This window comes from Homarus americanus, unplaced genomic scaffold (genome assembly GCF_018991925.1).
Source record: "Homarus americanus isolate GMGI-L3 unplaced genomic scaffold, GMGI_Hamer_2.0 scaffold25827, whole genome shotgun sequence".
Lineage (NCBI taxonomy): Eukaryota > Metazoa > Arthropoda > Malacostraca > Decapoda > Nephropidae > Homarus > Homarus americanus.
The window spans coordinates 11,568,740-11,638,369 of NW_024738300.1; the positions used below are offsets into that span (position 1 = coordinate 11,568,740).

At 38.6% G+C, this 69,630-nt stretch overlaps 3 protein-coding genes across 8 annotated transcripts; 2 read left to right on the forward strand and 1 right to left on the reverse strand.

The window, feature by feature from the left end:
* Positions 1-6,303: 6,303 nt before the first annotated feature.
* On the forward strand, positions 6,304-14,927 carry LOC121873868 (leptin receptor gene-related protein-like). Of its 2 annotated transcripts, none has more exons than XM_042377696.1 (4): positions 6,304-6,345; positions 9,094-9,169; positions 9,856-10,051; positions 11,043-14,927. In XM_042377696.1, the coding sequence occupies exons 1-4, from the start codon at positions 6,330-6,332 to the stop codon at positions 11,154-11,156; spliced, it is 402 nt and encodes a 133-aa protein (XP_042233630.1). In that variant the 5' UTR covers positions 6,304-6,329; the 3' UTR covers positions 11,157-14,927. The 2 variants fall into 2 exon arrangements, with proteins under 2 accessions (XP_042233630.1, XP_042233631.1); XM_042377697.1 differs by lacking the exon at positions 6,304-6,345 and adding an exon at positions 7,472-7,665.
* Positions 14,928-16,359: 1,432 nt separating this feature from the next.
* On the forward strand, positions 16,360-23,212 carry LOC121873870 (ATP synthase mitochondrial F1 complex assembly factor 1-like). Of its 4 annotated transcripts, none has more exons than XM_042377702.1 (8): positions 16,360-16,468; positions 17,671-17,853; positions 18,486-18,630; positions 18,909-18,971; positions 19,396-19,494; positions 19,871-19,966; positions 20,451-20,558; positions 22,228-23,212. In XM_042377702.1, exons 1-8 carry the CDS (start codon positions 16,398-16,400, stop codon positions 22,408-22,410), a joined length of 948 nt encoding a protein of 315 aa, XP_042233636.1. In that variant the 5' UTR covers positions 16,360-16,397; the 3' UTR covers positions 22,411-23,212. The 4 variants fall into 4 exon arrangements, with proteins under 4 accessions (XP_042233636.1, XP_042233635.1, XP_042233637.1 ...); XM_042377701.1 differs by having other exon boundaries at positions 16,451-16,468; positions 17,668-17,853; XM_042377703.1 differs by having other exon boundaries at positions 16,463-16,595.
* A 739-nt stretch (positions 23,213-23,951) lies between these two features.
* Positions 23,952-56,798, reverse strand: LOC121873869 (mucin-2-like). 2 transcript variants are annotated; one of them, XM_042377699.1, is made up of 4 exons: positions 56,693-56,798; positions 40,392-41,180; positions 30,564-31,196; positions 23,952-28,623 (listed from the first exon to the last, which is right to left on the reverse strand). In XM_042377699.1, exons 1-4 carry the CDS (start codon positions 56,707-56,709, stop codon positions 28,173-28,175), a joined length of 1,890 nt encoding a protein of 629 aa, XP_042233633.1. In that variant the 5' UTR covers positions 56,710-56,798; the 3' UTR covers positions 23,952-28,172. The 2 variants fall into 2 exon arrangements, with proteins under 2 accessions (XP_042233633.1, XP_042233632.1); XM_042377698.1 differs by having other exon boundaries at positions 30,564-31,199.
* Positions 56,799-69,630: the final 12,832 nt, after the last annotated feature.

A 69,630-nucleotide genomic window follows, 5' to 3' on the forward strand; every position in this document is an offset into this window, starting at 1 on the left:
TTTTTTTGCAGAATTTAGCAGGAAAATGTAAATTCGTCCCCAAAAACACACACACACACACACACACACACACACACACACACACACACACACACACACACACACACACACACACACACATTAAACTCACAACACAGAAAATCACTCACACGTCGTTACTTCCGGCAACGTTTGTAGTGAATCTCTCTCTAAAGTCACGAACCAAAATAAAACAAACTGTGTCAGATCCAATTATGCACTCCATTAGCCCGCCTCCACTGTTGTTGGATTTGACGCTTAACTTCATCACAGTTTTATGGACACTTTGAAACACTTTCCCTCGCACGGTAGCTTGAACAGAGGAGAATTTAGGAGCCAGGGAGCTACAGGGTTGATTAACTGAGAGGCTGACTGCTTCGATAGGGCCGTACGCTCCCAGACTTACGGCATTAGGGGTGAAGTATATAAAGCATCTGTGCCGGGTATTGAGAGAAGCACGTAATGGACTGTGAAGTGGGTGGGGGCGGGGCGGGGTAGGGATGGAACGGGGCGGGACGGGGTGCAGCTGGGGGTGGGATTGACACGCATATTAACACACTGGCGGGGAAATTGATGATTGTGAGGGAATTTTTCATAAGAGAGAAGAGTGTGTTTGCAATAAATTTACCTGGGATGATTAGTAATATTATTTTTTTAGTCGATTTTTGTAAAGATTAATCGAAGCTGAGTCATCCAATTAGTATAGAAAATTTATTATAAGATGAAAATAATAGATCGATGTTATAATGTGTTTTAATGTGTCCAACGTCTCTCTCTCTCTCTCTCTCTCTCTCTCTCTCTCTCTCTCTCTCTCTCTCTCTCTCTCTCTCTCTCTCTCTCTCTCTCTCTCTCTCTCTCTCCAGCGTCTGTGTTAGTCCTTTCAGATCACATGAAAATTAAACACTCCTCCTTATTTTTCCTGAAGATTAATCTCCATAATGCTACCTGGGCGGGTGGCTAAATTAGGTTATGTTGGGATAGGTTGGGTTAGGTTAGGTTACGTTAGGTAGGTTACGGTAGGTTAGGTTACGTTAGGTTAGGTTACGTTAGGTTACGTTTGGTTAGGTTAGGTTAGGTTACGTTACGTTAGGTAGGTTACGTTAGGTAGGTTAAGTTATAATAATAAAGCATTAGTTGTGATATGGTCGTAACTTAACCTTGCAAACGAATAATAATGTAGATGAACCTAACCAAACCTAACTAAACCTAACCGAACATTACCTAACTTAATTTGAATAACATATAATTATGATAACATAGAACATTTCCCTTCACATAATATAAACTTAATTTGACCAGACCTACGCTAAAGTAACCCAGGGAGTATAACTATTAGCGCTAAAACTAATCTTTATTTAGCTAAAAGTGTCTAATGTATTATCATGCTTAATGCGACAATTATCTCCAACACTCCTGGCGGATTTTTTTTGTTTTTATGAATCCCGTTAGTTTAATGGTGGGCATAAAATCCATCTTTCCACTGTGCAGATAATGTGTCAGAGTTGGTTATAAAGTCGTGGGTAAACTTGACGTAATGTTGTGTTTTTCCTTTTTTTTCATTTTTATTTTTATTTTATTTTATCAGACGTGAGTTTTAACGTGAATTTTTATAGTTTTCTGCTGTGTGTTGTTACATACATACATACATACATACATACATTAGGATAAAATGTTGGCATGAAGGCCTTAGGGCGAATAGGGAAAGCGAAAACAGAAATTTTATATTACCTGCGACAAAAAACATGGACAAAAGGGTTTACCTCAGTTACCCCTGTAAAATACTGCATTTTCTCTCGTCACTCATCAACTCTGGCAGAAACCGCCATTAACATCGTAATAAAACTTGCTTTCATACCAGTTTAAGAGTGCAGTTAAATTTCCAACGTGATTATAACGAAGGATTAAGGTTAATGAACTTTACTGTTTTTATGATGCCGAAAATAATTGTATCCAGTGCTCGTTGGATTCTAGGAACAGGCAGCCAATGAGCGTTAAGGTCTGAGGATGGAGGGCGACCAATCACGGGCCGGTCAGTGACTCTCGAACTCTGGGAACTGATTAAAACAATACTCAACTTTCTCTATCAATCAAGTTTAATCAAATTAAGGCTAATTTTTTCTTCCCTCTTTCTAAGTGAGGAGTGTAGAAGGTTTGACTATGCTTGCGTCCGTTTCTCTATGCTTGCGTCCGTTCTCTATGCTTGCGTCCGTTTCTCTATGCTTGCGTCCGTTTCTCTATGCTTGCGTCCGTTTCTCTATGCTTGCGTCCGTTTCTCTATGCTTGCGTCCGTTTCTCTATGCTTGCCTCCGTTTCTCTATGCCTGCTTTCGTTTCTCCATGCTTGCCTCCGTTTCTCTATGCCTGCTTTCGTTTCTCCATGCTTGCCTCCGTTTCTCTATGCCTGCTTTCGTTTCTCCATGCTTGCCTCCGTTTCTCTATGCCTGCTTTCGTTTCTCCATGCTTGCGTCCGTTTCTCTATGCTTGCGTCCGTTTCTCTATGCTTGTTTCCACTATGCTTCCAGGAGTCGGAAACACAGTAACTTAGACAAACAGCTTCGGATATAAATTAAATTATGTAGATGAATATATCCCAACTGTACACCTGCATTGCAAGGTATACATACTGAATCAACTTAATCATCTATGTCAATTTTACTGAATCTATCTATCTATCTATCTATCTATCTATCTATCTATCTATCTATCTATATCTGTCGTGTAGAGTTATGAAGCCATGGATATCTGTGTGTGGCGCCAGGGGACTTGTTCGCCTTTAATGGTAGAAGGTTCGTCTCGCGCGCGAATGATCACCTGTTCGATTTCCGATCTCTCTCTCTCTCTCTCTCTCTCTCTCTCTCTCTCTCTCTCTCTCTCTCTCTCTCTCTCTCTCAGCTTAACCTATAGCGTTCCTGAAGTGATTCCCTCTTCACTCTTAAGGTACGAATGGAATGAGTGGTTAGTCAGCTCCTTGTGTAAATACCATTACTCATATTCCCATTTTCTTTGATAATTTTTTTTAGGGTAAACTTCTCCATGTTGAAGGTGGACGTTTGTGTTACTTTATTTGATATCTCTCTGTGTGTTTTGCGAATACATAGTGTTAGTTCCTGTATTAGATCTCTCTCTCTCTCTCTCTCTCTCTCTCTCTCTCTCTCTCTCTCTCTCTCTCTCTCTCTCTCTCTCTCTCTCTCTCTCTCTCTCTCTCTCTCTCTCTTTCTCTTTCTCTCTCTCGACAGCACCGAATAATTGAGCTCCTCAGGTGGTTGAAGCAGCATTAACTTGGTCTATGAAAAATGCGTTAATTTGCGAGCTTAGTAATTATCAGATGGAATTAATTCATTATATAAGTAATTACTATTCAGACCTGTACCGCATTTGTGTATATTGTTGAAACCTGCCAGTGAGGCGAGGGCAGGTGGCTAAATCAACTGAAGCTTAGTCCCCACAAGCTTATTTTACCTGAAGATTAGACCTGCACGCTTATTTTACCTAAAGATTAGCCCCACAAGCTTATTTCACCTGAAGATTAACCCTACAAGCTTATTTTACCTAAAGATTAGCCCCACAAGCTTATTTCACCTGAAGATTAACCCTACAAGCTTATTTCACCTGAAGATTAACCCTACAAGCTTATTTTACCTAAAGATTAGCCCCACAAGCTTATTTTACCTGAAGATAGCCCCACAAGCTTATTTTACCTGAAGATTAACCAACCTAACCTAACCCCGGCCAGGTAGCGTCAAGGTGGTTAATCATCAGGTGAAATAAGCTTGGATGGGGCTACTCTTCATCAGTACCCCTCCCCCGATGTTTCAAAGGGGGGGAGTTGACTGGATCCACACTTTGAGCTGCAGGTTATTGAAGGTAAGACTGGCCTGTACATCCTACACTTTGAACTGCAGGTTATTGAAGGTAAGACTGGCCTGTACATCCTACACTTTGAACTGCAGGTTATAGATGGTAAGACTGGCCTGTACATCCTACACTTTGAACTGCAGGTTATTGAAGGTAAGACTGGCCTGTACATCCTATTGAACTGCCTGGCCTGTACATCCTACACTTTGAACTGCAGGTTACACGAGATATCAAGAGGTTTTCAAAGGGTAGACTCCTGCCTTTGAGAGATACACGGACAGAGAGATGAGAGGGAGTGAGAGATGAGAGGGAGTGAGAGTTGAGAGGGAGTGAGAGATGAGAGGGAGTGAGAGTTGAGAGGGAGTGAGAGATGAGAGGGAGTGAGAGATGAGAGGGAGTGAGAGATGAGAGGGAGTGAGAGATGAGAGGGAGTGAGAGATGAGAGGGAGTGAGAGTTGAGAGGGAGTGAGAGATGAGAGGGAGTGATGGTAGTGACGAGGAGAGGTTGAGGCTCTGATGTCAAAGTGGCGGAGGAAGATGAGGCTCTCTCTCTCTCTCTCTCTCTCTCTCTCTCTCTCTCTCTCTCTCTCTCTCTCTTTGGAGGTAAAAGAGAAATAACTCATAAAATGTCGATGATCGTTCCAAGCGCCATCCTTCAACCCCCCATCGGAAAGGCAAGCAGGCACAGCACGTCTCACCGATCTAACGGAGATGACGTTTGCCGCTGGGGGATGATATATGTATCCAATCACATGATGAACCACGTAAAATATGTTCAACATTACTCTTTTACTCCGGTTAAATGATGCGAGGAAAGACTGTGGGGTGTGGTCGTGCTCGGAAGGCTGTCTGGGTAATGTAATATGAGAAGGAATCCTGACCTTGTGGTGATGTTGATGTAGCGTTATCTAGGTATATTTCCTGGTGTTGCAAATGTGAAAAGTAACGTACGAAATAAACTCTCGATGGTTTATTATTTATTATCATAATAATCAAAACAAGACTGTACTTCAATAACAACTGTTTTAAGGATGAGATGCTGAGGTTATTTAATGATAACATGTATGCAGACAAGAGGCTCATCTGCAAGTTCTGATATCAACAGGGCCCCAACGATGACACCAACGATGCCTTTTTAGCAAATGGTGAGTGTTATAGATTTTTTTAATACACAGGGTGTGGGATTGAGTAGGATTTAATTCACCATCTATCAGGCGGTTGGTCCTATCTTTTGATACTTTGTTATGAAATTTATTGGTGTGTCACACTGGATAACATCTTCCCACCCGTGTCTCTGTGGGACTCAACCCAGGACACAATATGAGAGACGCGCCCTTTACCACTGTTGACTGTACCACCAGCAGCCATTGACACTTCTAACACTGATATACAGTACTGTACTGTATATGACTCGGTTAAATATTGTTTGTGCTATCAGAGGTAATTTATTATAATATAAAAGCCATTAACTTCGTTAATATTAAGTTTATTCGCATTAGCAAGTCCATTGCCAATGTCGCCACATTTTCCCACTTAAAACAAGTAATATTGTTGGTAATTTTATCTATTAAAATACTCGAAAAATATACATTTCCGACGGAAATGCCAAATACCGCCAGAAACACGCTAAGTCAATCTCACGTTCGCCGGTAATGGACGACTAACCGAGCAGAACTCACTCCCGGTAAAATAGCATTATTAGGAACTTTGCCGGTCACGGCAAAATATCCACTGCCTTCTGTTAAAGATTAAAAAAAATAGAGAAGAAGGAAATATTAAAAAGGTGAAAATTACATTTCATCATAATGGTTTATATATCCATAATGAACGAATAGAAACTCATTAGTGAAATTTTAGATGCATATTCAAGTAAGGATTACACCCTAAAACCTGAATATTGATGTTAACTTAGACTTTCTCTGTTTGTTTAATTTAGTTCTGAACTTCGGGACCGGCTGTAATGGCTAATGTTGAAACTGACATGAACAGATCTTATTGACAAATATTGGCTAGTACAAACTGACTTAATATTAAAAATATTTCTAGTATATCTAAAAAAATATGTCTATATCCTGATATTTTTCTAGAAATATGTGTAACAAAGTAAAAAGTTTTGGCAGTGTTAGTTGTAATATTTTAACATTAGTAATAAATCAAATATACTGCTTATTAAAATAGTGTATTATATATTAAATAAGTAGATATTTTTATTATTTGTTTTAAATTTTAGTAACAAAATAAGAAGTACATGTTGTTAAAAAGAACTTGGTTCAATAATATATATATGCGATTTATACTTTAAAAATCATATTCATTGTCATATAAATATTAGAAATTTAATTATTTTTTGTATTACATATATGCACCTGAATATACCATAAAAAATTTATTGTAAACCTTTTATTTTATTTTAATTTATAAGTTAGGTGAATCGCAGAGAAGCAAATCATAACAAACATGGCGGGTTTAAAGGGTCAGTTAACTAAGTGATTTATTGCTGTTATATCCTTCTTTCTTGAGTTAACAGTCTGAGACATATATAAACTCCTCATTGTTATACTCCTTGTTCTATATGTACTATTTTGAGATGATATCTTTATTTTCTAGAGAGTTATGAGGTGTATTGATAGTTTGGTCACTGTCACTTGTCAGTGGAGTGAATTATTTTGTGACGTTAACATCGCCGTATATCAGTCTTCCTCTACTATTTGTGTTCTTTCTTTGTCTAATTCACTTTAAAGTTATGAAATTCTTACGTTTATTCATGTTTACTTCGTCATCTAGCAGTCATGTCACCCTGAAGTGTTATCAGGTGATGTGACTCATCGTTTTATCTGTCACTAGCCAAACAGCTTGTAATGACCTTATTATATTTTGGTTAACAGTTGCTTATCCTCCTCACTCTTCTTAATTATGGTTGTATACAGGTGATTCCAGGTGACCATTCTGTAAGAGGTCCATACATACTCAGGTCTTTCTCTCCATCACCAAACTTAATGTTGATGTTTCTCTGTGGATACGTCATTGGTTGGGGGAAGTTGTTATACATTTTGTAGTGGATATTTTGCTATGACCGGCTAAGTTCCTACTAATGCTATTTTACCATGAGTTCTCTCTGATTGGCTAAGTTCTTTCTGTTTAATATGACGGGGAGTCTATCCTCCGGCTAGGAAGTTAGGTAAGGTTAGGTAGGTTTCTTTGGTTGGTTAGGTCAGGTTCTATTAAATGTTGCCTCTTTTATAATGATAAGTTTTTATGCACAACAGAAATATGGTTAGGTATGTTTACAGCTACACAATGATCGACTCATGGCTAAATAAATGCCAAATGCTGCCAGTCACTGTCAAATATAGTTCTTGCATTGTTTGCCAGTAATGGACGATTATCCAATCAGTGCACCCTCACGGTAAAATAGCGTTAATAGGAGCTTAGCCGGTCATGGCAAAATATCCACTGCCTATACATTTAGTTTTTGCTTAGTAACTTTATCTGCTGATTTTCTTTCATTCCATTTAAATTCTCAGAACTTTTAAAAAAAACTAGGTAAAATTTTTGTTTTGGTCATCCCTAATCTAACCTAACCTAACCTAATGCTTTAGGTTTCTCACTTTTTAATTTAAAAGGTGATGTTTTGGGCAGTTCTGAAGTTTGTTGAAGTTGCTACGGTACTTCACTTTTTCATCTCGGATTGAGTCACCATCTACGTGATTTCTAATTCCCGTACTAATCCGATCTTCGTCAACTTTTTCCATTTACGTGGATTATCAGTGTCTCCTCAACATGAATATGAAAGGTACAGTGAGGACTGAAGTGACCAGAGTGCAGTAGAGTTGTGGGATGATCGTGTGTGTAGACTGTGTGGAGTGATACTAATATACTGTAGATGTACTGTACTATATTGAACAATATGGTTGATGTGGGAAAATTAATGTCAACTGGGCAAAGAAGAAACCCATTCTATTTCTCTATAAGTAGATGACCCTAACTTCATATACAGTACCGTAACCTAGTTTTAGGTTAATTTTGGTTAGGTTTGGTTGTGTGTGTATAAGAGCTAGCTTGCAGCAGCTGTTGTAGCCATACCAAGTGCAGTGAAAACATAGAATGAAAATACAGTGTCCGTATACTGTACTGTAACCTACTGTATTAACATATCCACACTGGGTAAATGTTCGGTTTCTTCTGCCTCTTTCTTATTTAGCTAAAGTTTTTTATTGTGTGCCTCATGGATGGTTCTCGGGGAGGTGTTTCCGCTCTACCCCGCTGATCATTCATACACAACCTGTTACCAAAACCCACAATGTACAATTTAGATTCAGTTCATAAAGTGATAAAAGTGACAGAGGGAAATGGAACAGTGAGTAAACCTTGTTGGACATGTATATTAATGAAGCTGAGATGACCTTAGACTAGTAGAGAGAGAGAGAGAAAGAGAGAATAGACCCATCTTGTTGGTACACAGTTGGAGACCTGCATCAAGTATAAGGCATCTAGTAATAATACTTCACAGCATCTGTTTGTCACCTTTAAACTAGTAGCTAACTACCCTTAACTTAGCATTGGTCATATTTTAATTGTTTGGCTTTTATTGTGGTTAATTAAATGTTGGGGGTTGTAAGTGTGTTTCTACAGGATGTCTCGGAAAAGTGAATACACGCTACATATTTCCTGGAGATCGTGTGAATGTTCGTAATATATTACAACAGCAACCTGGCCCTCACTTGTTGGTGTGTGAGGCCTCTGTTATGTAAGGACACTGTTGCTATTGTAGCTGATACAGTACAAATATTCACATGGTCTCCATAAATAAACCTTTAAGGTAATGTGTACATTTACTTCTTTTTTTTTTTAGATACCCTGTATATTAAGTGTTAGGGCGGTACAGTAAGTGTGTTTCTTTTATGTTTCTTGTAGTCATACTTTTATCAATTTATTTTTATTTTTTATACAGTCATACGTTTAATATGTTTTAAAATGAATCTTGATAAAGTTTACGTTAGAGTTGAGTTTGTCATAATTCATAATGTTTGTTTTGGCTAATTAAGGAAAAGAAAGGTGATTTGATAATCTGAGTTTTTATCTCAGTTGGCCTCCTTTTATGTACAGCAGCAGCCAAACTTTTATTTATTTACTTAAAAAAATAAAATAAAAGATTGTGGTACACAAATTCCCAGATGCACTTTTTGTAATGTACAGCAGTGTGTCATGTTTATTTTTCCAGCATTGGTGACGTTGGCATTTTCAGCCTCGATAGGCCTCATGTTCCTGATACTGGCCTGTGCTTTACCAGAGTTCAAGTGAGTATTTTTGTGGTTCAACTTGTACTTCTCAGTTGGATAATTGTTAGTCAGATTACCATACCTTGTGTACGACAGAAATAGTTAATAAGGGATGACTGTTGTAGCTACTGATGGTACTTGACATTATCTGAAATGTCATATTTTTTGGCAAAGATATTGACAGGAGGTAAAACTTGTAGCAGTGTTTTATTTCTTTAAATATCTATCAGGTCTTACTGTAGCTATCAGAGAATATGACATGTAATATTTTCTCTCTTTCTCTACATCTTTATCACTATTATATTTCTCTTTCAATCACTAAGTTTGTAATATAACCATTACATATTCCTTGTTCATTATAGTATTCGTTCGTTAGAGGATTAATCCGTTCCAGGCCCCCAAATACAACCACTTAACACTGAAAAATATAATATAAAATTGAAAAAATTGTAAAAAAGTGCATAAATATGCATCTAAACCCCTGAAATAAAGAATATCATTAATACTTGTAATAAAAAAAACAATAAATTAGTAAAAAAAAATTTTTTTTTTTTTAAATAATGTTCGTTGTAGGAGTTTCGTTCGTTATAGCATTCTCAATTTTATAGGTGAAACTGTTCGTTACAGGAATATTCGTAGTAGGATCCATTTGTTATAGCATACCCCACTGTACACTGATATCTTGCCTTCTCTCCATCACACAGTAACTGGTGGCCGTTCTTCGTGCTCATGTTCTATGTATTGGCTCCGGTACCAATCATCATAGCTCGCAGACTGTCAGAGGACACGGGAGGGAGCAACCCCTGCAGAGAGATGGCCTATTTTGTCACAGCTGTCCTCGTCGTCTCTGCATTTGGTCTTCCCATCGTATTAGCCAGATCGCCTGTGTCGCAGCCAGTAGTGAGTGTTTGACTTGAGAGCCTTCAGCCCACCTTGACGGCATGTGTTGCTCTTGGCCTCTACTTATTCTTTACCTCATTCTTTCCAGATTATACAGTAGTACTCCACCTTTCTGTCTCTTAGTTCTAACAGCCAGGTACTATCTATAAAACCAATCAGTACACCAGAGGATGTATGTCCTCTGACTGTATGGGTTAAGGGAGGGAATGGTGGAGTAATATTTTATATTAAACTTTACCACTAAGTGATCTTTCAGCCCCCAAAAACCTCTTGTAACTTAAAATTAATGTGTTTAACTACTTTAGTACGCCCAAAATAATAGTCTGTTTAAAACTTACAGATATTTTGATGTAGGCTGTCTTCCTCGGGTTTTTCTCATTACTACCGTAGTGCTTGTTTCCATTTTGATAAATTCAGGGAGTCGTGGTAAAAACAATTTTTAGTAGTGACAGGGAATAGCGACCTGCCTTGTCAGCTAAGGATACACAGGAGATCCTACATATGATGCCCAGTTCCCACTGTAAAATGGAGTTGCCTGATAGCAGTTGAGACACCATGCCATTGGTGATCACAGCAAACATACACAAGCATGTAAAATGGCCATAATTCGGTGATGACGATGATAATGATGATGATTGTAGTATCAGTACTAAAAGACTTAAGAACCTTAGTTGTGAAATAGATAGGATGGTCCTTATGGGGAATTTTTTTTCATGACACTTCAGTAATGTGATAAAATAGTGAACATTGTCTGTATAAAACAACAGCAGTAAAGGAAGGAGACAGAGCACTCATATAAAGGCAGTAGGAAAGAACAAATGACAGTACCTGTATATGTTGCAAGGTTGATAATATTAGGAGTGGCTGGGGTCGCTCATTTTAGCTTACAGTTACTTTATGATGCTGATATTACCTGCTGTCCCTCTATGATTAATATTTGGTGTTTTACATATTATGTAAGAAATATTAATGCAATTTACCTTTTTTCTAGATTCAGTGGGGAGCTTGTGGACTAGTTCTGGCAGGAAATGTGGTATCGTTTTTAACCATTTGGGGTTTCTTCATCATGGCCGACAGTGATGACGTGGAGTACAGTATGTGGTGAAGATGAAACAGAAGATTTACATCTTGCTGTGAAGTGCTGTAGACACTTCACACTAGCAGGAGACATCTTTGAACTCAAGCTGCTTGAAAATGGGTATCTGTTTACTCAGTCCCTTAGTTTATGGCTGCACCACTTATCTTAACCTTTATTATGTCTGCACAGCAAGATACTGCAGTAGATACTCCCCACTGTTGCCTTTTTATCAAGTTTCGCATTTTGAGAACTGACTTGCCTATAAGCTCTGCCCATTTATGATGTCCATTACAACATTTACATTTTGTAGAAGTTACAGTATTTGGTGGTTGTGAATTTGTTGATATAGCTTGCTGAACATCCAACAATCTGTCAACTTGTGTGACTTGTAATGGTTGTTACAGGTGCTAGCACAGCAGAGTTTATTTGTTAGGTCATTTGTAGCTGATGATTTAATCATGGCTGTTGGTTTGGGAACTAGTGGTGATAATTTTTTTTAATAAAACCTAGGTTTCTTGTACTGTACTTTATTAACAGAGTAACTACCTAGTAACGCCCCATTAAGATGGTTCATCACCACTAACAGTGTACAGTACTGTGTAGATTGGGAAATTGTGTTGAATACACATTAAAGTTCTGGGATTCTCACTTAGTGAGTGTTAGTATGTGATAAAATACTGAATAAAAGAAATGATCATAAGATGTGAAAAGTCTTACATACTTTACCTCTTTGCTCATTGGAATAAATGTCTCATATATTAGTTCTTGGCTCATTTCTGTAGTTTTATACAATGACAATCACATCATCAGTCACGTAGAATTGGAATTGGTTGAGTAGTGTGTTTGATTTAACTTTTGGAGTAAATTATTTAATTATTTGATAAATGTATTTAAAAATCAGCTGTCATAGAAGGCTGCAGGTCCTAAACCAGGGATGTGTAGCCCTTATCAGGCAATGTGGTGGGTGTTGGTGTCAGATGTTGGGTCCTATACAGAAAGAGACATTGGCTTGGCTGTGGATGGCACACCAGACACCTAAATCATTAACATATTTTTTATCTGTATGCTGGTTCTCAGGGTACAAATGTATTACTGTATTCACATTGTATTAGATGTATGAAACAAAGTGAAGGAATAAGAAATTTATCTTCAATCCCAATAACTTATTATTGTTGAATATGACCATTTTTCCTGATTTCCATTTATAAGAGTACCAGTAATTAGTACAGTAGATGAATGAATAACATTACATCTTTGTTTGATGTTATGAATGTACACATGACCACTAGACATAGGCCTTATACTCTATTTTCATGATTACTGGTCAACTGGGCCCCAGTCTGAATAGGCCCCATACCTACTGGGACCCTACCTAACCTAATCTAACCTAACCTAACTTAACCATTAATGCTGAGGCTCAGTTTTAATGGACATCAGCTGTAAGGGACCCCTGTTAATAGAAATAAGTTTCAAGGCCCAGTCTTAAGGGAGAGTAGTTTTTTCTCCATGGGCCTATCAGCATGGTAAGGTTAGGTTGGGGGCCTATTATGATTGGGGGCCATCTCCACATGGTGTATTTTGCTACTTGTACCATATAAACATACTTTTTGGTAACTGCAGTGTGTGAAGCTCATGGTGTGTGATCATCTTGTAAATATTAAGAGAAATCTCTAAGTGGCAGTCTTTTCCATGCCGAGCAACCATTAAACATATGGGTAGGTAGCTATGCAGTACAGTACTGTATATATATAACTGTTGTGTGAAGTGATCAGTTCTTACATCTGATGAAGGAGTCAGTCAATATTAGCTCTCTTTGTGGTCTTTAATAAATGTGCAGGTTGTAGACAGCCTTCATTATTCTCCATACATTTGTAATGTCTCGGAAAAATGTATACACGCTGCCTTACAGGTTTTTGTGGAGGTAGTGTGAATGCTCCTATAACAAAAGCAACATTGTCCTCACTTGTGGGAGACGTCGCCTCAACAAGCAAGGACAATCTTGCTGTTGTAATACAATCGTTCTTGTGATCTCTGGGAGAATCTGTGTGTGTATATGTGTGTGTGTGTGTGTGTACATTTTTCTGAGACACTGGGTATTTCAAAAGCTTCTTGTATATTTTTATTGTTATGGAACAAATGTTCACACTTTTAGTTTCACACAAAATAATCAGTGGTAAAAAAAGAGCCTCACAAACATGACCACTAAACCTTATATTCACCGGGTGATGAACTAACCATAATTACCCGAGAATAGTTAAGTTGGTGACGTCACCTTCAAGGAGAAAATAAGGGTTTAGTAGTCCATCTCTTGGTCTTTTTTCAACATTGGTATCTTGTGTATTGTATTGTCCAGTACAGTATATAGGTGAATATCCTTAGCTATTAGATGCATCAAGGCCAACATTATTCTGTGATTCATTACTCTTAACTTTCATTTAAGGCTTCCGAATATTATCATTTGGGCCCAGTTCTGATAGGCAACCAATTTTAGCGGTTTGTTTATATGAACTGCAGCCCAAAATTTGTGATCTTCTATTTTTAAAGTCATCAAGGTGCAAAGTCTATCACTTTCACGATGATTACATTATTTACTAAATTCTTCCAAAGTCCTTAAAGATGACTGTTTTATGTATTAAATTACCACCTGGAGGAAAGTATGATTGTTTTATGTATTAAATTACCACATGGAGGAAAGTATTTAAAAATGGTTCATCTTTTGAGATGTTCTTGACCCATGAAGTCCACTCAAGTGATGTAGCCAAGACCACGAAGTCCAAGAGTGAGCCCAAGACCTACTCTACTCACAACTCTGTTATAGCTACAAGTCTTATACATCAGGTCCTGTGCTGATTTAAGTATTTGTGTTAGATAAACTCAACCCAGTTTTGACTTTTAACAGCCAGTACAGTACTCAGAGGTGATTTGTTGTTAAGTGTTGTAATATCTCAGAATATTCTTGAGGTCAATTGACTATTGGTTTTTAAGTGTTGCAACATCTCAGAATAATCATAGCCTTTTTTTTTATTGACCTGAAACTTTTTCGGTGGAAACTATGCTTTTATCTGAAAAAAATTTCATTGTGTACAGAACAGATGTAAATGGCTTTGAGTCAACCTAAGTTTGGTATCATGTTAAGGGAGACAGCTGGCAGAACTCACTTGATGATTCAGTCCATTACCAAACTTACAGCTGTTTGGACTTGTTATTTTGTCATGGAATACTTGTTAGTACTCTACTATAAAGTGTTTATTAATGTTATTCAAAACCCAACTGATTTATATTTTACAGGTTGAGTAGCATTATTTTGAGTGAGTCTTCATGATGTGGGCTAGGATGGTCATTACTGATCACAAGGTCACCGCTTATTAATTTTGTCATGCCTCTAAGGTGAGGACTTTGTGAGAATGTGAGCAATTTTGTGCAATTTTTTATGAGTAGTTTGTTAGTCACTTGGTATTACATTTACTTCCTCCCTTGTGAGTCTGATTGATATTTTTTAATTTAGAAAATGGTGGATAGTTAAGGTGGAAGGATATTCTCAGTATAGTCTATTTTATGTATTTTATTTATAGCTTATGTCTACCATGTACAATACTTTCGGGAAATGAACAAAGGTTAATAATATATTCTTTTTATAATATGCAAGAATAATTATCCATGTTTAAGGTAACTCATATATTAGGAATACCAATACCTGCTATGGAATGACTATACATAGATTCTTCTTGTACCTTGTAAGTAACTTGAGTATTTGTTCACCTGCAAGAAGTGAAGGTTACAGTAAAACATGAAACTATTGCTGCAGAATTTAACTTATCCATTAACCCTCATGTTGGTGAGTTACACAACTGGAATAAAGAAAAGAATAATGCAAGACAATGTAGAAAATAGAGGAAGAAGTAATACTCCGTGTATATTGATGGGGTCGGGTTAATTATATAAAAAAGTACAGTTTTTATGTGTAGTCGATATATTGTACTGTACTTGGGCTACATAAGATTTCTGAAACATTACCACACACCATTCTTGAGTATACTGTAGTGGATACCTCCCCTACAAACGCTGTTTGTCGCTGAGTAGCCGACCCCGCGAATTCCCCAGTGTATGCCTCGTGGTCTAGGTCAACCAGCGCCGCCTTACATGACGGAGGTCAACTATTAAGCCACGCCTACCTCCGCTATATAAGACCTGACCTCGTGGTGACCTACCTCTCTTCTTCTAGCTACAGCCGCAGCAAGCAACACCACCTCCTCCGCCGCTGCCTGGAGGCCCTCGCTCCCGCCGGCGAGCATGGCGACCCACAAGCTGTCCTCCTCTGAGCACCCTCACCAACCAGCTCTCTCTACTCAATGCTTGTTATCATGCTGCCTTCCCAGCACCAAGCTGCATTGTACATCCAATACAACATGTATACAGAGAGCACATTGTGAGGCAGAACGGGCGGTGTAGGTAGAGATAGGTAGGTCACCATCCCATTCTCTCTGTGATATGGGACTTGCCCTGGATACTTTGGAGGAAAAAATGTCCATGACGAGAGCAGGTATACTATTAATTTTGGCGCCAACGAAGGTAAAGAGAAACACAGGACCCATAATGCATCAGCGAAGTGGACAGTATTACCAGACCTAAATTACTCATCCCACACGAAGTAGAAGAGGCTCAAGCATTTGAAAATACCGCTTGAAAGAACAATCCCTTCGAAAAGAATCTTCGTCGGAGAGGGTAGATGTTGTTTCATAATACGGGCGTAAAAGTAAGAGAGACTGATGTAATAAACAAGTTGCCAGGCACTTGCCGCATTTCAAAATTCAAATTAAATGTTTTATATATTTTAGCATACTAAAAGTACATAAAAGAAAACAGTTATTTTTACCAATTTTATCTCAATTAGAACATAGACCTACCCGGTATATTGCAAGAAAAAGGATTAATTGGTCTTCCATTACAGTAGAAACGATGGTAGGCTATTGGTCGTCTGCATTGCCAAAGTGATAGTTGTTCAAATATTAAAACTCAAAATCTCAAATCTTTCTTTGAAATAAGAAAAATATACGTGCTCTTTACAAGGATATCGAATTTATTGCATCAAAAACCTGTAGAATACATTTTACATAGCAGAATTCCTACCAGAATACGTATCTAAATGTTTGGTTCTATACTTCCATTAGGGTTATATAAACCATTATGATGAATTGTAATTCTCAATTTTTTAATTTTTCTTTCACCTCCATTTTTTTAATATTTAACAGAAAACCTAAAATTACACACATGAATATTAATATTAATCGTAACATAGACTTTTATTACATTATCGTGTTCTCGGTGCTCAGGAGGTGTAGGTGAGCACGAGTTGTAGTATTGTTATTAATTACAGTAGTTAGACTATGATGGTGTTGTTTCATTATCTGTGACTGTTGAAGTTTTATATCATCACCTTATATGTGACAGACAACACCTGTATTAATGGTAATGTCTGGGAAAGGAAATGTTTGTGTTTTGTTAATTTCGTATTTATAATTTCAGTACTTTATTATGCACTTATCTGAGTTAATTTTTACTTATCTGTCAGGTTATTTGTTAGGTAAGGTAAGGTAATACAATTTAACCTTAAGACTGACCCCAAGTTGTTTTTTCTTCGTATAATGTACCCTAGACTCCCCCGTCTTCTTTATCCTCTTCACCAACATATTCTTTTCTTATTAATCACGTGTACCAGTCACTCAGAAATTTATCTTTCCTTTGGAGATGATCAATGAATTTCAGAATGAACATTGACTCCTGTTGCTTCGGTAGGGTTGTCAAAATCCTCGTCTGTTGTGTTATTTTCTCCTCGGCACAACTTTGGTAAATATAGTTTGGTAAAGTTGGAGCAGATGGCTAACACCAGAAGGAGTTGTTCGATTTCATAATTTTTTTCCCACAGATGTTCTATGGATAATAGAAAGTAATAAGAATTATATGACAAATTACAGAACCTAATAGAACCTAACCTAACCAATATTACCATCCAACGAAACCTGCCTAACCCTACCTAACTTTTTAGCTGCCCTGGCATATTAAACCTTATGATCCGTACTTATAATTATGGATATTTTGCCGTGACCGGCTAAGTTCCTACTAATGCTATTTTACCATGAGTGCTCTCTGATGATTAAGTACTTTCTGTTTAATATGGCAAGGGGTCTGTCCCCCGGCTAGGAAGTTAGGTACGGTTAGGTAGGTTTCTTTGGTTGGTTAGGTCAGGTTCTATTAGGTTCTATTAAATGTTGCCTCTTTTATAATGATAAGTTTTTATGCACAACAGAAATATGGTTAGGTATGTTTACAGCTACACAATGATCGACTCATGGCTAAATAAATGCCAAATGCTGCCGGTCACTCAAATATAGTTCTTGCATTGTTCGCCAGTAATGGACGATTAACCAATCAGAGCACACTCACGGTAAAATAGCGTTAGTAGGAACTTACCGATCAGCCATATGCAGTAGTTAATTCTTCTACTGGAGTACATATAGTTAATGTCTCATTTTGTCATTGGCAGATTAGCTACATCGGTAATGAATCGGTTGAGTCGTGGTTGTTGTCTGTTAGGGCGGAGATCTTGGTCCATCATGAGTAAACAGCCTGTGAGCACCTCCAGCTATGCCATGGTGATGGCCATAGAAGACCTGGAGAAGAACCCTTACTTTGAGAAGTATGCTGGCAAGATCGCCATGTTGCAGAAGTGAGTCAGTTTTCATATTTTTATTGTTTCATTATTGTAATTACTGTACTGTATGATTTGCAGTACAGTACAATATATCTCTCAAGAGTTCATACTATATTACAGTACAGTGCCTTTTGCTATGTACTGTATTATAATTGTAATACTAAGTGGAATATTTAACCAGTTTTAAAAAATATACTGTCATGGGATCTCATAATGCTTACGAACCCTGGTTAGTTCACCAACCTGATGCCATATAGGGAGGTTAGGTTTGGTGAGATTTGATTAGGTTTGATCAGGTTAGATAAGATTACAGTATGTTATTTTTACTACTTTACTTTTTACTTTTATCCTCTTTGTCACCTATCTACTTGTTAGCCACTTGGGCGATCAGTCACATCTCTGTTACACACTGTTGGCACGTACAGTACTGGGCATGTACTGTATTGTAAGTTTGGTTAGATTTCCATTAGGACATCTAGCTATCATCAGGTGACACAAGCAGGAGTTCCATTCCTCCCAACCTTCTGAGAAAAGTCTTGCAGTTGTATACAAAAAGACCTGTCATCCTGAGGTCATCATAGTTAACGTTTAAATCTATACAGTATTTTGATTGATCAGATATCTAAGATTGTTTACATTATTCACAGAGAATCTCCAGAAGAATTCCTAGAGAAATTTGCTAAGCATAAAGAATTAAAGAAGAGTCAGCCAGGTGGTCACGGGTTTACTGAAGTAGCTAAGAAATCTAAAGAGACCACATCTAAAGGTGCTTATGGCTTCACTCCCCAGAAGGTAAAACCCAGTCATCTGTTTCATCTTCATTCAATAGAAAGAACTATCAGAATTTAGACCCAGTCATTTGTTTAATTCTTCGTTAAAGAGAATTCTCAAAATGTTGTACGGTATCTGAGGAAGTACTTGTCAAGGGCGAGCAGGGGTTTTGAGTGCTAGAATCTCACATTTCACTGTACCAACCTCGTGCCCCCTTCAGTTTGGGAATCATTGCTCTAAATATATATATATACTGTACAATATTTTAACACTGCCAAGAATTAATCTCTCTTTTACAGAAACTTGAAAGTGTAATGAAGATGGACCTCCTGAAGGACAAACACAATGATGAAATTAAATATGTAAGTCTGCAAGTTTTATTCTTTTCTTTCCTACTAATTCTGTATTTGTACACCAGGAAATTTATTATCAAAAGTCCTGTCCTGAAAATTAATATAGTAATTCAATAGCTGTAAGGACGGTGGCCATCTTCAGTGGAAGTTAGCTTTAGGGACGGTGGCTATCATTTGTGGAAATTACATGTAATTTTTACAGGTATTTTATATTTACCCTAATGGGGAGAGTCAGCTGCCAGTTAAAGATTAATAGCCAAGTCTTCATCAGTTGACAGCTTAGATACATCTACAATATTACTACAACAAACAAAATGAAGCGTCAACACCTGTACAAACCACACAACACTACCAATGTAGAACTTATTATTTGAGGACCATATATTTATTTATTTAGTTTTAGGGGTGTGTTATAATGTTATTTGTTTTCCAGATTTGGACAGAACATTTCCGACACAAAGATGCTGTGAGTGCAGTTATTCCTGCTGCCACATATGATAAACTACATGAAACAGCTCTTAAGTATACAACAGTAAGTAACCACTGCTATGGGTGTGGGAGAGTTTATTGTTGTAGGAGACTGTTAGTATCATAACATGCCTATTGTCCAGCCAGCAAGGGGACTGGAGTACTGTATTATCAAAATAGTTGTTATTTGGCCTGACTTTTGTTACAATTTACCTGAACTGTACAGCAATATGAACCAACTTCTCCCACAGCAAAATCTGTCGCTTAAGATGATTATCACAAGTATTTCAGGTACTGTAGGTACAGTACGGTATTGGCCTTTACATTAATAAAGTATTTCATTATATAGTTTGGTATTGTGTGAATATTAGCATGTAATAATTTTTTGTTGGTGTCTTTTAGATTTAATTGATTTTTATTTGTATATTTATATGTTTCAGTTCCTTTTCCCACTACCAAGAGATAAAGGCTACGAGTTTATTGTTGCACAGTTTGCTGCTCATGAGGTGCATTTCACTTCTCTCATAAACTATCAGGTGAGAGGATAAAATTTGTTAATGAAATTGTGAAAGTTTATTATATTTTGTCCATCTGGTGGAGACTTGAGGAATATACAGAGTGGGTAACAGCTAGTATTGAGTCATCAAGTATTCCATTAAGATAGTGGGTTTATAAGATGGTCACCATGTATATTGTTATTACTGTACATGTACTGTATTAGTAAAAGGTGAGGTTAGGGTTTTTTTATCATTTCAAGGACCACATTAGAAATAAGTGTTACTAATACTTGATGCTTTTCCCTCTGTAAATTGTTGTCTAATTATGTTTGTGTTGTAGGAATTTTTACCTGTTAACTCAAATAAAGGCAGATGCCCCCCTTCCCCCCAATCCCAAACTGGCTAGTGGTGAAACATGGGCCACAATGCTGGATCTCCTCCCCTTCACTCCCTCAAGTAAATAGATAAGGTTAGGTTAGATAAAGTTAGTTGTTGTTGTTTCTTATAATAATTTCCATTACAGGCACACCGAGAGGACGCTCCAGAGTGTCTCACATTGGTACACTATCCGGACCTCAAGGAAGAACGAGGTATTGTCTTCATGCATGGCGATTATGACAAAAACACAATCGTAAGTGTACAGTTTTGTTGTGTTTTTACTCAATATAATGATAGTAGGCAATTTGAGTTGATGTATAGTTTGAAGTACAGTACTTTTGCCAGTTATGTAGCCAATTTATGTAAGAATGGATTTGTGTGTCATGGAACTGTGTAAGAATTGATGACAGCAATGTGTTTATCATTTATGTACTGTATGTGGTTAGGTTGGAAGAAGTACTGGCTACTGCGTTGCCAGAGAGTGTGGTGATGCTACTAAACGTTATCATGTTCTGGTAAATTCTAGAGCTAGTGCAGATGACAATGTTTAACAGAGAAATGACTGACCACCCAACTGTCTAGAGAGTTGAGCAGTGGCAAAGAGGATAAGGTATTAATCACTTGTACTGTATATGGACCCCCTCTGAGCTGAATAAATTGTCTGGTGTTAATTAAATAGCATAGTGGCAATAGGTGGCATCCCGTAACGAAGGGGCTAAGTACAAAATAAAGTGTTGTGTATCATCTGAACACAGTAATTCAAATGTAACATTGAAAATACAGGTGCAATGAATCAGCAAATTGATGATGATGATAATAATAATAATGTTAATCTTTTCCATCATCCTGGTCAGACCGTTCATGGAGCTTCATTATGAATATTGTACATTACATTCACTCCACCATTTGTTGAAGTGTCTCCATAAGATTTAGTCACCCAGGCCTTTTGACCTTACTTGACCAAATCCCAAGATGATCTTTGCTGTAAATGAAATAAATACAGGTTGACAACCCCTTATCCGAAATTCCGAAAACCGAAAAGCTCTAAAAACCGAAAGTTTTTTGTGGGGCTTTTTTTTTTTTTTTTTTTTTTTTTTCAGGGATTATTAGCCCAGCCAGGCACAGATCACTGACCCACATCGGGGCCTGGGGGGCAAAAATGTAAAAGTAATAATAATTATAATAATAATAATTATTCATAGTAAATAAAATTTTTAATAATTATACACCAAAATAAAATAATAATGATTACAATAATAATAATAATAATAATAATAATAAAATATAATAATAAAATTAATAATAATAATAATAACAATAATACTGTAATCATAAAATAATAATACAGTAAAGGAATACAAGAATGAAAAAAAGATCAAAAGTAAGAAACACGACCTAGACCTATGAATTATTATTATTATTATTATAATTTTTATTATATTTTAGACCCCCAGGCCCCAATGTGGGTCAGTGATCTATGCCCGGGTGGGCTAATACACATTAAAAAAAAAAAAAACCCTAACCATTCTGAAAACCGAAAAATTCCGAAAACCGAAATGCCTCTGGCCCCAAGGATTTCGGATAATGGATTGTCAACCTGTATTATGTTAATCTCATGAGGATTAGGAACCACTGCTTAATTCACTTGATGGTTAAATGCACTACCTCTGGGGGGGGAGATAGTTTTTGTTAGGTTAGGTTATGTTATGTTAGATTAGATTAAGTTAGGTTATGCAGTATTAGATTAAGTTATCTGAGGTTAGGTTAGGTTAGTATTAGGGTGTTTAATCATCAGGTTAAAGAAACAGTGGTTCCTAATCATCTTGAGATCTATAAATGATAAATACTGTATGCACAAAACAATAAGGAGATATAACTGAACAGGAGTAAAGTTATTCACATCAATTGTATTTTGCTGCCAGAATGCCTTTGAAGCTCAGTTCCTGGTGAATCAGCTTCAGCTTTACTATGGCGGAGGAAACAAGACCAAGACTGCTCTATTGCAAAAGTTCCATGAGGCCCCGGAACAGTTCAAGCACATGGAACTTGTTGATCAGCTGGAGAAACTGGACCTGAGTGTGTTGTCTCCCCAAGATAAAAAATGAATAATAGATATTGGGAAAACTGTAGGATTATGATCTTTGTAGTTTTTTAAATATTAACTATTTAATGGCAGCCGTTATTAGTGGAAGTTAGCTGAAGGGATGGCAATCATCATCAATTGAAGTCAGCTGTAGAGACATCAGCCATCATCAGTGGAAGTTAGCTGTAGAGATGGCAGCCATCATCAGTGGAAGTTAGCTGTAGGGATGGCTGTAGGGGAAGTCCTTAGCCACCATGGGTTGGTTGAGGATATGATCAGGTGTGTGTTCAGAAACTTTTGTCTATTGTCTTCACTTGTGTTCCATTTTCCTCACTGTTATTTCTCCTTTTCTTTGAAGTTTTTCTTTTCCTTTGATCCACCCCACACAGGAGTGAGGAGAAGTACCGGGGTAACAATGATAAAAAAAGAACTAATAATAATAATAATTTTTTTAGATAAATCTTGCAATGGATAAATGGGACTTTTGTAATTATTTAAAATTTGGTGAACAACCTGAGGTAAATTTTCAAGTATAATTTATTTTGTATTAATGGAACTTTCACACCAGAGGACAGACTCTTGTACTAAAACAATACAGATTCAGCATCTTTTATGTGTTCTTACACTATGAGCACAAGATGTGGTCTGTCCATGTAGTGTAGTGTATGTATTATGTGAATAATTACATGATTGTATAAACTGTATATAGATAAACCTGTTTACCGGTACTATTATTTAATAAAGTGTTGAAAATTAAGTGGAGGGCTGAGAGTTTTGTAAATATTTTGTAATTATTGTTATGTAAGTAAAGGGTAAGTACTGTACCTGTTTGTGTCTTATTAATATTACATGAGTGCATTACACACTGTGGCTGGCCAGACACCACAAGGACCTGGATCTGTATGGAGTAATATTGAAGACTGCTGCTTGTCCCAGTGCTTATGGCAGTACTATCATCAGCATCTCTGGCCTGTGATGGACTTTTACTCGTTGGTGTATTTCACAAAGTTAGCAGTAACAGCATTATATCTTCACCAGTGGAAAAGTAGGACTAAATCTTCATACAGCATCAACTTTAGTGAGTATTGTTAAGTGTTTGTTATTGTACTTTAGTTATCGGCTCTTGGTCATCAATAGGGTGAGGGATGGTGATACAACAGTGTGTTTTTAGTGTCTTGTGATGATACGGATGAACGGGATTAAACCTTCGGCGAGAACCTACACAAATTGATAATATATTGGCTATAGGAGTGGTATTATTAGCTCCTGGCCGTCCATATTCCTTACATGTCATAAGACCCCCCTGCTTGATCACACACACAGGTGGATTAAAGACTTTGTTACTGCATCAGGTATTAACAATAAGAGTTAAGGCCTTCCTGGATGATGTTAGACATAATATCTTTGTTATTGTACATTGTATTAGCAGTATGGTTTAGTTACTCTTCTGCAACGCACTCTTTCACAACACACTGTTCCGCAACACACTCTTCGATCATTCTCAAACACTTCACCACAATAAGAAAAATACAAACGTAGAGGAATTATTTGTATACGAGAACATTTGTAAATACTCTTTATTAATACAATGCCACATAATATCACATGAAGTTACTGAGAAGGACAGAGCAACAAATACATAATCTGTGCTAATAAACGTACGTACAAGTTCATTGCGAAGGAAAATAAAAAAAAGAAATTGAAATATGACATGAAAGTATTTTACGAGGTCACCATTATGTTTTGAATCATTACAGTAGTACAATGAAACCTCCATATAACAGACTTTGATTTAATTAACTAACGTCTTGTATATATAGTCCATTAGAAGGAGGTTTCATATATAACAAACTACCCTCTCTCATATACAGTTGTCCGTTAGAAGGAAGTTTCATATTTATCGAACTTTGGTCTAATGTATGTACTATTAACCTTTCACATATTAGTTTGTTTAATAGAAATTTCACTGCACAATGAATGATTATAAAAGATTCCTATACAGTGCCTTTCTTCTTTGTTGTCAGTGAATTAAAGTGATCATTGTTATATTTTTACTGTTTCAAATGATTCCAAAGTTGAGTGGCAGAGAGTTGACCCACAAGTGAAGAAATTTGTACATAGAGCTGGCTGGGTCCTTGCTTGCACACTTGGCCTTACACTATTGTACTGTACTATATCCCCATTAAGTGAACTCCTTGATGGTGAAAATACTACCCTTTGATGTTCAAGCTTCCTATTGTAGCTACCTGCTGAGTGTTGAGAATCAGTACCAGCAACTGCCCATCTGCCCAGCCATCCTCGATCATAAATGTGTGTATAATGAAGAACCACATATCATACACTGCCTCTGTTATTCATTTATTGAGGGCATTCATATTTTTCACTAGTGTTTCACTTAAAAATGGAAGTTATATTATTTCTTAACCCTAGCCCATCCCTGCAAATAATTCCCACCAATGATGGCCGCTGTTCAAGGGTTATATAATCCAAGCACCATGTTATAGATAGAGTATATCATTGAGCTGGATAAAGTGTTCCATAATGTACTGTAAAAGACTTTCATTTCCAATAACAATATCAGTGAGGTCTGATTAGTCATACAAGGCCAATGAATTTCCAATTTTGGATTAAGTCAGGTCTGAAAGTCTTTACCAAACTCCTAAATCTCTTACAGAAATGACTGAATCACACTAAAGAATAATGAAAACTTAAATTTGCTTTTATTTAAATTATATTTTCACAATAGCCAGAACTATTCTTGATCAGTATGTGGATTAGAGTAATTCTACACACTACACACTATAAACATGTTTTTTACACACACACACACACACACATAGTACACTATTACACACACAACACAGACATACATTCCAAAAACAGCATCATGCCAACATTGAACCCCTGATCTGAACCCTTAAATATGACTGTTACTGTATATCTTATGAGGTTCAAGGATTCAGTGTAATAGGAGTTTGGTAGAAGTTTTCATATTTAATCAAAACTGTATCCAGAAAATCAGTATCTCAGTAGAGCTTTGATGTATAAGAACATGATAATGTTTTTAAATACATAAGGCACTGTGTAATGATATAGCCATTAAGTAGTGGTATAAATGGTACTGCTATAAAGGATATAAGAGATGGAGAGTCACACGAGAGGTCTGACCCAAGTGGCCGACCTCACAACAGTTTATAAGACACAGATGAACGGAGAGAAACAAAACTATATCTTACTTTATATAAAACTTGTTACTAATTGCCTTAACAATGTTCTAAACTGCTATAGATCCCAGATACTCTAGTGGCAAGATACAGGTCCCCAGACCTTTGGAATATATAGTGTACCGTACTGTACCCTTAAACCTATGCGAGATTTACACGACAGTATACGATACACAGAGGCGGGTTATATTATATTACATGAACTCCTTCTCTAACAACTTATGATAGTAGTGTATAGTATTTAAGACTCAATGCCCAGTTTAAAGTTCCATCATGAACCAATTGTCAGCAAACTTGACTGACTCCATTGACATCTGAACCAGTGGTCCAGTTTATCCCCAGCACAAAATCTTCATTTATATAATCAGAGAAATATCAACAATTTGCTGATTTAATGTTTCTATTTACTTCACAACCAAAGAGTGAAGTATTTTATCCCACTTAAACTTGTCTCTGGTGAAGTGAGTCATGCCTCCATCCACTGTTGACGACCACCACCCACTTATTAACAAAATACCTCCTGAGTCCTGAGATAAAACATTTTGAAAACCCTGTAATAAGTACTAACCTGATTCTTGGTAGTTTAGTGTTAGTCAGTGATGGGAAGTATTGTCCAGCAGGTGGTGATGCCCTGCACTCACCAGGAACTGCAGTGTGGTTCATGTTGGGTGATGCTCAGTCGCCACTAAATATTCATATCTTTGTTATTTTATTCCCAGTAATATACAATGAAACCTTTATTTAACAGAGTATATGGAGATAAAAGTCCATTATATCGAGGGTCCATTAGATGTGAAACCCTCATCTCACAGATTATGTAGAGAGGAAAGTGCTATATGTAAGGTCCCAGTACAGTATATTATAAAAAGCATTTTTTTATTGTAATTTTATCTTCATTTTGTGTTTTATTGTTTATTATTCTGATGATGAATTGAATGTGTTTAAAAGCTCTGGCATTGGCCCCACTCATTTATAACTAGAAGCTAATGTATGTCTAGCTGATAGGGGCATCAACATCCAGGAACTAGCGATGTACACAAGTGACCAAAGAGCACAGAGAAGACGAGTATATACAGCATTTGGAGTTGGATGTGCCGCTGTGGATGATGCCAAGTGTGTGTGTGTGTGAAGCAATATTTAGGGCCATCTTGTGGGGAATATCATAACTGAGCACTGTATGTATATGTGTCTCACCCATAAGTATGAAGGAGTGACAGCATATGAAAGTATTGAGTCTGTGTTGCTCCTAATTCTGGCCACCCTGTACAGTATAGAAGTCAAAGATTAAGAATGAAAATGTTAGTTTGAAATAAATAACAAACTAATCCTAAAACTGTGATAACATGATATGTAAGAGAGAGAGGATCATGATACCTGTATATCTAATAAAGGTAAAGAACAACTATATTACTGAGTGAGTCTGATATGTTATTATGATGTTATTATGAGCTCGAGTGATTTAACACGGTTGTCGGACATTCACTCGAACATCAAGAAATATCAAGTTGAAGAAAGACTATATAAATCTGATGACTGGTTATAAGGGTCACAGTAGTAATAGTTCCCACTGTAACTTAACCTTTAGGATGGCAATTGGGTCAGGTCAGGTTAGGGTGGGACCTCTGGAAGTAGTGTCCATTTGAGCTGCACCTTATAGATAGGTCTTATGAGTGTCTATAGGTTGTCACTAGGAAAATTAATGTTTTTTTTTTTTTTTAAGATGACAGAATAATAAGAAATCAGTGAAGATGACAGAGACATTATCATTAGAGGAAAGAGTGAGTTTAATATTTCTGTCCAGAAAGCCAGATGCTACACATGCATGAAAATGACTTTAATAGAAAACACCCAGACATATGGGTGCTGTCGATTAAACTTTTTGGGGCAACCGATTGGTGTGTAGTGACTACAGTATTTCCATTTGTGAACATTAAAATTACTCTTTCTTCTAGTGTTAACTTCTCTCATCATTTTTTATTTGTTATTGTTTCATCTGAAAACAAAAATTAATTTCCCTACAGTGACAACATATGAGACACCTTATTTATTCAGATTTAATTAATTTCCCGGATGACAAGTCTGGAACCAAGTAATTTGAGTATATTTGAGTATATGTTGTTTCTAGATTTATGTCCATGGATTGTCAAAGTAGAGGTGTTAAGTGTTTCACCTGTGTAGATGGTCCTTGAATGTGTCTTTATCTGCATACATAAGATACAACACAATGATACAGTACTGTCGTGACCTTACATCATCAGTTCAGGGAAAAAGTTAATGTTAAGAGTCTATGAGACTTGCAACACTGGAACCCCTGTATTATAATATACAGGTTGTATGTTGGCAACTAACTATAGTATTTAACTCCTTATACTGTACTACAATTATATTCCAATGAAATATCAAGACATATTTCAAATGTAAAATTATCAGAGAGTGGTGTTGAACATTGACTATATGCCGAGAAAACTGAGAGATCTGTACAAATGTGTGGACTTACATTATACTGGAATCAACACCCAATATCCAGGTGAGAATATCTGGTGGGCAACAGCTACACTTCTTAGTAATAGTCATCATAGTAATCATATTCTATTGGTACTGCTGCTAGAGCCAGAGGAGCAGCGGCAGGTGCAGGGGGCGGGATCTTCTTTTCTTGTGGGCGGCCGAGTCCTCTTCTTCGGCCTCCAAGTCCGTTGAGAATGAGTCGAACCTCGTCCTGCGGAGAGTCTTCGATGGTGCCTATCTCCGTTAACACGACGGCACCTCCGGAATAAGTTATGTCGGGCGGTCCGTAATTCGGTCTTCGGAACTTGGTTTCGGTCTCCACCTTGGTACTGGGAGCGACTGTTACTGGTCCGAGAGTAACGTCGTTGGAACTCGTCTCTTCTCTTGTGGTTTCAATGATCCTGTCACTAGACTTTACAGAGAGTGACAGTGGTGGGGAGAATATGTCTGCCGCTGATGTAACTGGCTCAATGATGGGGTGTGTGGGAGCTTTTGGTGGTGTGAATCTGCAAGGAAAAATTATTACAAATGATGAATAATATTATTTTAGATTGCTTTGATGTTTTCTATTTTCATTCTTTAATTCTCTCCCCCTTTACTATACAGGGTGGATGAAGAACATCAAAGAAGAAGGGAAATAATAATACAGTAGAGAGAATGATGCAAGACAAGTGTGAGAGGAAACAGCCATCACTGCAGGTATAATTATCCAAATACAGTAATATCTCCGTTAGCCGCAATCCCTCAAACCCGGAACTCTCCGAGAACCGGAATTTAAATTTTCTCGGAAAATCGTTCCCAAAGCCGGGGGGCACATTTTCTGGAAAATTCCGAGAAAATTTTCCCGATACCCGAAAAATTCCGGGGATGGGGGAGTTTTTTCCGGCTTTGAGAGAGTTCTCGTTTTCCGGAAATCTCTCATTCCCGGAACTGCTCTGCACCAATTGCTCCGGCTAATGGGGATATCACTGTATTCTGGTTCATATACTCAACTTACACTAACACTATTCCAAGTGAATCTCTGCACTTATTCACATTTCTTCATAGAAATGTATCATGTATAATAATTTTGAGTTGTCATTTTTGTAAAAATCTTAAGAAGTTGGTAGATATTCTTTTCTTTTTAAGAAAAGTTTATAAATTCATGAAGTCCAAGTTTAGTAATAAGTTTAATGTGTAATTTATTATATTTGATAATACGGGTGTCCCTCGCTGTCCGATTGATCACAATCCCCAAATCTGCTTATCCAAATATTCTATTCTTACACCTATTTTTTCTGAAGGTGATTTTCGTTTACCCAAGGCTGGTTTGATTGAAAATTCAAATTGCGCACCAGACACAGCTAGGGAATCAGGTGGGATGGCCTTTTGGCCCCCAGATGCACAAGAACGTAGTCTCACTCAAGACACATAATGTTCCCCCTCCCTTTTGCATCCTTCCATCCCCCGTCCTTTCAGGCTCCATTGACTAATTGTTCGGTGCAAGTGAAGTGCCCGCTCTATCCGTTCCTATTTCTATCTTCCTTTTGTGAGTCTTTACACAATGGTATCCAAGCATAGTGGTGATTCCTCTGCTGCCCCACCATCATCAAGAGACCCCACAATCCTGTGATACTGTAAACCAAGCATGAGGTAATGAAACATCACACACGGAGAAAAACCCAACATTGGGTAATGTACTGTACCAGCAATATACACTGTACACCGTACAGTAAATATACTGTATGTATTTTATGTAGGTCCTCATTTTTTTTTATAGCAATAACCCCTTAAATAATGGTTTGGCAATTGTATACAGCACAAGAATAAACCAAACCATACTGTAGTACAGTCGGCTTTGCTGCAAAATCCCAAAAAAATACGAAAAAAAAAACTATTGCATGGAAACTGAACCTTATTTTCCTAATTACTATATTATATTAATCACAAATAGGATATTCAATATCTGAATAGTTTTCAAGTAACCTAACCCATTCAGGTAACGAGGGACAACTGCGCTGTACTTTACAACACAGTGGTGTGAAAATTTAATGAATGTTTCATTCTATAATTTGTGTAGTTCTGAAGTTTAGAGAACCAAAATAAATAAATGTGAAAATACATGAAAGCTTCAGATAAAGCATTGAAGGTTAAATAATAATAGAGTACTGTACTGTATTGTAAAGCAGTACCACTGGAGAGTATTCTCTGAGTTCTTTCTCACTGTAATTTGTTTAAAATTAAGAATTAGTGTAATGTTGCATACTGTAATTAGCACAGATAGGTATTTAGGATCTTGTTGTGAAAGGGATATATCACAGTAGAACTCAGCAATACAAATAAATGAATGATATTTGGTCAAGGAAGAGTGCATGTTTGGTGTTAGTTTCAGCCATTTGCTTTACAGTGACAAAAAGAAAGTAGGAGAAGAATATTAAAAAAAAGAATGGTTAAAATAATTACGTACCTGGAAACGCCTCTGTTTGGTGATGTCACAGGAGAAATAATACGAATTGGTTTGGGGGCCACTGCAGTTCTGGGTGTGACCTCAACAGGTATGGGTACTAGAGCTGGTGCCTTGGTTGTGAGCATCACCCGTGGAATGGGAGGAGGTGCAAAGGTTGTAGCCCTGAATGGTGGTAGGGGGGGAGGTGCTCTGGTTGGTGGTGGTGGGGGAGGTGCAAGGGTTGTGGCCCTGGTTGGTGGTGGAGGGGGAGGTGCCAGGGTTGTAGTACTGGTGGTTGGTGGTGGGGGGGGAGGTGCTGGGGTTGTGGCCCTGGTTATAGGCTCAGTTGTTGTAGGTGGTACTGGGACAGGTGCCATGGTTGTTGTCTCAAGAGCTGGAGCAGGTGACATAGTTACAGCCTCAGAGATGGGGGACACTGGATCTGGTGTGGTCTCTGTTATTTGTGGTTCTAGGTCAGGTGGCAAGGTTGTCATGCCATCCTCTGTTATTTCTAGTGTTGTCATCTCTTCGGTCACTGGAGGTTCGGTTATCACGGGAGGCGGCGTGGTCACGACTGGGTGGAACTTTGGAATGCGTCTAAACTTACCCCGTGTATTATGTCTGGCTCTATATCTGTGTCTGTAGTTGTTTCTCCTTCTGAAAGTATGGTAAAGACTTTTTGCTTAATTTATTCATATTTATTATACTATGACATATAAATAATTTCCTGATAAAAATATTATTAAACATAATTCAACTAAAGAAGAAAATTAAACTCTTTATTTACCAGTAATTCTTTCCTCTCGACACATGTCTCTCCGTCAACAGTATACAGAAAGGTGTTAATCGTTATTGTTATGAATTTTAAAAGTTGTCTACTGCAGAAACCAATAAAGCATCGTACTGCAAGATGGTAGGGTCCAAAACTCTCCCTCTCTTCATTCATTGTCATTCATTCACTCTTACACTTATAAATTTTGTACAGTCATTATTTTCCACAACCCCCTCAAAAAAAAAAGGTCTTTACATTCTCCTATACTGTATTGTTATTTTACTACATAACCCTTTTGTAAATTGGATTCTACCTGTACTATTTATTATTATTATTATTATTATTATTATTATTTATTTTTCATTTACTTTAGATGATCAGGTTATTTTTAACTGTTACTGTAGGTCTGGGATTCAAGTTTCCAGTTAGAGTTGTGTGGACATCACTGGGTATTGTAAGCATTATGTTGGGGGTTTATAATACTCGTACTCATCTACCGTGTGGTTTTACTTATTTTCATCCTTTTCTCATCATCTAACCATGCAACTCTTCCTCATCATCCAACCAACCAGTTCTCCTCATCATCCAACCAACCAGTTCCTCCTCATCATCCAACCAACTACGGTAGTTCTTTACCATTATCCAACCAACCAGTTCTTCCTTATCATTCAACCAATCAACTTTTCCTCATCATTCAACCAATCCTGTTTCTGCTTCTGGTTTTAGAGTGAGAATGACCAAACAATGGGAGTATTTTTTTCTATATAAGGTATTGAAAAGTACTACATCTTGTATTGTAGAGTATGGTACCAACCATGGGTGGAAGAACCTTATTTCTGTACTAAGGTAGTGACGTAGGCATCTTTTCTTGCTACGATATTCTTTTGTTTGGCCAGGTTCATTATACAGCACCAAAGTGTTTAACAGTCCTCTTATTTTTTCAGTAAATATTTTTCTACCCATAGGTATATGTTTTTCTTCTGATTTTTGTTACATTTTTGTACTTCATTTCTCTATTGTTTTATGTCTTAATGTCTTTTCTTCATTGTTTTCCATTCATTCTTTTTTGTGCACTAGTTTCTCGGTACAGACAAGCGACAGGTTCGTCAGTTATACCATACACTCTCAGCTCGTAGAATTCAAATCTGGAGTGTTTCTGCAGAGTTGAGAATTTGAGGATGCGACATCTTATTGTAACTGTCTGTGGTGGCATGTCTTGACGAGACTAATATACATATAATATGTCTACCTTCTGAGATATTGGAACTGTAGTGGGATAGACATCTTTTAACATGTAGGGGGCACAGAGTCGAACATCTGTAGTCGAGGAGGTTTAACACTTGTGGAGGATGTCAATGATCCATGGTAGTCGTGTTATTGAGAGACTCATGAATGTGGCTACTCTACCATGGTAGGAATTCCCATCTTGTGTCTATGACCAACCAACTCATAAGATTACTTGAAGGCTATCTAGTCTGCCCAAGACATACAGTTCAGATGTAGTTCAACTTGGTGTGATTTTCATGAGTCTTAAGCACTGCTGTATTTTATTTCATTACAGCTCAGACAGCAGCCTCAGAGGACTTATCATCTCCTTTAATGGTTGGTCATTTATTTCTCACTCATAAATCTTCTTCAGAACTTTGGAGTATTATGCTAGAGTCCTTTGCTAACATCTTACTGATTCTACTCAATTGTTTTTGCTGTCAATTTCTCATGTACTTGGTGTTAACTTTCTTCTTCTTGTTAATTGGAATAAAATGTTTCCAAAATTCTTATTGCCTGGTTTATAGTCATATCTTATACGTATTTATTTATATATTTTGTTTAATAATTTCAAATTATCATCTCGCAACGTTCTCACAGTGACACAGCTCCCTGTAGCGGACTTTCTCTTAATATTATCTGTTAAATAGGGGATTCCACATCTACCGGACCCTCGATATAACGAACTTTCCTTTCCATATAGTCCGTTAAATAGAGGTTTTACTGTAAGTATTTAACTCACTGACTCCCAACTGTCATCAACACACACAATCATTCTCCTCTCACACACATCTTTTATTCCTCACACTTCACAACACTGGAATTACTACTCCATACACCCCTCTCCTTCCTAATACTGTATGCTTATAGATATTTCTTAGTATTTAAAATGTTAATGTTATTTTCTTCTGCAGGAATACATGACAGAGTTTCCACGAGGACAGGTCGTTCGTGGGCATCTGCTCTCATAGCCTCCTAAGGGCTAGCAGTGCGCCAACAACAATAACAGTGACAACAGCACCAATAACAGTGACAGCAGCCAAAAAAACTGTGACAACAGCAACAATAGCAGTGACAACAGCAACAATGACAGTGATAACAGCAATAATATAGTAACAACAACACTGGAGGAAGTACCTACGTAGTGAAAAAAGTGAGTATCATCTAGGGCAGTGGTTCTTAACCTTTTTTGAGTCACGAACCCCTTTGAGAATCTGGTGAAAGCTATGGACCCCCTCCCTAGAAAAATGCACATAAGCACATAAACACAACTTTGCATGCAATGAATATACTTTATTTCATTGAAAATTCATTGCCTCATACAGTGTATGACATAAACAAAGTATAGTGAATATAAATGTTAAATTTTTATCTGACCTTCACAGACCCCCTGAAGCCCATCCATGGATCCCTTTGGGGTCCATGGACCCCAGGTTAAGAACCCCTGATCTAGGGCATTGAAGTGTGGTAAATAAAATGAGAAAATCCATACAAGTATCAGTGTAACTTAAGGATCATACTACATCAATTCATCTGCCTTGTATACAGTAAACTCCCAATATGTCGTCTGTTTTAACATTCAAGTATCAATTATCGCGGTAGAAAAGTTACGAACATTATCTTATTATTCGTAGATGTTCCAGTCTGTATTTATGGTTTCTCATCGTAGCTCCTCCACCATTTTTAAACTTTAGTTGAATTGTAGTTTGCTTCACGAATATAGTGTTTGGGTATGACTCACTGGCCATTTTATGTGTGTGCGTGTGTTTTGTTATGTCAGGACTGTGTTGTAGTGATCCTTACACCACAGGTTATAATTTCCATGCTGTGTGAGTGCCATCAGTGTGCTAGTTGTGTGTGTGTGTGTGTGTGTGTGTGTGTGTGATAATAGAGGCTCTTGTGCACCCTACATACTGTACTGTAGTCTGGTGGTGATGGTGCAGTGAGCAAGACAATAAGAAAAAGTTTATACTGTACTGTACCTAGAAACTAAAGTAGAAATCTACCAGCCTTCCATCTACCACTGAGGGCTGCCTCATCATCCACCACACACCACCACTACTACCATGATCACAATCACTATAACTGCCACCACTATAACTACTACTGCCACCACTATAACCACTACTGCCACCACTATAACCACTACTGCCACCACTACCTACTACCACCACTACAACCACTACTTCTATCACCACCACTATCACTACCACCACCACCACTATCATTACTACTGCTACCACTATTACTACCACCACTACAATCACTCTACGTAGTTCATTAAATAAAGGTTTAACTGTACAGTACAGTATTCTCTTTCTGATGATCTTAGAATAAATTTTGTTTTTACCCATAAGTTACACAGATCAATTACATTGTTTATTGATGTAATTAATCTCCACACATCCCTCACTTATTCTCTCAGTGGACAACACAAGACGATTCAACACAAATATTTTTACATATTTTCCGTCGTCTAAGAAATGAACTTTATGAGCTGTATTGATTTTTTCATGTGTTAATGTACCTCAACATGTCTGCTAACTCACTTCATACAATAGACAACAACTATTGAATATTCTGATATACCCTGTACTATACATCCCTCTCTGACCTTCTCTTGTACTTCCTTAGCAAAATGTTGTGAGGTGATAGTTCAGTTAGAGAATCAATGTGAAATAACTCCAGGGCCAGCTTTCAGTCTCACAGGACAGACATCCATCGTGCGAGGAAAATATCCACCACAGGACGAGGACAGTAGAGGTAAGCTTTATTCACCCAAAAGTTTATGTACCTATTATATAAAAGCTTCGTACAGAGATAGGAAGTCTGTTATGGTTTTATATCATTTATGACCATGGAATTTTTTGGTCTTGCTGTGAATAGTTAACAGCACAGTAAAGCACATCTGTTACAGCAGTTAGATTGAATAACAGCAAATGAAGGGGGGGGGGGGGATCCTGTGTTGGCTCTTCATTCCAGCCATACTTCATCAATATAAGAAATTTGTATGAGTCCAGGTGGTAACTATTTTAGAATGGGTAAGAACCTTCCTTCTCTCATGCCCAAAACATCACATTTAACAAAAACCTACGTTGCTCCTCGTGTCACAGAAGATCACATGTGGTTTTATAGATTCTTTAGCAAAAGCAGAGGTGTTAGAACTAGAGAACCTATACCATCATTCCTCCCCCAAGAGCTATAAGAAGTGTGTCCTGCCCTCCTACCCCCCTGCACTCCTACCCCCTACCCTGCTGCATTCCTACCTTCCTGCACTTCTACTCTTCTGCCCTCCCACTAGCAAACATCTAAGAGATGTTCCATTTATTCCTAATTTTCTTTATCACAAATATTATATCTATCTACTGTAAAAATTTTCTTTAAAATATTTCATGAATTTATGAACTCGAAAAACTCCATAACACGACGACAACACAAATCAGAACTGCTTGGTATACCTTGTGAATATAAAATTTGCTCCGATAATACACATAAAACATACTCATATGTGTGTGCATATTAATATACAACCTGAATGAGCTGTTGATTTAGATTTGAACTTGATGATTGATTTTGTTTATGTTGAAAATCTAAAACCATATATTATGTTTTGTACACAATATACAGCTACAGTATATGGTGAAAGTCCTATTGCAGTGCCAAGTTGATAGTCAACATTTTCATCCTAATATTTACTATAGCCCTGGTACAGTATACAGTCGGTCTGTGATCATCCAAACTTCTACTTTATCTCTACTTTCATTGCCCCCTCAAAATTTAAACAAGCATTTACTGTGTTAAATTATAAACTCATATAGAATAAAATACTCGACTGTACATGGAAACTTATACACACCCATACATACACACACACACACACACACACACAGACATAGATACACACATACACACACATACTGTACATACATACATACATACATACATACATACATACATACATACAGTAAGTCCTCGTTTAACGTTGCCCCCAACAACATTGTTTCGTTATAACGTCGCTACTCTTTAGATGCCTATGATTCAGACAATGTCCCACCGATTTGGTATAACGTCGTCACAGACTACTTTGTACGGCGCATCACCCTCTCTCACCCAGTCAGAGCCACCCTCCAGGCCTCACTGACTCCCCACCCTCCTCCTCTCCACTACCCACCAAACACTCGGTCCACTTCCGCCCATCAGTGAGTACAATACAGTCATTTCTGCTACAAAGCGTGTTTTGTCAACGCGAATTGGCTATAACGTGATTGATGAATAGAAGAATGATATTTGTAAAACGCGAACGCCTGTTGGCTGTAACGCAATTCCACTCGAACGTTTTAAGTGTACTGTCACTTGGCGTGGGGTTATGCAGTGTTTACAGTTCATGTTCGACATCACATGTTCAATTGATTCATGTGTTTTGTTTGTGAAATGTTATTTGATAGGGACTCTATAAATTTCATCCTTTTTTTGCAAATTTAGTTGTTCCCATAAATACTGTATGAAAAAAAATAAAAATAATGTTTCGCAGTGCGGACTAATAGCGTTTTACTCCCGCGCTCTCTGTTTCCATCACACAATTAGTTGAAACATGTGGGTTCTTTTGAAGCCTCCTCAGTGATTTTTGCTTACTATTTCTCCAATTTTGTGGTATAAACTGTGAATATGAAAAAGAAGAATATCTCCAAGAAGCGTTCTGGTGATCGCATTCCCGGTTGTGATCGTAAAAGAAAGGCTATAACACTTGAAGAGAAGCTTGATGTTATCAAGCGTTTTGAACGTAAGGAAAGAACATATGATATTGTGCGTGCAACGGGAATACTGTAGCTAAATTTGCAAAAAAAGGATCCTTTGTGTTCGGCTAAGTACTAAATTTTTTTCGATTTCGAGTAATCTGCACCTAACCCTATTTTCTCCATAAGCCCTGTTATTTCTATTGCGCGAATTTCTACAACGCAAGGTTTTACAAGAACACAACTATCGCGTTGTAGCAGAACTGACTACGTATACAAAATGATTTAGTTTATTTATCTTTTTGGATGTATAATATGTATTATTTTCTCTAAAAATTCTATTGAATTTATGTATATGTAATGTATTTTATGGGGCAAAGGGAGGCTGGGAACATTACTCCCGTATTTTATCTATTTCTTATGGGAAAATTGATTCCGTTAACGTTTTTTCCGTTAACATGGCGGTTTTCAGGAACAGAACCACGACGTTAAGCAAGGACTTACTGTACACACACACACACACACACACACACACACATTATATCATTATGTCTAAATTAAATGTAAGTGTATATTTTCAGCCACTGGCTGCAACTCTATTAATAAACCGTTTATTATTATTATTTTTTATTATTACACACACACACACACACTTGTTTTTTCTCTCTCACACTGGTTAAAAATGAATGTGTACTCTTTTCTCGGAACATGAGTTTACATGATGATTAATATGACTTTTTGATACATTCATGTTAAATTTAATTCCTTTTGTTGAATTACTGGAAGTATTGTACCTGCAACCAAAGTTTGTATTATTTTAACACCTTGAGGCTTTGTTGTGGGAGGAAACATTAAGGCATATCTTCCAGTTGTTAGAGAGAATGAGTGATGGAAGATTCTTTGTTGACTGTGATTCCTTCCACTTTCCACCCTGCAGGAAAGGTCTTGATATGTTCACAACACTACACCACATGTATAAGATAAAATTGTAAAGCTTCTTGTGGTTCATGATAACATAAACAGTATAGTACTGTACCATTTTTAATTAATGTAACTAACTGTTATGTAAAAATATTGTTAAGTGTTAATAGAAATGACAAACATTCTCATGCAAAATGGAAAGAGTGAGAAGAAGGATTACTGTGTTGAGGGAGGGATCCTGCCCCTCTGTGCCAGGGGACATTGTCAAATGTTAACAAATCTGAGACTTCATCTTGTGTTAGTTATTTCAAGCATTCCCATCACCTGATACTGTATACAGACTTGTTTAAGTGACCAAATGTCTTATTACTGCACGACATCTGGACTCTCACATAAATGTTACTCATGATATAAGGTGATGGAAGGTAGAAAACTTTACCTTCTTGAAACTTGTGGATCCACCCCGATGTCAGTACTGTACTGTGCACTAACTTGTGAAGTCCTTCACTGTGTTATTCTCAGAAGCATCTGACTATGTGAGTCACACCTCCACATCACCCTCACTCAAATAAAAAAAAAATTCTAGTAAACGCTTTGTCTTCAGCCCAAAGAATTGTATTGTCTTAAATATTGAAAAGATACAAAATAACTGTAAACTTGCCGATGTGGCAGAGTGACTCACCGAGTAACAAGTCAAATACAGTACTGTTCTTGTAAGAATAATGGTTGGTCAGGATGCCCACAGTGAGTGAGCTAACTTAGTAGGTTCAGTTATAAATGTTGAAATAATGTTACTGGCTTCTTATTGTTTAAGTCATGTTATGCACTTTGTCATGCTAAGGTCACATTGGGTATGATTAATGTTTCAAATGAAAGAAGTAGAAATGATCTGCCACATTTGGTAAATATGTCCATCAAAAATATTGTTTACCTCAAGAGTTCCCTTTGCCCTTCACTTTCATCAAGGAGGAGGAATATAAATTTAACTACAGTATTTTTATTAACACTTTAAAATTATACACAACTGATAGTATGAAGAATGAAAGATGAGAAACAAACTTTTTGTATCAATTAACAGTGAACAGAAATAAGAGAACAAGACTCAAGTAAGAATCACAACAACTGGTTGTTGTTAGGATGTACGTAATACTAAAATTCACAGTAGTGCATTATTTATATAGAGATAATATGTTGGTATAAGACAATATTTCCTGCATCAGAAGAGAAAGTATAGAGCACAGGGAAGACAAGCTGTATTACTACTGTACTGTATTAACAAGACAAGAGTGAAAGGAACTATTGGATTTGAAGTGGAGAAATAAATGCGGTGTTTGCAGTAACCTGACCCATATTAGCAAAACTGAAAGTTTGTGTAAAATGCATGATGAACAATGACCTCAGGGTTCTCCTTGATGAAGTCTTAGCATGAGGAGGGGGAGTACATACTGTATTGTACTCCAAGCACCCAAGCTAGAGGCTCATGCGGGTAAAAGAGTGCATTTTATATTTTAAGGAACTGTATTCACTTGCACTTATAGAATTGATTTGGCCATGATTCACAATGAGTAATGTTTAATGTGAAAACTTGTACAACATTGTACTGTACTCTACAGTATTTACATTTACTTTATATAGTTTTTGACTAAAAGGACACACCTCTAAGGAGACACAGTCTCATGCTGGATCTTCTAAAACCCCTTTGAAAAAACAATACCAAGGATAGTATAAGACTTGATAATACAGTATTTTACCCCAAAATTACATTCATGAGCAACTTGAGTTGTGGTTACAGCAACAGAACAACTAAGTTGTGGTTACAGCAACAGAACAACTAAGTTGTGGTTACAGCAACAAGAAAAAAATCCTCACTACTGACACAAAGTATGTCGGCTGCATTACTGCAAATTCAAGTTTAAGGTTTTTGGTTAAACAGACTTTAGAAGAAATATACAACTCATAACTGCAGTGTGCATACTCTACACATCTTTTGATAACTGAGTCTGTTAAATGCTGGGCTCAATCAAGTGACAGTGACTGGAAATGTAGCCAATTGAAACATATGTTTGGTTTGTGAAGGGGATAAGCTGCTTCCATAATGAATGAGTGGGTGTATGTGTATATGAAAATTACGAACTAAGTCTGCGATGAGAAGCAAACCTGGGTCTGGTAGTGGTGGTGGTGGTGGAACCAGGGCGAGATGACCTCATTCTGCTTCCACGACTGCCGAGTTGTTGACCCTTTGTGCTGTCGGCAGACGTATCAGTGGTAGTGGTACGACTGGAAGCTGCTTTGCTAGCAGGACTGCTTGATTCCCTCGTGCGAGACGCTGATGGACGGGGCCGACTAATACTACTACGTGTTCTTAAGTTAGAAGAAGATTGGGTTTCCCGAGGAGCGTTTGCGGTACTGGTGTCAGTGCTTGCCCCCTTTGAGGCAGACCCAACCCTAGATGATTGACGTCGAGGAGTAGACGGTCTGCTGCGAAGAGACGAGCGTGTACGACCATTACTAGATTTAGCTGGGGCGGTAGGAGAAGCATCAGTAGGCTTAATTCTATCTGCTGCTGCTGCTATTGAACCAGGCGATGGTCTGCGTCTACCAATGTGTGCAATCCTACTCAGACTTATTATTTTACGTTTTGGAATGGAGGCACTCGGCTGAGTGGTGGTGGACTTCTCTACTGGCGGTTCAGTTGCTGCAGGTTCTTCAGGTTGGACTTCAGTACCGGCGGTTTCTGACTTGGTAGGTGCTTCAGCAGTCCCCTTATCCGCTGGTGCTGCAGCAGTCCCCTTACCCGTTGGTGCTGCAGCAGTCCCTTTACCTGCAGGTGCTTTGTTAGGAGCTTCGTCAGCACCCATATCATCATAGTAGTAATCGTAATAATCCAACTCTGCAGGTTCTTGTGCACTGACAAGCAGTGCACACCACACCACCCCCACCAGTAACCTGCAATGCATAATTTATATTAGTATATTGTCTTCCTATAGATAATTCAGAAATATTAAAAACAAGTACAGCATAGAGGTAATAATATAGCATAGGCCAAGTAAATCATCTGTGTTGATGATGTTATAATAGTGTTTATAACCTAACCTAACTTAGAGAGGAATAACAATACATATTTGGAAGAATAGTTATATGGTAGCAAAGGTAATGCAGAATTAGACAACTTTGCTTTTAACATTAAAAGTAAAATTGTCTGTTAAGTCTGTTTCCATGAGCAAAAAACTTGTGTCATTAGGACATCCAATACTGTCCTTTCTAGACATTATACATTGCTGTTTGTGAGTGAATCTAAAAGTTACATAAGGTTACACATGCTTGCTTCTAATTAATAAAACCTTACTGGAAAAAGCATCTGATGGCTTTGTCAGCTGTCCGTGGTCAAACTGCCTTACAGTTTACTATTGTTATATGCCTGCACTGTTTAGGGTACATTGAGAACTGTATACCTTCACAGTCTATGTACACCATATTCTGTACCTGCATTGTCTACACACATGCTTAACTGTATACCAGTACAGTACAGTACATGGCAAACTAATTGTAAACTTGTCTGATGCTTTTACTGAATAATAGTACAGTAATAGTAATTATTATTATTGTTATTATCATTATTATTACACTGTATGTATTAAACAATCAGGATATTTAAGAAAAAAGGATGAAAATACACTTTAAATAAATGCACTCAAATGTCTCCTCAATTTCTTTTAAAGTGAGAGTTGAGGTGTGTGTTGAGGACATGGAAGGTGGAGCCTGTAAAGCTAGCTGGACACTATCATCATCAGTGGTGGGTGGAGTCACATATACTGTACAAAACAATGTGCTGAATATTATGAAAATAGAAGTGTAAATTTCTCTAAAATTATTTGTGACATTGACTTAAACTTAATTTCTATTAGTTTTATTTTAATACTGTATATATTTATGTGTAAAATGTTGGATATCAGGAAATATATTTAGAACGCATTATTTTAGGATTTTGATATGTGAACAAGTACTACAGTAATAAATGTAGACAGTTCTACTTGTTGTCTCAGCAGTCTACTGTCACTTTCAACACTTGTCTTGATTCACTCTTACTCTTTTTCCCATAATTTTAAGAGCTCTGTTATTCCTTGGTCCACCTCACACAAAAATGAGAAAAATTAGTTAAGATAATGGATGGATAATTTTAAGAAGAGTATTGACTGTGTATTTAGGGATTTACTTCAAAATATTTTTGTAATAAGTCAACATTTAAAACACATTGTGATTATAATGTGTTCAGGATCCTCAGTTGATGTATTCTTGTGTGTGTGCTGTGTGATGAGTGACGTGGTGTTGGAGGGGTCATGAAAGATATTAATCCCTGCTTATTTCACCTGATTATTAAACATACGAATGCTAACCAACCAACCACAACCATAACCTAACCTCTCCCCACCATCATTTAGTGTTAAGGTGTTTAATCAAATGGTCTACGGATATTGCCAAGGATTAATGATAGAACAGTGAGAAATTAATTAATCTTGGGGATGATCTTGTTTTTGATGGGTGAGGCAGATTGGGTGGAGTGAAATAAACCAGCGGGGATATCTTATGGCCTTGTTATACTGTAGTAGTAGAGGAACAACCATTAAGAGACACATGTGTTACATCAGTTAGAGAGAGAATGAGTCTGTCTGTATATGTTTGTGTGAATGTCGGCCACACTGTGAGAATCAAACGGCTTATATCTGTATTCAGTGAATGTGAACAATAAGTTAGGTAAACCCTCCCGCTCCCCTTCCCTCCCAGGTGATTTATGGTATATTCTAGACACTCCCACTCAATTATCTGTCTACTCACCAGTGACTCTCTATCTCAACTTTCACCCTTCACTTTTAGCAATGGGAGATACATTGTGGGGTATGGGTTGTTTGGTTCACACTCAGGATGGGTTGGAGAAAGGAAACTCACAATGTGCTCTCATGTATACATGTTGTATTGGATGTACAATGCAGCTTGGTGCTGGGAAGGCAGCATGGTTACAAGCGTGATGTAGAGAGAGCTGGTTGGTGAGGATGCTCAGAGGAGGACAGCTTGTGGGTCGCCATGCTCGCCGGCGGGAGCGAGGACCGCCAGGCAGGCGGAGGAGGAGGTGTTGCTGGCTGGTTGGTGTAGGTAGAAAGAGACAGATCACCACGAGGTCAGGTCTTAAATAGCGGGGGTTGGCGTGGCTTAGTAGTTGACCCCCGCTCCGTGGGCGGCGCTGGTTGACCTAGACCACGAGGCATACACTGGGGAATTGGTGGGGTCGGCTACGCAGCGACAAACAGCGTTTGTAGGGGAGAAATCCACTACAATACTCCCTCCTTCCCTCCAGGTGGTGTAGGAGACTTGTTGTCTGCAGGGTTGCATAGCACATGTGAGGCAGAACAGCAGTGCGTGCCTCATGTGAGACAACGGCGATGGCGTGGATGAGCCGGTCGCTAGAGACAACTGTCTAGATACACAATATCTGTGGGAGTAGAGAGGGAGAAAAAGGGTGTGTGGAGGCGATGAATGTTGTGCTTCCCTCACGGCAGGTACAGAGTCGTCAGATGCGCCTTCTGGGGTGTGTGGGCCTGGGTCAGGAGCAGGGGCTGCGTCAGCAGAAGCGGATGGGGGCTCGTGACAGCAGCTGGGTCCACGACAGCAGCAGGGTGCAGGACATTAGCAGGGAGTACCTGAGGGAGAAAAGAGGGGTGTGTGGGTCCGCACTCAGGAACAGGGGCCGCGTCAGGAGAAGCGGCAGGGGGTACTGCTGGGCCGGGGTCGGCGTCTGAGGCAGGACGGGTGTGTTGGTCCGCATCAGGAGCAGGGGCCGCATCAGGGGCGGCAGGGGTTACTGCTGGGCCGGGGGCGGCGTCTGAGGCAGGACGGGTGTGCTGGGGTCGGTAGGACGTGGTGCTTGGGGCAGGAAGAGGAGCTGGTGTCTGCTTAGAGAAGCAGTGCTGCTCTAGGGTGTCTAACCTGCGGTGTAGAGACAGTAGTTGTAGAACCGATGAGAGCTGCTTCTGTGTGGATAAGCCAGTCTTCCATGTTGCTTGAAGACTGGGAGCGTGATCAGTTTCTCCTCCATCCTGTGTGAGTGCGAATCACTCCGCGGGTCACCATTTGTGGGGTATGGGATGTTTGTGTTCACACTCAGGATGGGTTGGAGAAAGGAAACTCACAATGTGCTCTCATGTATACATGTTGTATTGGATGTACAATGCAGCTTGGTGCTGGGAAGGCAGCATGGTTACAAGCGTGATGTAGAGAGAGCTGGTTGGTGAGGATGCTCAGAGAAGGACAGCTTGTGGGTCGCCATGCTCTCCGGCGGGAGCGAGGGCCGCCAGGCAGGCGGAGGAGGAGGAGGTGTTGCTGGCTGGTTGGTGTAGGTAGAAAGAGACAGATCACCATGAGGTCAGGTCTTAAATAGCGGGGGTTGGCGTGGCTTAGTAGTTGACCCCCGCTCCGTGGGTGGCGCTGGTTGACCTAGACCACGAGGCATACACTGGGGAATTCGTGGGGTCGGCTACGCCGCGACAAACAGAGTTTGTAGGGGGGAAATCTACTACAACATATAATATTTTCAGAAGTGTCTTTTTGATATTGTATAGAGTTAAAGGCTAAAAAAAACAAAAAAAGTGAATTTGATATGTCATGGCACCCCCCTCCCCCCCCCCCAAAAAAAATTATTAAATGGAGAAAAATTACCCATTGAAACCTGATATGGTATTCAAGTGGATTTATTTCCTCTCCTCCTCCTCCCCCTAACCTCTTACCTCCCCTTTCTCTTCCTCCCTTCCCCTTCCCCTACTTCTCCCCCTTTCACTTCCTTCCCCTTTCACTTCCTATCCCTTCTCACCTTCCCTGCCCCCCCCTCCTCTCTACCCATACTCCTTCCCCTCTCACTTTCTACTCATCCCTTCTCACTTTCTACTCATCCCCTCTCACTTCCTACTCCACCCTCACTACCCATACTCCTCCCTGTCCGCCTCTCCTTCTCATTTCCCACTCCACCCCCTCTCACTTCACCCGACCCCCTTAGATTCTTCAATTAAGTTAGGTTAGGTTAGATGTGGTTGAATCATATAGTCTGAAAATTAGCTTGATACTAAGATTGCTTTGGTTCGCCTCTGGTTGGTTAAAATAGGTTGGTTGGATTGATTTAATTGCTTAGTGATTGGTTAAAATTGCATGGTTAGATTTGGTTGGTGGGATTAGAATAACTTGGTTGGCATCGTGTGAAGGATCAGTAGGTCCAGCTAACGCACTCGTGATAATTTTAGGTAATAGTCTACATCTCGTCGACTCATGGGGAAGGTAGTCACGTCTCTGAAAGTTAATGATGTGAAGTAAATTTGGTGAGAATGTTAGAGGAAATTACGCCCAGCTCTGAACACTACTCCTGTCCCCAAACACTGACCACTGACTGAAACCCCCCGAACACTGAACACCCGAACACTGAACCCGTGAACACTGAACCCTCGAACACTGAACCCTCGAACACTGAACCCTCGAACACTGAACCCTCGAACACTGAACCACTGAACCCCCCGAACACTGAACCACTGAACCCCCCGAACACTGAATCCCGAACACTGAGCCATCGAACCCATGAACGTTTCCTCCTCTTCACTGTGTACACCATGAATGTTTCCTCTCTTCACTGTGTACACCATGAACGTTTCCTCTCCTCACTGTGTACACCATGAATGTTTCCTCTCATTGTGTACACCATGAACGTTTCTTCTCTTCACTGTGTACACCATGAATGTTTCCTCTCTTCACCGTGTACACCATGAACGTTTCCTCTCTTCACTGTGTACACCATGAATGTTTCCTCTCCTCACTGTGTACACCATGAATGTTTCCTCTCTTCACTGTGTACATCATGAACGTTTCCTCTCCTCACTGTGTACACCATGAATGTTTCCTCTCTTCACCGTGTACACCATGAACTTTTCCTCTCTTCACTGTGTACATCATGAACGTTTCCTCTTCACTGTGTACACCATGAACGTTTCCTCTTCACTGTGTACACCATGAACGTTTCCTCTCCTCACTGTGTACACCATGAACGTTTCCTCTCCTCACTGTGTACACCATGAACGTTTCTTCTCTTCACTATGTACACCATGAACGTTTCCTCTCCTCACTGTGTACACCATGAACGTTTCCTCCTCACTGTGTACACCATGAACGTTTCTTCTTTCACTGTGTACACCATGAACGTTTCCTCTCCTCACTGTGTACACTAATTTCACTGTGTACACCATGAACGTTTCCTCTCCTCTGTGTACACCATGAACGTTTCTTCTCTTCACTGTGTACACCATGAATGTTTCTTCTCCACTGTGCACACCATGAACGTTTCCTCTCTTCACTGTGTACACCATGAACGTTTCTTTTCTTCACTGTGTACACCACGAACGTTTCTTTTCTTCACTGTGTACACCATGAACGTTTCCTCCTCTTCACTGTGTACACCATGAACGTTTCCTCTTCACTGTGTACACCATGAACGTTTCCTCTCCTCTTCACTGTGTACACAATGAACGTTTCTTCTCTTCACTGTGTACACCATGAACGTTTCCTACCCTCACTGTGTACACCATGAACGTTTCTTCTCTTCACTGTGTACACCATGAACGTTTCCTACCCTCACTGTGTACACCGTGAACGTTTCTTCTCTTCACTGTGTACACCATGAACGTATCCTCACTGTACATCATAAATGTGCACACACGAGTCATCAGATGAGTCGGCATAATATACCTACATACACAGGTGACTGACTCAACAGACTGTAAATGTTCTTACTGAAATTGTTGCTGTAATATCACAAAATACCTCCCAAAATACCTCCCATAATACCTCCCAAAATACCTAAAATACCTCCCAAAATACTGATCAAAATATCTCCTCAAATACCTTCACAAAATACCTCCCAAAATACCATCACGTGTTGTAAGTAATTTGTCTGTCATGGAAGAAGATAATAAAATACGTATAAATATGTAGTTTCGAGTGGGTTATATTTTTTTAAGATACTTTCATTGGTGATGAAAATATGAGAGTTTTAGAAAGGTTTATTATTATTATTATTATTATTATTGCTGTTGTTATTATTATTATTATTATTATTATTATTATTATTATTATTATCGTTATTTTTGTTACTGCTTCATGGTGGGATTATTATTAACCTGACAGAACTCCCGGAAGATCACTATTGACAGCTGCAATAAGGATGATAACACACGTTTATTTAAAGTGAAAGTGGAACCGGCGGGATTAATCTTTTTTTTTATATATATACACAATGGGGCAGCGTGACCAGCAGCACTGTACTTGACGGCCTTCACTTTCTCACCAGTAAAGTTAAGCATCAATTTACAGTTGGGTTAAAATGGGGGCGCTCTGAGCATAACCTAGCGATCTCTTAGCTTTAGCATAGAATGACGACACAGCTTTGAGCATAACCCAGCTATCTCTTAGCTTTAGGATAGAATGACGACGACTGATTGGCTGATGCGCAAGCCAATGAGAGAAATCAGTGTAGGCACGTTTATCATTAATTGAGCTGCAACAAACTCATGACACCTGACCACATAACCTTACTGTCTGGCTGTCACTAGGCTGTTCTCTCCCACCGTCACCACCACAAAATAATCACTCTGGAATATTGCTTCAGTTATTACCGAGAGAAAGTAAGTAAGTTAGGATATTTTCAGTTAGTTTTATCTTATTGAATTCGGTCACGACTTTGAACATTAGTATACAAATTCCAGATCTACTTGTGTTATTACGTAGAATTAAGTGATAGTTATAGACCTACAAGTATAGTTCTAAGTTAGTGTATTGAATTAAGCCACGGCTCTGCACATAAGAGTCTGGCGCCCAGTAGCTGTCCCATCGTGTCGTCAAGTACCGGGCCAGATTATCCAGGGTACCGACTCTCCTACTCTCCACTCCTTGTTTTTATTCCCTACCGCCCGCGCCGCCGTTGGATTGTTCTGGATATCCTTGACGGAAGTGGACTATGCCACGTCATGTACAGTAACTGGGCTTTTTTGAATATTGCCGTTTACAGTTAATTAGAATTTATTGGAGGGGAGGGGATATGTGTTCAGGATATACTTGGCTCCCGGATTAGTGACGTCAGATAGATAGACAGTGATATACAGTCCACCATGTATGTAGACAGTGCAGGTATACAATTCACCATGTATATAAACAATCCAGGTATACATTGCATCTAGACAGTGCAGGTATACAAACAATGATATATAATAGCTAAATAGTAAGCCAATTCAACCCAAGATAACCAACCCATTCCCAGTACAGATCTGACAAGTTTATCTCTCAGGTTAGGTTAGGTTAGGTTAGACATCGTTCGCCTCGTCAAAGACTGGTCTACCTCAATGGGCCAAAAATTAGTTTTTCTATATATCATCAGTGTCAAATTTTTATCTATCTATCTATATACATATCTATCTCCATCTATCTATCTATCTATATATCTATCTATCTAGGTCTAATGCCGAGACACGGACACACGACAACTTAGACACATTTTCCTTATACTGTACAATGATAGAGTGACCCTGAGGGATGGATGGTGGGCGGGGCGGGGCGGGGCGGGGCGGGGCGGGGCGGGGCAGGGCAGGGCAGGGCAGGGCAGGGCAGGGTGAGTCGGGTCCCCTGTCTAGACTTCTCTTCCCTCACCACCTCACTCTCCCTTCCCTGTTGCTCTCCTCAGTATCGTTATTACTTATATATTGTACTGTACTAAACGAAGGCATCTTGGTCTGCCCAGTGCTTGTCCATATGTGATTGTCTATTTATACATAGTGATGAAAACTACGTAAAGTAATTGTAACTTTTTTAATTACGGAGTTTGTATTACGCATCTAACTTTTTATTTTTTTTTATTTAATGGAATTCGAGTTTGCACGAAAAAAACCGTACGATGAGCGTAAAAATTATTGAGGGTCCCTTTAACTGAGCGTATTAATTAAGTTATAAAATAGATGTGGATATTTACGAACACACTGTATTTGTCATGGGTCAGTTGATTTATGGTACAACCTGTATTTGTCAGCCGTTATACCGTGTTGGTGCAAATATTTACGGTATTACGTTCATGACTTGTTTCTTTGTTCCTTCTGATGCAAGACCCATTGGCTGCTAGGTTCCTTGAGGCATACCTTTCACCTTTAAGGGAACAAGCATTTCAGGGGGTTGAAATCTGGCGTCACGATGTTGTTTATGGTGTGTGTGTGTGTTTTTGGAGTTGGTAGAATACGGATTTAACCATTTTAACTCCGTAGGTTCACTAAAAACGCCTTTAACACACACGACCCTATTTTCAGTGGGAGAAAAGTATAGATAGATAGATACATAGATGGAGAAATCGTTACATATTAATTTCGTGTTTGTGTGTACAGGTGTTTAATAAGGTCAGGTGACAGCTGTGTCTAGTCTGCCCACTCACTGTTGACGTCTCCAGATTAGTTGAGAAAAGACTGTACAGGTAATGAGCATATCAAGATGTCATGGTCGACTACAGTCTTGTCTTGTGTCTCCAGTTAACGATTATAAATGACAAGAACAAGTATTATGATTCTACTTTCTTGAAAAAAAACAAAAAACAAAACAAATGTGTGTGTGTGTGTGTGTGTGTGTGTTAGTCCTTATGTGGGTTGTGTCCTGGAGTAGGTCTCGTGTAGGCTGTGTGACTTGGACTGTCTGCATGATCATCTAAAGGGCGTGGTGTGGGAAGGAGGCCTTGGGGACCCGGATGTGAGCTATATTAAATGGAAGAGACTCCCCCAGGGTGATGTACTAACTGTGGCCGGGGTCAGGTTGTGGCAGGTAGAGAGTTGATTGTCAACCTTAAATTTTATCGAGGGGAAAAATAGCAGTATCGAAACCTAACCTAACTTAATCTAACTTAACTTAATCCAGCCAAACCTAACCTAACTTAATCTAACTTAACTTAATCCAGCCAAATCTAACTTAACTTAATCTAACTTAACTTAAACCAGCCAAACCTAACTTAACCTAACTTAAGCTCCACGAATATAAAATACTTTCAACATTCTAACGTATAAGAATGTACTGGGAAGAGTTACAGTTCAGGAGGCTAGAACATGCATCGTGTTTCTAGGAGGCGGGTGGGGGAGGGCGGGGAGAGACTGTGGTGTTAACGAGATCATTAAGGTGACAGGAAAGACCTTGATGTATTATAGGAAGAACCATGATATACACTGGTAGCTGCAAGTGTGGCGGGCTTCAGAATGTCAGTGTACAGTAAAGTGGCCACGACGATATTAAACTTTATCTACTTTTACTTTTATCCTCTTGGTCAAAGTTTATTATTTTAATTTCCGTTAAAATTACTTTATACTTTTATCTTCTTGATCTGTTTACAATATCTTTCCCGCTTAATCAGTTTTACATTTAATTACGTCAGTTAGAATTCCTTTTGTTCACAGACCGTTATTGTCTGTCAGTTGGACGCCTCAAATGTCAAGGCTCAGATGGTGTTACCGTTTCAAGAGGCAGATATATACTGTATTAGCCAGAGAGAGACGACACTCATCAGATTTATCACATTTCGTAAACTCTTTGTAATGTCTACGTGAACCAGTTATTATTATGTCGGTAGAACTGTGGAAAGTGAGGATGGAAAGTGTTTTATTTCTAGTAATAATAATAATAGTAGTAGTAGTAGTAGTAGTGGTTGCAGTTTTAATTACTACATTGATGTGAGGGGAGAGGGAAATAGGGGAGGAGAGGAGAGAAGTAGAGAGGTCAGGTGGAAGAGGAGGGAAGGGAGGGAGGGGGGTAAATGAGTGGGAGAGACAGGTGAAAGTAGCTGGCAGAATGTAAGAGAAGGTGGGAGAAGAGAGAGAGAGAGAGAGGCTGATAAAGATGCATGAAGAGGAAGAGGATAAGTGAGGAGAGAATGAGAGATGAGGGAGGGAGAGAGAGTGGGGAGAGTTGGAGGGTCATATGCCAAGGTGAGCTAGGTAGAGCCGGAACTCACTACCACTTCTTACCACCTACCACCACCTACCAGTACCACTTCTTACCACCATCACCTACCACCACCCACCCACCACCACTACCCCCATCACCTACCACCATCCACCCACCACCACCACCCACCCACCCACCACCACTTACCACCTACCACCACTACCAGTACCACTTCCACCATCACCTACCACCACCCACCCACCACCACTACCCCCATCACCTACCACCATCCACCCACCACCACCACCCACTACCCCATCACACCCACCACCACCTCCCCACTACCACCACCACTTACCACCATCACCTACCACCACCCACTACCCCCACCCTACCCACCCCCCCACCACCTACCCACTACCCCCACCACTACTACCCCCACCGCCCATAAATTCCCTCAATAAATTTCCTTTAACACATATAAATAAATCAACTCTATTTATCTAAGTCCAGTCTCTACCGCGGGCAAGATGGCGACCTAAATTACGCTGAGACTCGACCGTGATATGCGTTCATTCCTTACGTTATAAAAAAGAGAGAGAGAATTTATCACAGTGGATTATGGACTAGTGATGAAAGCTTGTGTGTTGGGTTAGGTTAGGTTGGTCGTACGTCTGGCTGCGAAAGGTCAAAACTATCGTACGTGAGTGAGTGTTAAGTAAAGCAGATATGGAGCTGACTGACCCATGTGAGTTTGTGTTTTATGATAGGAATTTTTGTATTTTATTTCATTGTTTTATTCTTGGGTGACTGGTTAGTTTATTGTTGTTGTTGTTATTATCGTTATTATTATTATTATTATTATTATTATTATTATTATTATTATTATTATTATTATTATTATTACTGTTGTTGTTGTTTACTGAAAATTGGCGAAATAATAAACTGGTTAAATAATAAATAAATAAATAAATAAATAACACGTGTACCGGGAAGTTAAATTACCGGGCCAGGTACTAGACTTTAAGGTACTGTACCGGGAACAGACACGATCGAATCGGTAAGACTGGTTGACTTTGACACCCCCCCCCCCAGAGTTAACCGGTTCTAGGGTGTTAACTGGTGTTATAGTACCTAATTTAACCTAACTTAACCTCATTTAACCTGATGTAACTCAGTCTAATCGAACTTCAGCTTACCTAACTTAATCTAACCAAACCTAACTTAATCTAACCTAACCTAACCTCACATACACTTGTCACTGACCTGGTTTTAGCCCTTTCATGCACTGTAATACTTTTACTGTTGCCGCAGACCAAACCAGACCACGGGACCTGTTATTACACAATTCTTATACACTATTTCCCCAGTTGTAATAAGCTCGAGTTGTAATAGGTTCCAATTGTAATAGGCTCCAGTTGTATTTAAATCACCGCAACAAACGCATTTAAATCATCACAACAAACGCATTTAAATCACCACAACAAACGCATTTAAATCACCACAACAAACTTATTTAAATCACAACAATGGTATTTAAATAACCCCAACAATGTTATTTAAATGCCTGAGATTAATAACTCGAACCGTTTAGTCAAGCACATTCTTGTTCTTAAGTTGAGTTAGTTTCCTGTTAAGTCGTAGGCCTTGGTTGACGGGTGGGGGGGGGTGTAGGAGGTGAGGGAGGCGATGGTGGGAGGGAGAACTGGAGGAGGAGAGGGAGAGGGTTGTGGGAGGGGGAACTGGAGGAGAAGGAGGGTTGGTGGGAGGTAGGAGTGGAGGAGGGAGGGTTGTGGGAGGGGAACTGGTGGAGAAGGAGGGTTGGGAGGTAAGAGGAGGAGGAGGGGAACTGGAGGAGGAGAGGGAGAGGGTTGTGGGAGTGGGAACTGGAGGAGAAGGAGGGTTGGTGGGAGGGAGGGTTGTGGAGGGGGATTGGAGGAGGGAGGGGTTGTGGGAGGAACTGGGGAGAAGGAGGGAGGTGGGAGGTAGGGAGGGAGGGTTGTGGGAGGGGGGCTGGAGGAGGGAGGGTTGTGGGGGGGAACTGGAGGATATGGAGGGTTGGTGGGAGGTAGGGGAGGGTTGCGGGAGGGAGGTGTGGAAGGGGAAAGAAAGAGAACTGGAAGGTGTCGAGGAGAGGGGGAGGGAGGAAGGAAAGAAGGGCTGGTAGGAGGAAGGACTGGAGGGAAGGAGATAGGAAACGCTGGAAGGAACCAAGGAGGGAGAGAGGGAGGGAAGGAAGAAGTTTTTGTTGAAGATCTTAAGGTTAAAACATCTAGCAAGCAAGACGTGAGCGACATATGCCTGTTATGGTCTCACCCCCTTGTGTACCGCCTCGCTTGACCTTGTGGTAGCGGAGTGTGGCAAGGTGTGTCGCTTGTCCTCTCTCTCTCTCTCTCTCTCTCTCTCTCTCTCTCTCTCTCTCTCTCTCTCTCTCTCTCTCTCTCTCTCTCTCTCAGGTACAAGACGACTAAACTGGTAGCCCGGAGTTGATGATTGAAAGGTTGAAGGTAATTGATGATCGGGAAGTGAGTGATAGATGAAGAATTGAAGGTTAGAGGTGTACGAAGGACAGAAGAGTGGGTTAGTGGTGGATAGGAGTGAGTGGGATGGTGGGTAGGAATAAGTGGGGGTGGTGGGCAGGAGTGAGTGAGGGTGGTGGACACACACACACACACACACACACACACACACACACACACACACACACTCAAATCAGGACACATTTTCTTTAACTCAAAACCTTCATTTTCCTTGCAAGTATCAAGAAATATATAAAATAATAAAATCACAGAAGTGTAAGTGTGTTTTTCAAGTGTCTTTTATCAAGTGTGTTTCAAGTACATAATTCAAGCTCTTTAATTTCTCTCTAAGATTACTATGGCTGGTGACCTTTTGCCCTCACGCCACTTAGCACTGACCTTCATCGATAAAAGGTCACCAACATGTAACCTAAACTAACCAAATACAACCTAATGTAACCTAACCAAATATAATCTAACCTCATGTTACCTAAATAAACGTTGTATAACTTAACCTAGACGTAACCTAGACGTAACCTAACCTACACCTAACCTAGACGTAACCTAACCTAACCTAGTCCTAACCTAGACGTAACCTAACTTAACCACTGACATATGTACAATAGTTCCTCACAAGATGTCAAGAGCAACCCAAATCACCTCCTCATCATTTTACAACACAACTAAAATATTATCATTATTATTAATATATTTTTTTTGGTCTCCCTTACAGGTGATCTGATTACTGCCACCTGGACGTTAAATGTCAACAATACCACCACCTGGAAAGTATATCAGGTCATTGCGAGGTCATCTGGTGGAGTAATTGTGATGTGAACCCCTTCCCTAACCCACTCCTTCACCCACTCATTCATCCACTCCTTCACCCACTCATTCATCCACTCCTTCACCCACTCCTTCACCCACTCCGTCACCCACTCCTTCACCCACTCCTTCACCCACTCCTTCACCCACTCCTTCATCCACTCCTTCACCCACTCCTTCATCCACTCCTTCATCCACTCCTTCACCCACTGCGTTACCCACTCCGTCACCCAGGATCTACAGAAAGGTATTTGTTCACATGGGTTAACATTTAATAGGTCTCAGTGCTAATAAGGTTTCGTAATAGTTTCCTGTGGTAATTGGTGTCACTGCTAATAAGGATGGAACCTATTAGAACTGGGGGCTATTAGAACCGGGAGCTATTAGAACCGGGAGCTATTAGAACCGGGAGCTATTAGAACTGGGGACTATTTCACCTGGAGTAATTAAGAGCTGTCCTGTTTGGAAATATGACTGGGAGGAGAGAGAGAGAGAGAGGGGGGGGGCTTAAGTGAACGTATAGTAACTGGCATCAAGTGAACGTCTTGAAGTGACCTGACTGGTATGGAGTGAATGTTGTAAAAGTAACTGGTGTTAACTGCAATTTGCCACCTCCCCCCCCCACCCTACCAGTTACCTTGTCCTACCCCTGGGTCACATAACTGTCAGGACTTGTTCAGTTTATCGGTCACGGGTCAACCTAGGTCACCAAGTCCCCAGGTCACCAAGTCTTGTACCCAACTATTCTGCCTTTTACTTTCCAGTCACTTATTGATCAACCGAGGTCATCCAAGGCAGAGAGAGAGAGAGAGAGAGAGTTGATTTTATGTGTGTGTGTGTGTGTGTGTGTGTGTGTGTGTGTGTGTGTGTGTACGTACGTACGTTCTTTACTCCAGTGACTGCAACACGAGAAATACACACTGTATCTAGTTACGGTAGCACGTGGCTAGAGAGAGAGCGTCATCCACACTCTGAATGATTAGAGGTTGTGACACCATGATTCTATTAGCAGATTACACCAGTCATCTTAACTTAACCTAACCTAAATGTTAACTTAACCTAATCCAACATTAACCTACCCTACCCTAACAGTAACCTAACCTGACTTAATCTGCCATAATCTAATTTAACTTTATCTAATTCAACCTCAACCTAACTGAATTTAACATAACCGGATCCCACGTAAAGATTTGACACCTGATGATTCAACACCTTAACTCTGCCTTGGGGGGTTAGGTTAGGTTAAGTTAACATTAGGTGAAATAAACTGGGGTTAGGTTAATCTTCATGGGATCAATTTAACCTAAACTAACTTAATCTAATATAACCAAACTATTTAAGAGTCAAGTTTAATTAATTAGCTAGTTAGTTAGTTAGGTATAGTCATTCGCTCCAGCCAATCAGAGCCTGGCTGACGGTCTCTCTAGTAACTTGTTCATCAAAACCCCCTACAACTGAAGTGCGGAAACAACAATAACAACTACGGTTATAATATTAATTTTAGGTTTTGTGTCATATAATTTATCTTAGTTATGGGAGAATTATGTACAGTTACTGCAAGTTATAGGTTTAGTGGAGAGACTGTGTTAACTATGGCGTCGGAGGTACACTGAGACTCTACCTTAATTGTACAGGTGTATTTAATATGAGTTATAGGGGATAGTTAATTGTTAGGTGTGTGTGTGTGTGTGTGTGTGTGTGTGTGTGTGTGTGTGGTGGACAGGTAAAGGGATATTGCTTACAGGTACCCACACACACACAGGTAACCTTGGGCATTGCTTAGATATTTCTCCATAAGAGAACGACATCCTTAACACAACACAACACAACACTAAACACTCACTATAATCTTTCAATAAACTTAAACAAAAAATGTTAACACGCCGATGAAAGTATATATAGAAAAAAATAAGAAATTCACGTAATTCTTGCAAAAGACACAAACGGCATGAAGCAGCATGAGACGATTATCCCAGATGTGTTAAAATTACCACGATTAGTTTTCAATAAATGGTAATGAATTCAACATTTAGTGATGGTAATGTTAAAGCCATAGTGTGGGTGGTAGTGGGTATGGTCTGGGTATGTTCGTGGGTATAAAAGTGGGTACGGATGTTTGATTATACTCACACAGATACACCTCTCATGTCTTGACGCTTCTTGCGACCGCGGCAGAGTGAGCCTTTGATTCCCGCGACCCTTCCTTATATACCGACCTTCACCACTACTACCACCACCACCACTGCCTACATGTCTCTATCCCTCTCTCCCTCCCTCACTCCCTCACTCTCTCCTTCTTGCCTACCTGATTACATACCCCTCTCTCTTTCTCTACTAGTGTTGGCAGTCTCTCTCTCCCCCCCCCTCTCTCTCACCAAGGAAACACCACCAGAACAGGAAGAATGAGAAGACGTGCAAAAAATAATTAGAAACTGTAATTTTCTTAATCAAAGTCTCAGACAAGATTTGAAAGTGAGGACCAAAAAATATAAGTAAACTTTAGACCCTGACACTCTACCCTAAGCTTATAAGTGGATTTAACAACACTTAACTACTTTAAGTGTATTAGTTCACTTATTAGCAGCGCTCTACTGGAAATAAGCGTCTGGTGGATTTGTCATCTATTTTTTATTTAAATGCCTTATTGTTTACCTGTACTGTCTATGTATAGTCCCCTTCACTATTGCGTTTACAGGGGACTCGTCATATAGCCAAGGTACAGTCCCCTTCACTAGTGCGTTTACAGGGACTCGCCATATAGCCAAGGTACAGTCCGCTTCACTAGTATGTTTACAGGGGACTCGTCATATAGCCAAGGTACAGTCCCCTTCACTAGTGCGTTTACAGGGACTCGCCATATAGCCAAGGTACAGTCCCCTTCACTAGTGTGTTTACAGGGGACTCGTCATATACCCAAGGTACAGTCCCCTTCACTAGTGCGTTTACAGGGACTCGCCATTTAGCCAAGGTACAGTCCCCTTCACTAGTGTTTACAGGGACTTCCACTACCGGTACAGGCTCGTAGTATGCCAAGGTCATAGTATTTACAGTCCCCTTCACTAGTGCGTTTACAGGGACTCGCCATATAGCCAAGGTACAGTCCCTTCACTAGTATGTTTACAGGGGACTCGTCATATAGCCAAGGTACAGTCCCCTTCACTAGTGCGTTTACAGGGACTCGCCATATAGCCAAGGTACAGTCCCCTTCACTAGTGTGTTTACAGGGGACTCGTCATATACCCAAGGTACAGTCCCCTTCACTAGTGCGTTTACAGGGACTCGCCATTTAGCCAAGGTACAGTCCCCTTCACTAGTGTGTTTACAGGGGTTCGTCATATAAACATTCCACAAATCATTATCATTGAGATATTTGTTTTAATATTGTTTTACATTGATTCCATAATATGTTTACTATTGCCAGTTTCCTTCTATCGAATGCAAACAAACACAGGGTCTGCCACACTGCACACAACCTGACGAGCCCCTGTAAACTCACTAGTGAAGGGGACTGTACATTGTTTGTTTACCTGCACTGTCAATTCTTAGCCTGATTGATAACCAAGAAAGCATGGGAGACAGAACCAGCATCAGATACCCTACAAGCAGTGCCATTTACAGATGTGCAAAACTCTCAACCATAGCGCCGTCAAATGTAATTAAATTTGACACAAGTAAGCGAACAGATCCTTTACAACAGCACAAACTTGACCCCCATAATTTTCCCCCATTTATTGCAACTTTCTATGTCTATATGAGTGTTTATCCAGGTGATCACTTCCCTCCATTCTTATTATATTCAGTAACAACTGTTAGCCTAGGAAGTGGTGCATATCTCCTAACCTAACGTGCAGATGGTCGTGACCTTTACCACAAGGTCACTGGTTGTCATGAACAGCCCCTGTCTCTGTTAACTGGGAAGATGTTGACCTTGTGTTGACCTGTGTTGCTCTGACTGACATACCATTAATTCTGATCATGCTAACACTCTGACTGATATATACTGGTCATGCTGACATATAGACATTATTTATCTTATGCTGACGGAGTTATATTCAATTTATGCTGACAGACCGACAGACAGACACAATATGCTAACTTACTGACATTCTTCTTTTAAACTGAGACAGTCATGTACTTATTTTATGTTGACAGGTACACTCATTTTATACTGACTGACATACACTCAAACACTATACTGACTGACATACACTCAAACACTATACTGACTGACATACACTCAAACACTATACTGACTGACAAACACTCAAACACTATACTGACTGACACACTCAAACACTATACTGACTGACAAACACTCAAACACTATACTGACTGACATACACTCAAACACTATACTGACTGACACACTCAAACACTATACTGACTGACAAACACTCAAACACTATACTGACTGACATACACTCAAACACTATACTGACTGACTACAAAACACTATACTGACTGACATAACTCAAACACTATACTGACTGACATACACTCAAACACTATACTGACTGACATACACTCAAACACTATACTGACTGACAAACACTCAAACACTATACTGACTGACATACACTCAAACACTATACTGACTGACAAACACTCAAACACTATACTGACTGACAAACACTCAAACACTATACTGACTGACATACACTCAAACACTATACTGACTGACATACACTCAAACACTATACTGACTGACATACACTCAAACACTATACTGACTGACATACACTCAAACACTATACTGACTGACATACACTCAAACACTATACTGACTGACATACACTCAAACACTATACTGACTGACATACACTCAAACACTATAATGACTGACATACACTCAAACACTATACTGACTGACATACACTCAAACACTATACTGACTGACATACACTCAAACACTATACTGACTGACATACACTCAAACACTATACTGACTGACGAACACTCAAACTTATTTAATACTGATAAACAGATACGTACAGTAATAGATCACTGCACTAACCTGGCAGAGAGAGAGAGAGAGACAGAGAGAGAGAGACACACAGACAGAGAGGGACAGGGAGAGGGAGAGAGAGAGACAGAGAGACAGACAGAGAAGGAGAGAGAGAGAGACAGGGAGAGAGACAGGGACAGAGAGAGACAGACAGACAGACAGACAGACAGACAGACAGACAGACAGACAGACACAGAGAGAGAGAGAGAGAGAGAGAGAGAGAGAGAGAGAGAGAGAGAGAGAGAGAGACCTGACTAGCTCACTCATCAGGTGTGTACAGGTGAAGGTTGTCCACTGGTGTTAAGGCCTTACTTTGATATTTACACTACACCAGCGACAGTTACTCTTAACGTTACTATCTCTCTCTCTCTCTATCTCTCTCTCGGGGTATGGTAGGTTAGGTTAGGTTAAGTGCTAGATACAGTTAATTACCATCACTGGTCAACACAACACCTGAAGACTCGCCAGGTACAGTTATATAGATGCCGATGTCTGAAACTTGATCTTTTTTTCCTCTCAGTCGATATTAAGAGGTAAATGCTTTATTTTTTATTTTTACAGTGAGTGTCGACCTTGTTCAGCCAGTGTGGGGTCTGCCGTGTGTGAGGTAAGTTTAATAAAATAGACTTACAATGTCGCCCTGGAAAAAAACAAAAAACACCCAGATTATAACAGACCAGAGGAGAGGCAAGCCCAGAAGGTGTGTTGGGTACCTGGTCACTTGATTACCTTTAGTGTACTGTATTAACCTGTATTGAGTCTAGAGGCTTTGGTGATGAAGTGGTCAACTGTATACTTGCATTGTATATTTACATGGTGAACTGAGCAGGTCTACATGTGACTAGCTCACTCATCAGGTGTGTACAGGTGGTGAAGGTTGTCCACTGGTGTTAAGGCCTTACTTTGATATTTACCACTACACCATTACTCATCTTCTCTATCTCTCTCTCGGGGTATGGTAGGTTAGGTTAGGTTAAGTGCTAGATACAGTTAATTACCATCACTGGTCAACACAACACCTGAAGACTCGCCAGGTACAGTTATATAGATGCCGATGTCTGAAACTTGATCTTTTTTTCCTCTCAGTCGATATTAAGAGGTAAATGCTTTATTTTTTATTTTTACAGTGAGTGTCGACCTTGTTCAGCCAGTGTGTGGTCTGCCGTGTGTGAGGTAAGTTTAATAAAATAGACTTACAATGTCGCCCTGGAAAAAAACAAAAAACACCCAGATTATAACAGACCAGAGGAGAGGCAAGCCCAGAAGGTGTGTTGGGTACCTGGTCACTTGATTACCTTTAGTGTACTGTATTAACCTGTATTGAGTCTAGAGGCTTTGGTGATGAAGTGGTCAACTGTATACTTGCATTGTATATTTACATGGTGAACTGTATACCTGCATTGTCTACATGTATGCTGAACTGTATACCTGCATTGTCCACATGTATGCTGAACTGTATACCTGCATTGTCTATGTATGTTAAACTGTATACTATACTTGCATTGTCTATATACTGTATATGCTGAACTGTATACCTGCATCGTCCACATGTATGCTGAACTGTATACCTGCATTGTCTACATGAATGCTGAACTGTATACCTTCATTGTCTATTTACATGGTGAAGTGTATACCTGCAGTGTCTATATATGTTGATCTGTGCAGTATACTGTACTTGCTGTATATGCTGATAACTACAAGGAAAGAAGAAAACACGAAGTTCCCAAGCGCTTTCGTGTAATTCACATCTTCAGGGGTGAGTAGAGACTAGAGAGAGAAATACAAACCAAGGTGTATATATACAGAGGAGGGTGAGACCAGGTCCACAATGGTCAGGTATTAGGTAATGACCCTACTAATCTTTAAATAGCACCACCCGACGCCCAACCTGACACGCCCGCCCGACGCCCTCCCAACGCCCGCCCGACGCCCGCCCGACGCCCGCCCTCACCACCAAGACAATAAGATGCCTTTCTCAGCCACAGAAGCTACTTTTTAATATTGTATTTATTAATTTCAGAGGCAGATCCTGGAATATCAAAAGGGGGGGGGGACATGCCGACCACAGCAAGCATAGCGCAGCCAGACGAGAGTGGGTGATGCATCGTAGAAAGTAGACTGTGACTAATTTTTGGTCTCTAAAGTTTAGCTACGCAGTACCGAATCAACGTTAAGCGCGGACTTACTGTACTACCTTTTTTTCCATTTCTTGGTGCTTACTCCACATTAAATTTTAGTTCAGATATTTATCAATTTCCGTCATCATGGATTTTGTTCAAAATTTCAGTATAGGTACTCCTGAATGTGCTGCTTAAGGATCAACCAAAATTTGATATCTCTTGTTCAAATGGCTTTTAGAAAATGTTCAAATGATTTTAGAATATTTTAATTACTTTTGCAATGCTAATTACTCGCCACTTATGGGTTTTCGAGGTCATTTCTTGGTGCTTGTGTATTATTCATGTACTTAAATCATTAATTTTAGTTCAGAGAGAAAACGTATTTTTGGCCAAAACCTTTAAGGCTCTTACAATTTTCGTCATTTCGGCCAAAAAATGGATTTTGTTCAAAATTTCAGTATTTTACTCCTGAATGTGCTGCTTAAGGATCTGTTAACCAAAATTTGATATCTTGATTATAACTTGTACCTCATTCTCTTCATTCTCCTTCCAAAAGCTGTTTCATTATCTGTTTATCCTTCATACACTTTTATACACCTACCATTCACTCGTTTCTTCATTTATTTTTCTCTAATTCACATAGTTGTTGTTGGAATTCTATTTATTCTTATTTGTTTTCATCATTTATTTACAAATTTAGTTCCTTAGTTATCCTATTTATCTAATTAGTTCTTGAATGAAATGTAAGAAATTTTCTGATAATTCATATAATTCTAGGTGAAATGCAATTAGTTATTCTCTTAAAACGACTTTATTTATTTGAATATTACTTGTAATAACGAAATTGTATCAATAATTAAACTAAGATCTCAATCCGTTTCTCTTGCTTATATCAAAAGGCTTTCCTATGAGTCACCTGGAATCATTATGAGTACAATTAAATCCCTCGAAGACAACACCAAGTTTAAAAGGACAGGTTGTGAGTAAAAGAATTTGGCCTGATGGACCAGTTATGTTATTACTTCTGGAATTTGTTGTTTTCATCAAGGTAATACAGCAATATTTCTATAGTAAAATACAGGTGTTAGATAGTGTTTTTTTGAGTAGTTGAATTCTGTGAAATTTTGTTAAATGCATAATCAGATTAGTCATAATTTAAAATTATACTACGAATATTTCTGTACTATCTATTTTTCAAGACACAAGTAAAATTAACCTATACTAATTCAAACTAATTTAGTGATCGTAAAAGAGTTCTTAAGTACATTAAATATGGTTTTATTGGTTAATATCATCTATGTTCAAGCAAGAAAAAAATATTTAGCGGTTTTGTTCGTAATTCTTCAGCATTTTTGTTTTGTCGGACGTCTTCCCAAGTCAGCCCAGCAGCCAATAATACAATGGCGGCGTGGACGGAGAGAAGTTATTTTCAACATTTTGATATTCTTCCTTTCAATATCCATATATAAATGTCGTAAAATATATACCATTTATGATAATTATTTATATTTTAGTGTAATTTAATCCTCTACTTTAGGTATTTCATATAATACTAGTCTACACTCGCTTGTAAACATGGCGAATGTGTCTTGAGGAAATTTGGTTTTGTATTGCTGTAATATTGTATTGTCAGGATTTAACTGTGTATTAATATGGTGGAGTTATGTGTCAGGATTATGGTGGTGTAAGATAGAGAGCCTGAGCATAAATATAGGCAGGGCTGTTTGATTGCTAACTTGTCATATAGCCATTAACTGTGTTACTGTGTTATGGTTAATTTTGATATGTATTGCATCTGCATATTATACCATATGAATAATTATTTATGTTTGTGTGTGATCTTAATGTGTACGCTTGATTTACCTATTGATTAATATTATTTAAATAACTAATAAATTATAAGGTATCGCTGGAAAATATCTGTAATTTATGAGAACACCGCCATACAGATGTTATTATGATAAGAGCTTTTAAAGCGAGACAAAACTTTTATTTTAATTATAAGTTTTTGGTTAATATTCGTTTTATCCTAATAGGTATTTGACATTATGGATAAATTAAATTTTACCATATTTTGTATTTATTTATTTATTTTTTATTATCTATAATCATATAGCACCTGTCAGGCAGGGTGTAAAGGACGAGGTAAATTGTGGGTAAAACACGGTATAAAAACTGGATCATAAGGACAATTATAATATTTCCAGGTGCTTTTGTACATGAAGGAATTAATTATTACTGTAATTCATATTCGAATAAATTCACGAGTCACTGTGCTCTGTTTACAGCCGACCTACCAGTTGAAGTATACGCCACATCCTCAAAAAAAATATAAAATTCACCATGATGTTTCAACAATGATATTTTCAGTGGTAGAGATATAAAATAAGAACTGTACCTGTTTAATATGGTGGGGCCAGCTAGCAGTCAGATAAGGTTAGTGGCAAGTATCTAATGTTAGCCACGTCGCAATAGTTCTAGTAAATGCCTGGCTTAAAATAATGGACTGGTATTATTTAAGATTTTGGTCGCCTTAGGAATTTATAGGTTAGGTAAGATATAGTTCCTGGGTTATTTGGTTAGGTTAGGTGAGATCAAAAACATTCTAAACACTTCAAAACTATCAGAAAACATAGGATGATAAACTGAAGTTTTAATTTGCCGCATTATAGTGATAAGAACATTCAGGAAAACTGAACAACTCCTTCTGGTGGCATGTGTTCTTACATGACCAAATGTCTCATGGTTCTGGAATAATACTAAGTACTTCTGGTCTTGGTACCCTACATAATATTTTATTGTCAATTTCAAACCGTTATAAAACAGGAGATCGACAATAGAAATAAATAATACTGTAATGATATTACATACAAAATTAAGGATACAAGGAAGGTAAGATGAGATTAAATTATAAATCAATTTGTTAAGAAAACCAACACCTCAAAGTATAACAGTTGGTGGTGCTGTATAGCCTAAAAAATATGATCTGACCTTACCAATCTAAATCTTACCTACATTATTATATGTCTATGAGAGAGGCGGAAAATTTTCGAGTATCAGAAGATAATTAAAGAAGATAGTGATAACACTAACGCTTAAATAATAGTGTAATGACTAGTCCAGCAAAGCCATGATATCACTTTCACAGTTCACCAACACTCTCACATTTTTTCTGTGGTTGTGTGGGGTTTATTCACGACGTTTTTAGTTTAAACGCTGTTTTCCCCATTGAACATGTCTGGAAAACGTTCATCTGTTCCTGGGGTGCCTTAAGCCAGAAAGGCACGAAAACAATCGAATGGACGCGGAATTAATTGTGATCACCAGCCTTCAGAGTGAGAGAGCGTCAGAAGTTGCGCGCTGGAAGCAAGGAGAGCACTGTTTTTACCTTGTGTGGTATATGACGGTTCTCCTACTTGTACCATTTACTATTCTTAAGGGAAATTTTTTTAAATTTACGCATTTTAATTATTAAGCGGTGGTTTTCAAGAACGTAACCCCCTACAAAAGAAAAACGAGAGAGGTGGGGTGTAATAGTAATATATGAACAATCCAAGTTGGTCCCAGCCAACAACCGATAGTTATTTAATAGCTGGCATGGTCAAATAGCCGATGGTTATTTGGCCATCAACAGTCTTCCAAACACATGTTCTTATAAAACATCACTGTCCAGATTCATGAGCCTATTGTCTGTGTAAATCCTTTTGTTCTTAGGTACAATAGGATCTTTAAAACCTATTCTCAGAATAAAGTACATGATGAGAATCATATTGTTGGAATGAACTCGTAATGTGGGTTTTTGATATATTTCCAATTTCTTTTCAAGTAGTATTGTTTAATATGAGGTGTATGTTCTGTACTTGATTTATTTGTACGCTCGCGGGTTGTTGTCATCAATCCTCAAGTTATCTGCCGCCTGTTGTCAGGTTCAGCAGAGTAATTTGTAATGAAACCATTTGAAAATAAAACCAGTTATACAAGCCGCATCACTAACTTTATTCATTATAACTAGCTTCACAAATATTAATTTATGCATAAATCAATCTGCTAAATTATTAAACTACACACATATAGGTACAGTAATTATTATCTGAGTACAGCCACTCGATTTACATGACCTACCCGATTTGATGACTAATTTTGACATATTTATCATTTGAAGTCGCATTCAAAATTTTTTCAAATTACGATTGAAGTCCCCGACGCTAGTGATTATGCTTGTACCGACAAAAATTTTCGTTTGTAATCTCCATTTAAATGGCTTAAGTATGCTTAAAAGTGAGAGTTTTCTGGTGCTGAGAACAAAAGAGAGACCCATTTAGATTTTCTATGCATTATTTTTGCATTTTCTACTTGACTAATTTCACTTTCAAGATCTGAATTGGGTCCTAATCCCGTCAAGTCGGGAGAGACTGTATTCCATGTTGGCTAATTGAAGAATGCAATATACTGTACAGTAGTGGACTACCAGTAGCTTTTTAATATGATTACACAGTGCCACATTTTCTGACCTTTCAAATACACAAGCCTAGGTTGGAATTAAATATTTCCAAACAATTACAATTACCAACTCATCATTGATGAATAATATTTCTCACTTTCCACTGTTGAAGAGAAGAAAGATGTTTGTTTGTATGAATAGTGCAAATGTGTTCTTAGTTTTCAACTCGGTTTAAAGGATTCCATCAACTGTAATGTCAGGTATCTGTCCATTTCAGCCCTGATACAGTTGAAGTTGTTACTAATTTTTTACTTTTTAGAAGAACTTCTTGAATTCAGATTTTTGGGTGCTGTAGACTGTGAACGCCTCGTTACTAACTGGTTCAAACATTTATCAAAATAATTGACACAGAAGTCATAATTCTATAAGACTCTAGTTTCTGCACAGGAATGTATAGTCAGACCCTTCCTCCTCTTGTATAGCTCACCATGGCTGTCTATGAAAATCTGTTCTTCATTGTTGCCTTAGTGGCAGTACTATACTGCCTAACCCAGAAAACTGAACACCTGCCGATGCTTTTGTTATGAACGTTTGAAGTAACTTGATTTAAGGGGGTTATCTTGTAACAGTGCATATTTTACTTCCATCTTTCATGCTCCTGCCTACTATTGGCAATTTATGATCATAGATAGAGAAAAAATATATACAGTATAGTCTGGTTTTACGCTTGTTAATTAAACTTGTGAGGTCCGGGCAGATAAAGTTTAAACGAAATATAATACCAGAACATATGGGATTAATTGAAATAGAGACTGGGCCGACCAATTAGACTATCTTTTTTGGCTATCACGACACAATACTGGTACATTTAGTAAAATATTATAATTTTCTGTGGCCAAAAGCACGCTTTATTTTAAATCCCAGTCAAATAACGTGGTTATTAAGCCGGATGCTTGGTCAACAACCCCTGCCTATAATATAATAGTTTTACAGTGCATTGTTGTGTATTATACAGCACGCCATAGTTATTTATCTATTTCCAGGAAGTTTAAGGACCAACAACACACTCGCATGACAAGCTAAGACCATACAAACTGATGAACACCTCTGACCTGTGGACAGGCTCATTTGTGATGCCATCAACAGCAACTGATGAAACACTCTGACCTGTGGGAGGTGAGACTTACACAGGTATTCTGTTACTTAACATCATGTTGTCTAATGCTTGTAAATCATGTACTGTACAGTACAGTGGGGTATGCTAAAACGAACGGATCCTACTACTTAATATTCCTATAACGAATCTAAGTTTTACTCTATAAAATTGAGAATGCTATAACGAACGAAAACTCCTACAACGTAACATTATTTAATCTTTTTTTCCCTAATTTATTGTTTCATTACAAATATTAATGATATTCTTTATTTCAGGGCTTAGATGCATATTTATGCACTTTTTACAATTTTACAATTTTATATTATATTTTTCTAGTGTTAAGTGGTTGTATTTAGCCTGGAAATGGATTAATCCTATAACGCAAATCTAACGTTATAACGGTCAAGGTTCTAGAACCAATTATCTGTTATAGCATACCTCCCCACTGTACTGTAGTATTTAAAACATAAATTACTGTGCCCGTAAATTGCGCAACTTTCTTGAGTATGCCTTTTCAAGAATATCGGCTAACTTTATAATTTACATTTTATCGCTCACTTTCCAGAAAAGAAAACATCCAGTAACAGTATTCCCAATCAAAATTAAGGACTTTATTCTAGGTTTGAGTACATGGGTATAGATTTTGGCTTTTAAATTTCATACAAAGATGCTCTTATATGCTGTTTAATCTAGATTAAAATACACAATAGTGTATTCTCTGAAAGTGTGTGTTTATATGCACTTGTAGTTGTTTAAAAAGTGTGTGTGTTTTTGGTATAAATATTTGAATGTTTAGTGTAAAAGTGTTAGTGTTAAGTATACAAGCAGTTGTGTAACATCAGGTATAAAAAACAAAATGTCAAGATTAGTTATTGCTAAGCTTGACTAAATTCAATTCCTAATGGCCACCTACATCAGAGGTGGTCATTGAATTGAAGTGAAACAGTTTATTAGCCAGAAAACACAGATACAGAGTAGATAATAATAACAATATTAACATGGCTGGAGCCGTTGGAGAACCTGAGCTGCACCTGATATATACTATACATTTCTATTCCCAAGGAAATATAATGTAACATTTAGTATCATCCGAATAGTACAATAACATGGTGATAATTAAATATCTCATAATGTTACCAATGCTATCACCTCAATATTTATTTATTTATTTATTATTATTATTATTATTGGTTATTATTGACATAATATAATATATAGTACATAATATATATATATATATATGTTAGTGATTCTCCGCTAATCTAACTCAATCCGCTCCAGAAGGTCGCCTGCTAACCGAAGTTAGGTTAACCTAAACCATTGTTTCAATGGGTTTTAATTGGTTCCAGCTCACCGAAAAATTTCCTAAATTCACCAAAATGGTAGAAAAGTTCACTTACTTTGAGATGTATGTAGAATAAGGCCTGATGATGATGATGATGATGGATTTAGAATGGGGGTGGAGGAGAGGGAAAAAGAGAAGGCATTGGGGTGGAAGAGAAGTCATCTCTACGGCGCCTATTTCAAATTCCATAAAATTTTTAGCCTCTTTGGTGTAAATCTGGGATTATTTTCTTTTGAATCAACACTGCACTGCATTATATATTGTCAATATGTAAAAATATATTTCAAATGACCACAATTTGCTTGGAAACACAGAAAAAGCATTTTAGTTGAAGAGAGTCTCAAGCAAGATGTTACTCTCCAGTGAAAACAGAGAGACTAACTCCTGTTTGCTGTGTTAAGATGTTGGATGCCGCCAGACAAACTAGTCACTTTACTCCTTCAGTTATGTTCACATTGTTAAATGACTAAAAAATTGAATATTAAACTTAAAATTATTGAATAGTATAAACTTTGGATATTTACTAAATTAGTAAGAATTTAAGCCCTAGAACCGACAAATGTATTATGACTGATACTAAAGCTGGTTACCCGTCAGTGCTTAAAAACATGTTGAGGTCGGTTCGTAAGAACTTCGTAAATGAATTTTTTTCGTTAACCAAATTGAAGATCCTTATGGAAGGAAGTTCAATCTAAAATTACGTTAACCGAGGTGTTCGTTAAACAGTCACTACTGTATGTGTGTGTGTGTGTGCGTAGGCATGCAAGTGTGTTTCTGGGAAGGATGTTTTGACCAGCATGCTTGTTTGTCCAGTGGTTCCAGGAGATCCGCTGAGGGAGTAACCTGGCCTCAGACTTGCATCAGCCAGGTTCAGGTGTAACGGCCGAGTTTTCTTTTAATAATTCTACCATTCAGATATTCTTTTCTGTTAGTATTCTATTTTATTCATATACTTATATGTTCGTTGTAGCATTCTTTTCCAATGAGTATCCTGTTTTATA

Coding starts and splice junctions, on each gene's coding strand:
- LOC121873868 (XM_042377696.1), top strand. Junction 9,170..9,855: donor TGTGCTTTACCAGAGTTCAA/GTGAGTATTTTT, acceptor TCCATCACACAG/TAACTGGTGGCCGTTCTTCG. Junction 10,052..11,042: donor CGCCTGTGTCGCAGCCAGTA/GTGAGTGTTTGA, acceptor CCTTTTTTCTAG/ATTCAGTGGGGAGCTTGTGG.
- LOC121873870 (XM_042377702.1), top strand. CDS start 16,398: ATGAATATTAATATTAATCGTAACATAGACTTTTATTACATTATCGTG. Junction 19,495..19,870: donor CAGCTCTTAAGTATACAACA/GTAAGTAACCAC, acceptor TATATGTTTCAG/TTCCTTTTCCCACTACCAAG. Junction 20,559..22,227: donor ATTATGACAAAAACACAATC/GTAAGTGTACAG, acceptor TTTTGCTGCCAG/AATGCCTTTGAAGCTCAGTT.
- LOC121873869 (XM_042377698.1), bottom strand. Junction 31,200..40,391: donor ACCACCACTACCAGACCCAG/GTTTGCTTCTCA, acceptor CCATACTTTCAG/AAGGAGAAACAACTACAGAC. Junction 28,624..30,563: donor CCAAACAGAGGCGTTTCCAG/GTACGTAATTAT, acceptor TTTTCCTTGCAG/ATTCACACCACCAAAAGCTC.